This window comes from Mercenaria mercenaria, chromosome 8 (assembly GCF_021730395.1).
Source record: "Mercenaria mercenaria strain notata chromosome 8, MADL_Memer_1, whole genome shotgun sequence".
NCBI lineage: Eukaryota > Metazoa > Mollusca > Bivalvia > Venerida > Veneridae > Mercenaria > Mercenaria mercenaria.
The window spans coordinates 34,345,077-34,417,165 of record NC_069368.1 but is presented as its reverse complement, the minus strand read 5'-3'; the positions used below and the strand labels follow the sequence as shown (position 1 = coordinate 34,417,165).

The 72,089-nt window shown below is 34.6% G+C and overlaps 2 protein-coding genes across 2 annotated transcripts; both read right to left on the bottom strand.

Moving 5' to 3' along the window:
* Positions 1 to 35,017: 35,017 nt before the first annotated feature.
* On the bottom strand, positions 35,018 to 58,105 carry LOC123566605 (alcohol dehydrogenase [acceptor]-like). Its single transcript, XM_053549713.1, has 11 exons — positions 57,976 to 58,105; positions 55,418 to 55,626; positions 54,658 to 54,847; positions 53,671 to 53,799; positions 52,203 to 52,327; positions 51,359 to 51,526; positions 50,884 to 51,034; positions 41,194 to 41,363; positions 40,778 to 40,964; positions 38,566 to 38,794; positions 35,018 to 37,077 (listed from the first exon to the last, which is right to left on the bottom strand). Exons 1-11 carry the CDS (start codon positions 58,097 to 58,099, stop codon positions 36,861 to 36,863), a joined length of 1,899 nt encoding a protein of 632 aa, XP_053405688.1. The 5' UTR covers positions 58,100 to 58,105; the 3' UTR covers positions 35,018 to 36,860.
* Positions 58,106 to 64,203: 6,098 nt separating this feature from the next.
* Positions 64,204 to 66,733, bottom strand: LOC128559012 (uncharacterized). Its single transcript, XM_053549712.1, has 2 exons — positions 66,335 to 66,733; positions 64,204 to 65,967 (listed from the first exon to the last, which is right to left on the bottom strand). The coding sequence occupies exons 1-2, from the start codon at positions 66,716 to 66,718 to the stop codon at positions 65,356 to 65,358; spliced, it is 996 nt and encodes a 331-aa protein (XP_053405687.1). The 5' UTR covers positions 66,719 to 66,733; the 3' UTR covers positions 64,204 to 65,355.
* Between the last annotated feature and the right edge of the window lie 5,356 nt (positions 66,734 to 72,089).

Below are 72,089 nucleotides of genomic sequence, written 5' to 3'. Positions count from 1 at the left end.
GCCTGATATGAGTTAAATAAAACGTGAAGCATTTCACTCTTCTTTTATACCAGACACTCAAAGTTAAGACATACTTTTCCACAGATAATCAACTGTCTACTTATATAGAATGTTTTTACCCTGCACTTAACTTTGTATATGAAAACTGCCAAAGTGATGCATTATTTAGATTGTTGCATTATTGTTGTCAATATAAATCGTCCATGAACTGGAATCGCTCAGTCATGTAGGATCTGTACTTCTTTGATACAACGCTACTTGAGATATTGTTCGTTAACGAGTCTGACTAACAAATTGGTTAATGTTTACATCTTATTTTATTGTTATTTGCTGACGACATGGTAATTTTAGCTGAAACACCTATTGATTTGCAGTCGTCTCTAGACACACTTTATGATTATTGTAATACTTGGGGCCTTGACGTGAATGTAGACAAAACTAAATGTGTTGTGTTTAGAAAACGTGGAGGCCTGCATAGAGGCGAATCTTGGTACTATGGAAACAACTCATGTATTATAGAGACTGTAAATGGTTTTAATTATTTAGGGGTTACTCTGAATTATACAGGGAATTTTACATTAAACACCCAGATTATGTATGGAAAAGGCCTTAAAGCTATGAACACGCTAACTGCGAATTTAAAGAAACATGAAACATTACCAAAACTAGCATTGCAACTATTTGATTCCTTTGTGGGTTCCACAGTTAGCTACGGCTGTGAAAAATGGGGACTTTCTAATTCCAAACAGTTGGAAACTTTACATATTAAATTTTGCGAAACATTGTTGGGAGTTAGGCAATCCACATGTAATGTTGCAGTATATGGGGAATTGGGACGGTACGCTTTATATATTAATAGGTATGTGCGCATTGTAAAATATTGGTAAAACTATGCCAGAGCAATAATATTATAATTAAAACCATTGTAAACTCCGAGCTTAATGATTCCGCCGTGGGCAAAGTAAATTGGTTTACTCATGTTAAAGATCTTTTGTCAAAATACGAGTTTTTGTATAAATGGAATGCTATTATAAATAATAGGCATCTGATGAGGAATGTAGATTCAGCATTTATTTCTATGTTTAAACAACGTCTGATAGACGAATTTACCCAAGAATGGCGAAATGGTGTTAATAGTATGGAAGTATTGACTCTGTATAAAAGTGTTAAAGAATCATTAGAACTGGAACCATATTTAAATAATATTGTGTCTCGCAATCTGCGCATTGCACTTACAACACTTCGTGTGTCTGCTCATAGTCTAAGAATACAGACTGGCCGATATGGTCGAGACAGAATAGATAGAAATTTAAGGTTTTGTCAAATATGTAACAGCAATGATATAGAAGATGAATTTCATTTTGTATTTAAATGTTTCCCGTATGAACAAGTGAGACGTAAATATATCAAACATTATTATAGATCTAGACCAAGTATGTTTAAATTTACCCAACTGTTATCCACCAAAAATAAACCAGAACTATATATGTTAGCTAAATTTATCCAGGAAGCACTTGAAATACGTAGACTTAGACTGTAATATGAATTATTTTATGTATACCGGTAATTATGTTTGTGTTATTTGTAAATATAACGTCTGTTCTAAAGCAGCATTGTACATGTATACGACTATTCCTGTATTTGAATGTGTATAGTAGACTGCGATCTTGCAGTGAGAAACAGGTTTGATTATAATGAAGTATATTGTTTTTATGCCATAAGGCTACTGTTTACAAAACACTAGAGTGAATGTGTAATATGCCAGAGTATAAGACATATTGTGAGTTTTGGGCAGATATTTATATATGTATAATATTCGTTTCTGTCCAAGAGTAGATATTAAACATATTGTATAATGAAGGTGATACTAGTAGAAATATCAGCTTTAGACTGTATGTATATGTTATTGTACAGATATCGACACACATCAAACCGTTGTTAATTATGTATGTCCATCCGAAAATATTTACCATCCATTCATTTGGACACATCTGTATTTCTAAATGTCACATTTTCGTTATCACATGAATATTAAAATGTTTTTGCTTGTCACTAGAAACTGTAATAGTTTTTGTGAGAAATAAAATATGTTCTGTTCTGTTCTGTTCATCATATATAATTTCATAATATGTATATTTTCATAGCAACGCCGTTTACAGCAAAGGTAAAGATATATCTTTGAAGCAGTACACAATACACAATATTTTTATATTGACCAACATCATAAGGGAAGCGAAATAAGCACAGCGAACAATTGACCGAAATATAAAACAGAAATAAAATATCTAACAAAATTTTAAAAATCTTTTATAGAGTTTTGCTTGAAATTGAACAGCAAAATAATTTTCAAAAAGGTCAGTTCAAATAATTCATACGATTACTTTCCGGGTTGTGTTTCCCTTAAAACACGATGATTATTTTCACGCTAACATTTTATTAGATTTGCCTTCTTCTAGACGAAATGTGCGAACATCAGGTGCATTATTCGGGATACTATCGGTTTTATCGACATATCATGATCTGTCTTATATACACCAAACATACAGTTATTACATTGTTTTGTTGTCTTAACAGAATGCAATACGAACATCTCCACGTCAATACTTTGTTGTTGACAAGGTTAAGTGTATGAGTAACAAACAGGAGTGAGGAAAATTAAAATAAAGTTAGCGGTATTATCTCACTGATCTTAGTTGCCACTTAAACGAGACATGTAACATCTAAAGTTCTCTTTGTTTGAATCCTTTACATGGCGCCTCCACAACACCATAGCTGTCCAGTACTAGTGGCGGTTCAGTAGATTTTCATGTCGTTTTAGGCAAAACTATCTGGTCTATAAAACAAGTCAATTAAAGGGTTTATTAGTGACCCTCGACTGAAATATATTGTATAGCCTCGCTCCCCATTAATCATACTGACCCCACATATTTCCGTGGTATAATTAATAGCAATTTCGCGTCGGTTCATTATTTTAGGAGACCAACGCAGAAGTAAAAAGAAGTTTCAGAATGGATTGTAATTCTGCATTAACTATAAACAGGCAAAATAAATGACATAGAAAGAAAAGAAAAATATGGAATATGTTCATCATATTGCCTCTGCAAAATTCAACAGTTATCAAGTAGAAACTATGCTATAAAATTGTCATGAAAACATTTTACAGTCTTGTAATTATATCCTTTAATTAAAACTTTTCAACTTCAAATTTGTTATTAAGGTATCCGGTCCACAAATAAGCAAGCGCAAGTTTTTTAAAACAATGCTATTAAAGTATTTCAAATATTGATGTGTGGTAAGTTCATATAATCTAGATTCATTTGAAAGTGAATTGTCTACTGAAAAAGAAATCTAATTACATGACAAAGATATTTTATAGAATTTTCATTTTTCTACTTTATAGTTTTCAATAATACCTAAACAGAAATCCAGTTATTATAGTGTGTAACACCAAATACCTTTTTGTAGGTTGCATAGATTAAGAAAGTCCTAAGTTTGTAACACACACAGGTTTATTTACAAGATGAACTAAACTAAGAATCGATCCAGGTTTAAATACATCAGCTTCTTTACGATTTTTGTCAAATGCCAAACTTAAGCCGGAAAGTTCCATGATGTTACATAAACCTAACCACACCAACCCATTCTAAATGTTCCATAATCCTTAACACTCTCTCTACACTCTCTCAATCTCCTTTCTAAGCAGTTTCCTGAGTCTTTATACCTTTGTCAAGTATTTCAAAATATTTGTTGCAATTTCAAAAAAAAAAACTTGTCAGTCGAAACGTCCATTACGTACTCATATAACCGAAAACAACATTATGCCTTAATAGATACTATTTGTGATATACATGCTCCTTTATAGCTGTAACTCTGTTAAAACAATAGCGATTACTCCATTATAGTTAAAATTCCAGTATTTTAAAAGTTATGATACCTCTCTGAATTCCAGTTATATCCCGCCGAAATGTCTTAAATATAGGTACCATTTGCAGTGTAGTTTTGAGACAAGACCGTTTTACAACAGTTACTGTACCTTTCAACTGAAAGTTTTTGCAGATGTTTTTTGAGAACTGAATGTTTTACATTCACAGTAAATTGCAACTGTATTTCTGGCCAATGCTAACGTCAGGACTATTATTAGTTTAAAGTACACATCATTTACAAACGTTTTCCAGCTTTAAAACATGTAGGGACATTCAATAACAAATGGTATTCGTCATAAAACACATAATAAGTACACCATTTTATAATAGTATTGGTCTCATCTATATGTAACCTATGCGACTCTAACGTATGAAAATCGTATTATACTTGATAAAATCTTATTTACTGAAATGCAATTTAAATCTTTTTTTTTGAAAATTAAATGACGCAATATTTTATTAAGATAAGACTGTGTTAAAATAATTTCATCTGCACAAGTGCTAACAAAAATGATCTTATAATCATGTTGCAGAAAACATAAAAGATATTCCCTTTTAGGCTTTTATCCGGACAAATATCGTCCAGGCATAGCAGACAATTTCTATAAATTTGGTGCTAATGGATCATAGTCTTTATATATCTATTTTCTTTATTAGTTCAAGGGAAAATATACAAAAATATATTGATAAAATAGCCAATGACTTAATCCCCTTGACAAACTAGAAAAAAAGCACACCTCAAGGCATACATTAATAATAGTATACTTTTATTAATTATTAGATTATATAACTACTAAAACGCACTACCTTCATGATAATTCCAGTAATAATAGTTACCATATGTATAAATTAAATACAAATATATATTATATATGGCTTTGTAACAGGCATTTATATGCTATAATACTCTAGCAATTTCTCGTTTTTGATCGTATTCATTCATACATTTTATTCTATTCGTACGTCTAAAGTATTTTCAGTACTCAAAGCAAAAAATCATTTGTTAAGGGTCTTGCAATAGTGGCTATTTGTTTGTTTCAATGTAAGATCGAAATATATACTGGGCGTCATTGAAAAGTTACCACTTAATAAAAACCTCTTTATTTTTTTTATACAATATCGACGTCACTTTTTCATGGCCTGTGCGCGGTCTATTACTCATAGACCCTGTCTGATCATGTCTCCTAACCCATTTCATGACTGTCAGGTGAGAACAGCACACACGACGTGCAATTTCACGACATGAAAGTTCGGCGTCAACCATGCCAACGGTCTGATGGCGTTGATCGTGCCTTAAACGTGGCATTCTTGCAGAGATATTCTGTTTTTTAACGTATTCCTTTTAGTTTGTCGACTAACTTTCAAATGCGATGAATGATTTGCGATAGAATTTTCATACATGTCGACATTGCTTGAAATAGTCATTTTGCACGTGCAGCCTGTGCCTCAAATGGAGTTCATCGAATTTGACAAATCTTTACACCAGTGACGTCTTAGTTGCGTCAAAAATGTAGTCGAGTTATGTTTTTAACACAGTCCAATGCGATTTTTAAAATATAAGGGCCATTAGGGTGGTAACTTTTCAGTGACGCGGAGTATATTTGACAGAGTGAATAGCATATGTAATATTTGAAAATGTATTTTTGGGTTTATGAGTGAAGTATTTTTCGATCTTACATGCAAAATTACCAATATTTCTTTATATTTTACAATTTTCAAAGGTTTTAACTACATTGTACACATTTTACCCGCGCAACGTCACGTGCATTTCACCATGACATCACCACTGATGTCGTAACGCCAGGATAACTATGTTGAAAAAGAGTGTCAGATAGTTATATTATGAATTTTCCGGATTTCTTTTACTTTGTATTACGCAGAAGCGTATATATTCATGGCCTTATATGTATTTATACACACTTTATCTTATTAAAGCATTTTTTTTTTTCATATTCAAAATTAGTTCCATTTCAGTGTAGGGATAACACATGTTTTTTTTTCGTGTTGTAACATTTACAGAATCCCGAGGGATTAGTTGGCGCCAAAGCCCGGTAGTGCGAGTCGAGAAATTCTGCAGATGTTATCGTAAACATATGAAAAGCTCAAAAATTAATATATTGTCTATCAACGTCATTAAATGTTCACGAAACGTAAGGGAATATCAGCGTGATATCATTTCCTTTTGAATTATCTGTTATCGTGCTTATATGGTGCCGTATTACATTTACGCTTTGGCACGGAACACGAATATGTAAAAAAGGTGTATGGCGAGAATCTTTCTGTTAACACACGTTTACTCTCTTGTTAAAACACCCCCTGACAACGATAAAAACAGAAGTTTTTATGCTTGAATAAAAAAATAAAATTATAATTACACTGCTTTGAAAAAGTGAAATAAATTTTTTTTCAATGAACATATTCCAGTTATTTCACTGGAAAGCAAGAAATAAAATTATATACAAAATTGCATAAACAACTTGTTCCAGCATCACAAGAAATAATCATTTAGACAGTAAATTCAAAAGCAATGACTAAATTATTTGGAACAAATATGGAGTATAAAAATCAGTGCAACATGGTCAGAATTGCAACCACTGTGCAACCCTGCGTGTATCGTAAGAGGAAAATAAACGGGCTTTAACATCGAACTTCTGGTTTGTTATGATAACCCAAGCAAGGTTCAAATCAACAACGTCTTCCAAGATTAAGTCAGATTTTCATGAGCGTTACTTGTAAAGCACATGCCGGACAAACCGTAAGCAGGACGGTGTTTCAGAAGCGTTTTTGTTTTAAAGTTTTCTTAGCACAAGATTAGTATGCATAATTACGGTTCAACCCTTTAAAATCGCAAAATCACGGTGGCTAAAATTGCACGTGTAATATTTTCAACACCTGCGATCTTGTTAGCTACACGTTGATGTGTACTGTTTTGGCTGGTTATACCTCTGCGTGTAGACTGGTTCCCGTCCCTATTTTTGTTCTGTCATATTTTTAATACAAGAGCGCCGCCAAGCGGGGCAATATACGCCTGAAGGATTACATCATAGGATGGGAGCAAAATTTTAAGAACTTGACTGTTGTAGCCCAAAGGACTGGAACAACAAAAGGAAAACTTCAAAAAACAAATCCACAAAAAAATATTCAAGGCCTACAAAAAAATCCTTATCAGGTACAGGTATGTAAAAATAGACGTAAAAATTGGAAGTACCATCCATGTTGTACCACAGAAAAGTGGTCTCGGTTTTTCCCTACGGCCAATAATAAAAAAGTTTCAAAATAAGCTATTTATAGTAACATAAAAGGGAAGTAATTCAAAAAAAAATATTGTAAGTATAAAAAAGAGATCTGCCAAATAAAAACAAGAGCACTGCAATGCAGAGCAATATACACAAAGCAAAGTCATATATGACCTTTGACCCTTAAGTGTGACCTTGACCTTGAAGCGAGTCATCCGGAACATGCACTCCGCACATCGTCTCAGTGTGGTGAACATTTCTGCCAAGTTTCTTTGAAATCCTTCCAGCAGTTCAAGAGTTACAGAGCGGACACAAAACAAACTGATATGACTTTTGACCCCTAAGTGTGACCTTGACCTTGAAGCGAGTCATCTGGAACATGCGCTCTGCACGTCGTCTTGGTGTGGTGAACATTTGTGTCAAGTTTCTTTGAAATCCTTCAAGGGGATCAAGAGTTACAGAGCGGACACGAAACAAACTGAAATGATCTTTGGCTCCTAAGTGTGACCTTGACCTTGAAGCGAGTCATCCGGAACATGCGCTCTGCACGTCGTCTTGGTGTGGTGAACATTTGTGTCAAGTTTCTTTGAAATCCTTCAAGGGGTTCAAGAGTTACAGAGCGGACACGAAACAAACTGATATGACCTTTGACTCCTAAGTTTGACCTTGACCTTGAAGCGAGACATCCAAAACATGCGCTCTGCGCGTCGTCTCAGTGTGGTGAACATTTGTGTCAAGTTTCCTTGAAATCCTTCAAGGGGTTCAAGAGTTACAGAGCGGACACGAAATTGCTAACGGACAGACACAAAATTGCTAACGGACAGAACTGATATGACCTTTGACTCCTAAGTTTGACCTTGACCTTGAAGCGAGACATCCAAAACATGCGCTCTGCACGTCGTCTCAGTGTGGTGAACATTTGTGTCAAGTTTCCTTGAAATCCTTCAAGGGGTTCAAGAGTTACAGAGCGGACATGAAATTGCTAACGGACAGACACAAAATTGCTAACGGACAGACGGACAGACGGACACCAGCGTCATAACATAATACGTCCCTTCGGGCGTATAATAATCATCTTCTTCATAAACAGTGGAAGTAACTCCAGCAGGTTGTTTCTGTATTGGCATTTTTTTTTTATTTCCCCTGGCTGCGTCAGATAAAATGTGCTATTTTAGAGGCTTAAAAATTACTAATAAAAGGTTTGCAGTATTTAAAAAAAATAACCATGCAGCCAGGGAGCCAGGCTACTCTGCGGGTACATAGTAATAAATCGAAGTTTCATTACTAGTTACTTTTAATTAGACAATGTTTTTGGGTCATAATAAGCATTCAGTAATTTACGTGCTATTGACCATGATAGTTTCTTTTTCGTTCTTCTGTTAAGATATTGTAATAAGTCTTTTATTGGGTATCAATCTGGTAGAAATTCTTCTGTCTTTAAAGACATTTTGTATAATATTTAAGGTTGTCACAACGGAGATATCTACATATTAAGCATTCCATTTACTTGTATAATTGAAATCTTATGATAAAACCTTTCTGGGTGGTGTCAATGGTGCTGGTTATCTTCAAAACTAGCTATATATATATATATATATATATATATATATATATATATATATATATATATATATATATATATATATATATATATATATATATAGCCTGTACAGACCTGAACCTCTTTATTCAGTTTGTGACCGTACGCTTTTTATACGCAACATCAATAAGTGACAACTATCAAGCAGATTATAAAACATAAAGGAATAAGAAAGCACGGCCTTTTCGAATTGTGGAAGGACTTCCAAATAACTTAGCTAGATTGATGTGCATAGCAGCACGCGCCTTCTGCCATTTTAGTTCGTGGTAAATGTTAAACGGCGAGATCAAAAGCCAGATTTGCAGTATGCCGTGAGCGCTCTGTAACTTTTCAATCCCTGAAACATTTTCCAAATAGCTTAGCACAAATGTTAACTATAATGACAAGACGTGCAGTACAACAGCTTTCGGACATGGCAGTTCAAGGGTTAAATCATCTGGGTCATCTCTTTCTGCTATATCCAGACGAACCATCTACTTAAATAAAGATTTATATTAAATATGAACTCCTTTATACGCCCGAAGTGATTGCGCATGTTGTCTATACGTATCTATTAGCAATTTCGTTTCCGCTCAATAACAAACAAGAATGCATTGATCTATGATTCTCAAACATGACATGAACATTGCTCATAGGTTATAGAAGACTCTAATTGATCTTGAGGTCAGTGGGCAAAAGGTCAAGGTCAAGCCTGCGACAACTTATCTCGACTTATGTTTAGCGCTCGAGATAACTTAGTCAAAATTAAGTATGTGTTCCAAACATACCAGTTGTTAGACGTCCATGCCATTTGTTTATTATTTAAAGAAATGCATGCCATTTTCTGTTTTAGATGGCTTTATTTAGTATGCCCGCAGTCGTTGAAGAATCAAATGACCTGATCCGATACCGGAGATTGAATTCACTACGCTGGGCAAGAAGCGTTTGGGTATTGCTTTGAAAACAAGTAATATTACTCATTAACTACTGTATTGTTGGTAAAGAGACACAAGAAGCCTTGATACAGTTTTACTTATTTTATTTTCACTACATGTAAAGCTTAACAACAGCAAAGAGTCCTAAATTGATAGCTTAATCAAACTATAATAATCCGAGCTGCATGTGGTTGTCTAATGTATAAAGCACCTGCCCCTCAATCGGGAGGTCGAAGGTTCGAGCCCTGTTAGAGGCGGGTCTTGTTACTGAAGTGAGACCGGTTGGTGAGCCGCCAGCTAGTTAAATAATGGTTACCGATTGCCTACATACCTGGTACCTGGCATTATAAATAGGAATCGGGAAGTAATGCTGTTCAATGTATGTGTGTGTCTCATAAGCCAACTTGGCTGGCCCTTTCAGTAGGGGTGACACTATAATAAACAAACACTTTATTTTACTTTACTTTACTTTTATAATAATTGTATACAGATCCCAGACTTAAAAACCAAATGCGACATAAAGCGTTGCGAATTTGATTGAAACAACAGGAATTCGTACGTGACTTTGATAGAGAAAACAAAAGTAAATCAACAGTCATTAATTTTCCTGTTATAATTCAGGAGTTGTAAGAGCCTTTTAATACGGTAAAAATAACAGCAAATTTTTAATTAGGTAATTAATCATTTTCGACCTGTCAAATTGTGTCATTGGTTTTCACGATCTGCCAAAATTATTTTTATTAATTCTATTTTCACATACGTTGTTTTTTGTAGGTATGTTTGTAGGACATTGCTGTGTATAGCATTAAAATAAATTCAATACTAAAAGTTGTGCTTGAAAGTATCTTGAGGAGCTCATGAATTCGCATAAGAATTTTATTGTTTTAATTTATTGTTGGTAATAGGGGCACCCAGCCTCGACCTTAAGATATCCTTTCTGATTGGTTGATCGAATTACCAACGGTCATTCTTTTTGGAATCAACTGAGTATTTAATATGTTTTTGTTCTTTTGTTATTCAGTGGAAATTCAAATTGTGACACCGCCTTAAAACACTTATAAATATATGTTTACCGTTATCATTACGGTACATTATAACATATGATGAACATACAAAAACATACAACACTGAATACACATAATAACTAATTCAAAATCACAGCATATTAAAATGATGCTATCATATTTGGTAGTAGAATCAAACGTGTTGTTAAACAGCGCCAAAAAAAAATTGACTGTCATTTTAACTAAATTAAATTAGATATTGAAATCGTTTTTACCTTTTTTAACTATTGTTATACTGTGTGACGTTGGACATATACATATTTAAAAAAACGATATTTTCATTGAATATAAGTCCATAGATTAGCATTTTATTAAAAATGTTTCTAAATTCGGCATATTTTCCTGGTGTTATATACATGTTTATATGTAAGCACAGAAAATCAAGTGATTAATTATCATTTTTAAACTTTTTCTTACAGGATTTTTACATAAATCCTCGGTCTAGTTTGTGTCTACATTCAACACATATTTAATGGGTTAATAAGTCAAAAATTTAAAAGTAAATCGGTGAACAATAATTTCTGATGTCAAGTAATAAAACACTTATTGGATGGCTTGTCGAACAATAGTCAAAACTATTGGCCCTCCGTCAGACCAGTAAGTGTATATATTACTTAATCAAGGACTTTCACTGTTACTTATTTACTTATTTTCCCAAAGAACAGGACAACGGTTATTATTCCTACAGATATGTTCGCAAGTTATGTTCTACAACAAACCATATTTTATGTAATGGAACGAATTAAATCTGAAAATGAGTTGTTGTTTTTTTTTTTATGAAAATGTATGCGTGTCGTTCTTTAAAACTTATTTTGTTATGTTGCTTTTTTGCAGTTTTTCTTGATAAATCATAACACTTTTTTGTTATAGCATCATTCAACTGTCAGGAATCTACCTAAAAATGCGATAAACCTCATGTGTGTTCTCCGTTATTATCTAAAACCTCGTTTTAAATTGATTCATGCCGATGAGAAGTTTGGCATCCAGCATTTTGTCTGTTTAATGTACTGAACACCAGTTTTTAGAATTTGCGAGTATTCATTTTTATATTTTATCGTTTCTGTTATTATTTCTATTTTTGGTGAGCAGTCAGTTGCATCTGTTATTGGACAGATTTAAATTGTTCCACCCGTCTACAAGTTTTATTTTACAACTTTTAACCCTCCCCGATAATATCTAACGTATTTCATCTCCAATCCAAATGATGACCTATTTAGAATAAATGCTCTCATTTCAAGCTCATGTTAGGTCTTTTTCAAGTTCCCCATACAGTGTAATGAATACGCTATAAAGCAATACACGTTTCACGCTCAAACGCACGCACGCACACACACACACACGCACACACACACACACACACACACCCCAGTAATGACTCTAGTGATACGAAGTTGCATCATGAGTCAATTCGCACTATTTCTACGAAATAATACAGCAGTCCCATTATCAGCTGAACATCCCTCGCAGAACTTCATCCAACCTCTCGACCCTAATAAAAAAAAACACGATAACAACAACAACAAAAAAGCACATCACATGTAGAAACGCAGACGGGAAGTAGGACATCGCCTCAAGAAAAAAAAAAAGATAACTAACAGCCATTCAGTTTTATCAATTTTAGTAGATAGCCGTCCAAGGAACATTTTTCTGAAATCATTTCAAAATCAGACTAGTGGTTTAGGAGGATATCGCATTTGAAGATTTGTTTTATTTTTAGGTCTGGTGGCAACGGTTTTATTTTTTTTGTTCTTTTTTTTTTTTCTTTCTTTCTTGTGTAGAATCAGAATAATTTGAACAATCTTCGTAAAGTGCCAGCCAATGAACTTTTGCGTAAAATTATTTCAAAATCGGACCGGCAGTTTCTGACAAGAAGAAATTTCAAGTTTCCATGTAAAGCTGACTACAAGCACACCACAGAGGTATATTAACCTCATACTTAAACCCAATTAAGAATATATTTTATTGGTTGAAATACTCCTTTTACATCGTTGCCTCTGGGGTAAGATTGCAAAAAGCCATTGCCTGTGAGCCTGTATCAAATGTCAATTTACGGAGAGTACAGTCAATATCAAATTTAAAGGACTTTTTGATATCAAACTGGTGTGAAAGACTTGCTTTGAATTACAGGCGTCTGTGAAAAACATAAATAAACTCTATTCGAGATAATTACTTTGTTGCAGAACTAAAAATACAAACTTCAAGTTAGGCACAAAATGTTTTAGATTTATATGTAGTTAACTGCATCAAAGTACACAGTCTAAAAAAAAAACCCGCTAAAATATCATTTTCTTAAAAAGAGTTATTTGAGCTTAAAAAGATCCTGAATAAAATATTTGGAAAGAAATGGAGACAACTCTGCTAAGACTTTATTGGGTGACTATTGACGTATACCTCATGCAAACCATGCACTTTTTAACTCAAGGCATGAAGAAACATGCATAATTACTACAACGGTCAGCAGTCTGGAAAGAAAATTATGTAAAGATCAAATTAGTTAATGCCCTAAGGAAAGTGTGACATTTTTTTTGAAATTTGTCAACAAACAAACGATTTTTTTTTGAAAAAGTCAAAACCCACAAAATTTCACAAGGTAAAACATGTTGAAAAAGCTACTGCTGGCAAGAGAACAATCTCTGCTACCTATATATATGCATACAAATATGTGACTTATATATAGAAATATGAGAAAATGACAGACTGTTAGATGCATGACTGTGTTATCCTGCATAGAATTTAACATAGATAGCTTACTTTTCCATTGCATCGATATAACATAGTCAGGATTAGGATTGACAAACTGTGTTCAATCAACAATTGCACTCTATAAACAGATTGTTTCCCTTGTGTAAAAAGGGCTTAGGCTAAGTCTCTACATACTGTTAATTTATATCTGTATAACTGATGTGTATCGGAGAGTTTAACCATTGGCTTATCATCCAAAAATGATACACTTATTTTCCAGCATACATGTGTTTTTCTTTGTCTAAAACGCAAAGTTTTCTAACAAAAAATTAAAAATTTAATAGGTACTCCCTAAATTTCAAGATAAATGTCTTGAGACACTGAAATATATCTACGACTTCTCTGAAATTCTATTTTTTTCTAAAGTCTATACTGCAGATGTTTTCGTTTTGTGAAAATTACAGAAGTATTGATATTCTTAGATAATACTTGTCAATTATTAATAAAAAAAATGAAATCATTTGCAAAAATCAAATTCTTGGCAGAGTGAATTTGAACAATATTTCAGCAATATATCTGATAATTGTGTTAAACACATAAATTTCTCCTAGGAGTAAAACTGAAAGTATTAGTTAAAATTAAAACATATTACTCGTCCTTTGCAGCTAAAGAATTAGAAACCGAATCTAACAAATTATTTTTTCTTAACTTCATTTTTTTTTCAAAGCTAATATCTTCAAATAAATCTGAAGGCGCGCTGTGTTTAATTTCTCCGTATCATCATTTTGGATGCCTTCAAAGAATAGACGCCTGCAAATCCAAAATGCTTAAACCCTGGCGTTCCATGACCGGTAGATTCATTCCACGGTGTCCCTGGGGTGAGGTATGGGCCGTTCAAGTCTACTCCGCTACATTTCTGCAAGTCATACCACCAGGCGCTTTTTTCGTTTTCAGGACATGGTCTGAAATATTGAGGATACATATCCCGGTCAGGGTGTCTTGCAACAAAGTTGTTACCATTGTTTCCAGCGAAGCCCGTAGAAGCTTCTTTAAATTGCTCTTTTCCTGAAATGCAATCAATTACTGTTTGATCTGGCAAATACTTTGAATTGCGGCTTTAATTTTCAGGCTCCAGTTAAAAGTTATTGAGGTGAGAGTAGAACAATTTGGGTTTTTTTTCTAGATATCATTTTAAAAGAAATGTCAATTCTATGACAAAAAATTTCTAGATATCTTATACAAAATTGTCAAAAAAGACGTGTTTCCCTGTACTTTGTAAAAGTATTGAGTGCACATGACAAAATCTGACATATACTCGGAGAGCACCTAGGTTCGTCCTCCACCATCAAAAGCAGGAAAAGTCGCCATATGACCTTCATCGTGTCGTTGTGATTCTATAACCTACCCAAAAAGTTATGCAAGCATTTTGCGCTCTATTATGTGCTAAAATCGTGAAATGTTTATATCATTTTATGAAATATATAGTTCACCCATACATTTTTGAAAACGTTTTTTGATCTACAACATAATATTATATATATTTTAAGAACAAATTTGATCGGAATATTTTTACTATAAAAATGGTAAAGAAAGTTGTCACAGAATTTTGATAATTTATAGACTTTATATATAGACATAACGTTGTAAAAATATACAAGCCTTTGAAGATTTTAGCGAATATTTTTATAAAGCATAATACGCCACCTTATTTAAGGTAAAGTTTCTCTCAAAGTAAATGACTGGCTAGATGTATAACCTTGTAATCAGTAATAAAAGTTCTTGTCTCAGGAAAACGTAAGTACACAAATGTATGTCAAGACATGGTTAGATGACCAAGGGAAATGCCTAAGCCTTTTCTATCTGAAGCAATGAAATGGGTCCAATCGCAATCGTTAAAGTAACTATGTCTTAGACTAGCTGACAAACTATACTGAATGTCTTTTGTGAAAACGTAAAGCTGATGAGACCTTAATATAATTATCATATATAAAATCTTCCTCAGGCTACTTAATGATTCGTTTACAAATGATTTTCAAATAGGCTATTTAGATGAGATTGTTTCCTATAGGGTGTTTAAAGTGGTCTACCTTTTATACATAATGCAAAGACAATTGCAGATACAATTAAACAAACAGTAAACATCATATAAAGCAAAAAAGGATTCGTTGACTGGCTTATCCTGCCTAGCGCGAAGCTTACAAAGACGTTTCTTGAACATGCGGCAAGTGTGCTATGAAGCTTGCAAGATATGCGATGCTCTGGAACTCCAGTTAGATTGCATGGGATACCCGACTTAAATGTCCTTTGTATACTAATGTTGAATAACCAAAGAACAATAACTCATTGAAAATCATCCGACCGGAACATGAAGAAAATATGCGAATCTCCTCTTGAGAGTGAAGCTTCCTAGAATGTTCACTAAATTTCAGCTCAGGCTTGCGTAGGAATATTCCGACAAACGGTACTATGTTAATCAAGGACAATAACTCATGAAAATCACGACAGAACATAAGATAATATCGAATATCTCTTGGAGTGAGCTCTGTAAAGGTTCATAATTTTCAGCTGGTCTGGTAAATATCCGAATCTTAGAATATCAAATAATAAGTAAATATCAAAGGACAATAACTCCAGTGACAAATTCATCCAGATGGAACATGGGTATACATGCCATCTACTCTGATAGTAAGCATTTTATGAAGTTGCTATTCCACCAGTTGCTGTAGAAATACCGAAAAGGAACACGAGACGACGAAAGGGACGGACAAAGCAGATAATCCCATTTCGAGGAGCATGAAATGTCATACAAAAACTGTTGTATTATTCTTTGAATGTAGCTGATACAATTGGATAACTATTAATCCACTGTCTGTATTAATTGTTAAAATGTTTAAATAATCGGGTAAAAGTATATTTTTATTGTACTCCGAAACCGATCTTCCTGAATATGGTTGTATTCCCTCCAGTAGATGAAAGCTTGAAACACCTCGTAACCGTTCACAAACCGCAAGAAAGTCCACGTATCTAAAGTTGCATGACAGCATTTCCTTGGTACTTTAAGCCTGAATAAAATACATTCGATTTACGTGTTCGTATTGATAATATTTTGTTTATTCTCAAATGTTAAGAACATTATCAAAAGAACTGTGATAGAATGTCACTTTTGATAATACATATATATAAACATTTATTTTATAAAAACGTTTTTCCAACAATCAATTTAATGGGATGTTTGATTTATAGTTCACTGTTTAATAAATATTTGTAGTGCAAAGCTATAATCCTTTTGGTAGGTTTCTCACGTATCGTAAAACGCAGCTCTATGTTAAGGAGTAGCCATACTTATAAGTAAAAATTGCACGTGCATGTTCTAGCGAAACTTCGAGAATTCAAGACACGTCATTAACAAGTACATGAAACGATTGCTTTGGTATTTCATTTTTTTTTTTTTATTTTTTTTTTTTTGGCGATTGCGAATACTTCCGCTCGCGAAACGTCTGGAATCGGCTATTCGTGAACTTTTTTTAATATATCCGCTTATACAGTATTCAAATTATTGATGGCCCAGTGGAAGTGAGTTTGTATGCTTTCAAATGACATGTTGCCATTTTAATTAAGCTTTCGTCAATTTTCTCAAGATTTAGAATATTTTTGATTGACTGCCATCACTGAAAGTTATCTTTGCGTAATTAATCATTTTAATGTATATTATGTCATTTACAAATACACTACCATACTAAATAAGACTTCGGATTCTTTCTATCCTTCGTTGAACTTTTTATAACTATCATTTGATCAACTGAAACATTGAACAAATCAAGATATATCTCAAAGCTGCCTTGCACAAAAAGTTTACCTCCCGTAATACAGAAGGTAAATTTCCTGTGGAAACATCCTTTTTACTTATATCAAAAGCCGGGTGCATAAGTTCATGTACAGTAAGTGACATATGCCAATTTAACTTAGAATACTTTATCTAAATTCCCTTTAAACTAGTACTACAAAAGTTCGTATGCGAAAGTCAAATCCAATTCGTTAGAGCATTTTTTGAAACGACTGTACCGCGCCCGCCGGTTTGAATCATTGCAAAGAGAAGTTTTATTTTAAAGTTGAAATCACTATAATAATTCGTTAAAGGTAAACAAATAGATTATCTTTTGATCAATATAGCTTAAATTCTATAAATAGTAACCTGAAGGCAATGCAAATAATCAATGACAGAAAGATATTCATTTGCAAAATAAAATACAAAACTTTTTTGATTTTAAGATTCCTTTTACATTTGAATATGATCTGTGTATCAAAAATTGTAAAGTAATATGTTTGAATCTCGAGTACTGTCACCAGTTTTGGCTCCGTGCCAGTGGCATGTATTCATAGTATATAACCTCCATTTGTCTACAATACCAAAACCTTAACCGAGAAAAGATATTGACTACCCAAAACATTCACCTTTGTAACGTGACAAGCAGAAGTGACTGTCAGGTCATGTGACCGCTGATATTTGAATCCTGTAGGCAATAACTGCTTCAACTTTTAGCCAAAAAGATTGCCTCCCTTGTAACAATAGTAATGACCTCACTATTCAATGTGTACATAGGCGATACCGCTAAAGAGAAACTGTTAAATTAAATGAATAAAACATTTTTAACATTTACGTACTAATTTCGTAGAATAAATAAATATCATTGCAGCGTGTGTGAACTTTAGTTGTTAACCATCGAACAAAGTACAGTCGCTTTGCCTCAGTACATACCCGGGTTGACAGATAATGTCACACGCTGCCCTATGATATCTATATGTGTAAACGTATGAAACACGAACTTGTCAAGGTGTAACACACTGTATAGGTCAATATGACATCCTGTTAATACGCAACATGAAAATCTTAAATGAAAGCCCTAAGAGAAAACAACATAGTCCATTGCGTCCACATGAACAAGACCAAGCGATCCGCCAGTTGGTCAGGATCCATGCTGTCGCTAAACGTTCTCTAATTGCAATAGGCTTTTTAACGAACAGATTGATCCTGACCAGAACTGCGCGCCGGATCGCAGGCTGGTCTGGATCAGTGGTCGCAAAATATGTTGGATTCTCAGCGCGCTCAAATATAACACTTGAAGCGTATTATCTAGCATGTCTTGATGCACTAAATCTTAGTATCTCTTAGATAAAGCAAAGGTACGTACGTCAACCCACTGCTGGTCCATATCGCAAAGACTTCCAGTGTTTTCTAGATTCCACAGCTTAAAATTTATACTCCAGTCTAGCTAGGTAGTTCCGAATATATCCTACATTTCAAGGCTGACAATGTAAGAAGACAAACAAAATGAACTGAATACTATGAGCATTCTGAGCTGTACGAGGGAATTATATTCTTACATTGGTTTTAGAGCCTAAATTCACATCAAATCAGCAACTCAAAATACTTCCTACAGAAACCACTTTTTGGAGTCATTGCTGCATTATGACCTAAATCTGTCAACAAGGGCACTCTATGAAAGCGTATCTTCTTTGTAAAGAAAAGAAAACAGACTAAGTAAAGATAATAGGTCAGTGCCAACCTGAATAACTTTTTTATCTAAAAAAAATACAATTTACTTTGAACGGATGCATAGTTGAATAAGTTGATGCCTTTAAACCGAGTTTATTTTGACAGAACTTTAAATAGCTGTAAACTTGTTTCAACAATTGCTGCAATGGTTTCCTCCTGAAGTACAACGGTGCATAAAACGAAGAAACACGTGATCTAAAATGTAAGCTGGTCCAATTCAAGAAAACACTTAAACAAATACTTAGCTAAGTCGTTAAACTTCAAAATTATGGTCTCCTTCAATGTTGACCTTTACATCAATACAGAACCCGTATATCTATTTATAGAACAACACACCATTCTGAATTTTACGGAAAACGAAGCATAAACAAGAATTACTTAACATACTAGTTCGTTATATCGTGCTAATAAAAAATCATATTTGTGTGGCTAATAAGTATTTTTTTATTTCTACAAACCAATCTTGTAAGCATTTGCTCAGTCCTTAAATAATTGAAATTAATATAGCAAACCTTACGAAGTTTTCAACTGGCAAATAATGGAACCGTACCTCTCTTTTTCGTACAATTTGATGTCCTCATACGCTTGTACGCATCAACCACTGGTATTTCTGGTTGATAGTAAAAGCTTTACACAGCGCATGTTTATGTGACCATTGTGCAACATGTAAACTGGTCTTGTACTTAGCTTCGAAAGCGTCGAACTGTATAAGCATATTCCGTTTATTTGTATGAGAATATTCATGAAACTACACTATACAACAAAACGGAACTGAATTTTAAAAGTATATTAAAGGCACACGTAAGTCCATTCTTAAATAGTAACCCATGCTTTTTTCTTCCAAGTATAGTGCTAAAATACATTTGATAGATAATAGTCTGAAATTGTAATAGTCTGAATTGGCTCACATATTCAGACTTTCCATACGAGTACAAATGTAAACGAAATGTAATTTGATGACATTACTCATGTGATTATGCCCATTTAACACGATTGGATTATTCATATCTATTAGCACAAGGCTGATACAGAATCAATTTTAAGGGCAAATGTTTGCCGTCCTGCACCTTTTGTATATTATTGCAATGCTGTTTAGCTATGTTTAGCGAGTTTTAACAATTAAACATAGTAGATCCTATACACATGTTAAGTAACATTATTGTGAAAATATTCATGGATCACAATAATCATTCAGAATTGAATGTTCAATATGAATTATATTGATAGGAAAACGTTGAAAGGTTAATTGGAGTTATAAAGTGATTTAGCTAAGAACATGAAAACTTTGCAATTTGTGCTGATAACAAAGCTGTGTATACATTGTAAAGTAGACATTATTAATGTTTTTACATTTTAGAGCCTTCCTAAACATACGTATTTAAAATACCGATCTCTCAACCAAATTAAAGAGAATAACGACCATCCTAAAATACCATGTAAACGAGAAAAGGAATCTCTAACATACCGTGTAACGAGAACATCTGTCCTTAACAACCGTGTAACCGAGTTAAAGCAATCTCCTTAAATACCGTTAACGAGAAAGCATGATCTCCCTTAACATACGTGTAAACGGAAAGCTACTCCTTAACTACCGTGTAACGAGATAACAGATCTCCTTAACATACCAAAAAAGTAGACTCCTAACATCGTTGTAAACGACAAAATCAACTCTTTAACAACGTTAACCGAGAAAGCAACCCCCAAAACATCCTTACGAGAAAAGCAGACCTACCTACATCGTGTAACCGAGAAAGATGACATCCCTAAATCAGTTAAACGAGGCAAAGCCGACTCCTTTAACATACGTGTACCGGATAAGCAGACCTCTTAACATACCGTTACACAGAAAGCAGATCACCTAACATCCGTGTAACCGGATAAGCAATCCTCTTAACATCTTAACGGAAAAGCAACCTCCTAAACATTCGTTAACGAAAAAGACAACCTCTTAACATACCGTTAACGAGAAAAGCAGACTCTTAACATACCGTTAAAATGAAAGCAGATCTCACTTAACATACCGTTAAACGGAAAAGCAGATCCTTAAATACCGTGTAACCGAAAAGAGACCTCCTTAACATACCGTGTAATTAAAAAGCAATCTCCTTAAATAGTGTAACCGAGAAAAGCAGACTCCTTAACATCCGTTAAACGAGAAAAGCAGATTCCTTAGCATAAAATGAAACGTGTAACGAGAAAAGGGGATTCTTAACACTGGCAAAAGATAAGATACAGAACCTCCTAACATACGTGTAACTAAAACGATCTCTTGACATATGTGTAAACGAGATAGAGAGGACCTGCCTACGTATATCATGTAAACGTGAAAAACATACCCCTAACATAGTGTAAACAGAAAAGCAGATCCTTACTCTGTGTAATACAGAAAACAAGAAAAGCAGATCTTAAATGTTGTTTATTTCTTTTGATATGTTCTAAAACTTGGTGTGAACTAGTTTAAAGTTCAAATAACCGCCAAAATGGCAGTCTGTACCGTATTTCATATTCCTGTCGTTACTTTATCCAGGCTGATGACAAACTGAACATTTTTCTGAGAGAAATTCTTATCTTACATTTGCTTGTCTATTTCATAAATAAACTACCTTAGCTATACTGAAACAAACAACAATATCCTTTATTTTTATACACAAAGGCAAAAAGTATAAAAAGTAAGGAGTATCTGATCTTTTAAAATTTTGAAAATCACGTGTAAAACTATCATAAAGATCACGCACATATTTAAAAAATTTAGTATGTTATTTTCTAGCTTTTGTGGCTACATGATCCATTAACATTTAAATGAGCTTGAAATATAGATTTAGTGAAATTCTTTGTAGACATTTACACAGAATTTTGGAAGTATTACTAACACAGAGGTTCAGGACTAAATCTGATTTTTTTTCCGACGGTCTTGACATTATACATATAGTCAAACACATTTTACATCATGAACAACAGCTTTATTTCTTTAAGAACAAAATGGGCGATGTTTTACTGACTATTGACAATTTTGTGATATCCCAAATTCATTTTGTGATATCATTATTTCATTTATGGATATCACAAATGTATTTTTAATTATATGATTTTGAATAGTATTGATTAAATTATTAATTAATTGGCATTATTACATGCATTTAAGATATCATAAAATAATTTGTAGATATCTAAAATCGGGTTATTTGAATCTTAAAATCAGTTTTATGTTATGATACCCTTGATCTGAAATACTATTTTATGATATCCATTAATCAATATTTGATATCACAAAATGACTTTAAAATGTTATTAAAGAGAATTTAGGTATATTAAACCTGTAATCGATTTGATATCACTAATTTTTTAGAATAATTAAATGATAAATAGATTCTTGAAGCTGTTTTACTATTTGAATGTTTTTGTGAATCTTATTTATGATTTTTAGTTCATTCATTCATGGACATCAAAAATTCGATTTGTCGATATTACAATTTAGTATATGTGCAAAACATTTGGATTAATTAAAGCAATAAAGCTATCAAGAATATGTTAATGTTCAAAATTTGATATTTAAATCATTTATTTTATGACATTACATATTCCATTTAAATATATCTGTCGGGTGCAATTTTACTAGTTATTCACTATTAAGTGATATCCTATATTCATTCATGGATTACTCAATCATTTTAATTCATTTTTGGAAACCCTTTATTCATTTATGGATATTACAGATTCTTTTTGTAAAATCACTAATACAGTTTTTGATATCACAAATTCATTTTATGATATCATTAATTATATTGGACGTCATTACATGCATTTGCGTTTATAGATAGCAAGATGATTATTACTGGATATCCTAAAATCAGTTTCGTTTTATGATATCATGAATTTAATTTAATGATATTTTAATCCTATTTTATTTTAATCATAAATGAGTATTCAGACATCATTAATGAGTTAAGATGGTCATTGTAAATTAGGATGCACAAAATAAATGATTTTGTGATATCACAAATGATCAAGAACATTGAATCAATCATGATATCTTTAATTCGATTAGGTACATATCTGTAACATTACTTAACGTTTGAGGAAAAAAATCAAACAACCCCATCATAAGAAAGAGTTGTTTCCATATGAAAATTGAACGCTTTAAACTGTAATTACCTATGAAACAAGGTCATATACGATATACATTCAATTTCGAAAAAGGCTGCCTAATGGGCCGACTCGACGTCAAGCGCCTGAAAACTCCATTGTTGAAAAATTTATATATGTCGTTTGATGCATTTCAAATACGTACGATTTGAAAATTTACTTTACTAGGCAACATGTTTTCAACGTTGTTATTTGTAATTCTTTACAATGGCATCATTCAAAGGGGGAAAATTTTTCGATATTTTGTATCCTCGCCGGACAGTACGGCAAAACATATATGTCAGAAAAAATTGAAAGATGTTGTTCGTTTATCAATATTCTGGTTGATATATACTCCTTAACTTAAGACTATTTGGATCTTAATTCATCAAACATTGATTTGAAGTAAATTAAGTAACGTGCAAATCAGTTTATAAATAGATATTCTTAGATCAATTAGGTTCATAATAAACATATTTAGATATATCAAAATCTATTAAATCATTAATGTATTTTGTGATATCCTTAAATGACTATCGAACTGAATATAAATAAAATGTTTAGAATTCAAAAAAATTTTTTTTACTAAATGCTTTGAGAATCTTAAATAATTCAAAATGCCAATATACATTTAAAGAATATTCTTTAATGTAAGAAATTATGGAAAACGGTGCGTTGTAACTTTTTGATCACGATCGCGTTATACGCAGACAATAATTAAGGCGCACGTGAATTATTCGAACGTACGAATTACCGCGATTATTAAAGTTTAAATAAACGTTTTGCTAAAAAGTATTTCGATTCTAATATAATTATTGCATAAATAAATTCAAATATGACGAACTTTTCGACTTCGCACACGGAAGTCGAATCGCTCCTTATTTATGCACGCAGGACCGCAAATGAATACGACTTCGAAAGTTCATTGCGCAAACATGGCGATTACGCAAGCGAATAACCAACTTAATATTGTGTACATTAATCAAACGTTTGATCATGACATTCATTAACAGCTATAAGTAAACATGAACAAATGAAAAGCGTATTTCTAGATGATACATGCGTAAATATCACGTCGACGTGATCACATTATTCTTGATGATTAAAGATATCATATTAGAATTAAAAAGTGATTTCATTAAAAACTAAATACTATTATAAAATGAATTAATGATATCACAAATTACATTAAGGATATCACAAAATGGTGAATAGATAGTAAAACTGCACCCCAAAGAATATGTCTTTGATTTTATCTTATGATGTCCATTATGAACATTTGATATCGCAAAGTGAAATTAAGATCATATAGAATTAAGGTATCGTTTAATAAATTGATATTTATGTCTCATTAGGCTAATCTATGATATTATTAGAGTAATTTTAGATATCTTAAAATCGACTTTGTCATTGATTTAACAATTAATCAAGGCCTTCCAGCGGTTTATCGTCTGATTTACCACGGTTCAGAGTTTAGATGCGTAGGAATTGAACCGTGGTAAATTAGACGATAAATCACAAGAAGGCCTTGATTGTTTTCATTCTGACATGCTCATTGACATATTTTAACCAATATTATGCTGGACTTCATTTACCCAAGGAGTAATGTATCGGGCGTCATGCGGCAATTTGACGTCATAATTGACGTCATAATGCTCTCTTACCGGTCCGCGCGTCAACAGTTGTTTATCGCAGAATATACAGAGCTTGATTTCCTTCTTTGTTTAACTGGAAATCAAATCGAGTCATGTTAGAATAAATGAATTTATATAAAAAATAAAGACTACTTTTGGATATCTTAAAATCGATTTTCTGATATCACTAAATAAGTAACAATCATGTGAATCAGTGATTGATATCTATGTATAGAATTTTGAATATATACTTTACCCTGAGAAATAGCAGCTGCTACATGCTGTAATCCAGAGTGTTGTTTTCAAGGGAAGTTAAGGTTCCTTCCCTGTTTTGTTACAGAAGAATGGGGTGTGATCACAACTGGCATTGAGAAAATCTGATATCTCGTACGATGTCATACCTGTTGAGAATTCTGGGAAAAACCTTTACATTATGGTAAAAATACCTATGTTTTTGAATACTCCATGCCTCGTTTTCAGTCTGTTCAAAGCTTCATCCCCATCCAATAACTCTGTAATAATTATGGATGCTTCAGCTGATTTGGCACAAATAGACATACTCTCAAGTGTTGACAGTAGATCCGACATTGCTTCTCACCGTAAATTACCCAACGTGGAGAGAAACAGAAATAAATTTTGATAATTCAAGTAACTTGGCAGAATCACAAACTTCCCTGTAGAAAATTAACGAAATATATCGGGCTTCATTCTGAAAAAGTGACAGCATCTCAGAGGTTGACGGGTAACCTTCTGAAATGGTTGGGTGTGGTCCTATGTAAAGAACCATGATATCTATTAAATAAGTGTGTACAATTTCCCTCTCATACAGATTTAAAAATATCATAAGGGACCAATTTCAGTTCAAATTTCCGAAATATGCACCAGTATTGTATTTGCGAACAATCAACTGCTTCGTTTTTCTGTTAGTGAGATGCTATGTATTCACTGTATGCTCTGATGTAGATTACACAAACCACATACAGTAATTTCATGGACATGCCTTGTCCCGGACATACGACTAGATTTCTTGCAGAAACTGCCTTTCCTATCGTAGCAGTATTTGAGAGGGCCAAAGCAGCTGTCAATCCACTATCTCTAGCAAGTCACAAATAGGCTTCCATGCGGCCATCTTTATATGCAATCCGCTCAGTGTGATCAAAACCTTATGCTCGCCATGCCATATGTTAGTGATCTATTCCACTGTGTCAGTTTGCATAGCATATACGACTATCGCAGCCGTTTTATTACTTTAACTTTTTTATTGAACAAATATATCAATATAAAAAAACCCAGACTAAAGTTACCATCCATTAGCATGACATAAATGTGTATTTGAGCTGACAAGCACTGCTATACTATCTGAGCAATCGTTTGCTTTCTTTGCAATCAAGGGTATAACATCTCTAAAAATCATTTTAATACATTAATATTTTTTTTTGATAACAAGCTTTTCTAATAGATAGTGGGTAAAATATTTTTGCTAATTGAAGGTTTGTGAATCATTTTGAGGTTTATTCTGTTTTTACTTTGACATTTAATCTCATTAAACAAAAAGAGACAATTTCACATAATTTTGCATGTAAACAAAACGGAAACAGCTTTTATACGTATCTTTAAGTATAAAAAATAGAGTACATTGATAGATAATGTTCATTTAGTCAGAAATTATATACATTTAACGATTGTATGCTTGAAAAAAACAATCAAGTGTCAGTTGTGAATCCATAAATTGATTCATGGAACTGTCCATCTTGGAATATGGTGGCCGCAATGGATTTTGTCTCAATATGATTCTATACATTATGTAAGGTTATATTTTAAATTACTGTTCCAATTACATCCCTTTTAATAATAAAACACTCATTTTGGCCATTTCAAATATATAGTTTTTGGCGGCATCTGGGAGTTTGGCGGCCATTTGAAATTCATTTAATCGTAGCTTATTCAGGCACAAATTATTCACATTATTCCAATTTTAAAGCTTGTTTTGCATGAAATCCACACTTACTTTGCTATTATAAAACTGTGAATCATTGCGGCCATCTTGGATTTTGGCGACCATCTTGGCTTTCCGCGAACCGATTCCCAGGTTTAAATATTTATCTACTACTGTGCCAAGTTTTCACAGAAGGTGCACAATTCGCCTCTTTTTATGTACGGATTTCTTGCACTAGTAAATAAATTCCAATTGTATTTTAAGTCCTTGATATGATACAGATCTTACGAATTTAGATTTTTATTTCAATATGAACATCATTTTAAAAGGAAAGGTCCATCAAAGTTCCATAGGATATTCTTAAAGATTTTATTTAAAATTTTAGATATCGTGTGATATGTTTATTTATGACCGAAGGGCATCAAAGACATGTTATGGTCTTGAACACCAAGGTGACCTACGTTTAATCATGTCGTTGCATAGTAGTTACGAGATTCCCGATATTCTTAAAAATCAATTCAGTGACAAGGACGCTCCTTAACATTATAATAGATATCATTCAAGTCGAAGAAAAACATATACAACAGCTTTTTTGAAGAATAAAACACACTTTTTCGACAGATGAAATGAAAGTAAACATGAAAATTTTAAATCTAAGGAACAAGTTTTATACTTGTTTTGTGAGTGGATTCAGAATATGAAAAAGACATTCGTATTTAGAGAATTCCAATACCCTATTATGTGATTTCCGTAAATGGCAAAATGGAGGATGAAATAGGGAAATACTATAAGTAAAAATGTAAACGTAACCGTGTTGATTTTTAAAACAACTGGAGTGCGTTTATCATTAATAGATAAACGTTCGTTTTTGGAGTTCAATTTACTGGTACTGATGATAAACCCGAACAGAAAATGAGGTTTTTTACCTGTAACTTTTTTATTTCTGCAAATTGAAATCAATGGTCGGTATCAAAATAAAGCTTAACCTTTACTGAAAACTTTATATAATTCAAATTTATATTTAGTAAGCAAACTCACACGAAGTGAGGGCCTGAAAGGGGTTTGTAAAATGAGGACTTTAAGAACGTTGACTGATGATAAATTCGAACCCTTTGTCATTTACAAAATTTTCTTGGTATTATTATATTGAAACTTTCCCCAAAAAGCTGCAACAGTCATTCCTGATCAAGTAATGAAAAGTTAACAAATGTCAGGCCTTCATGTTTCTACAGTGAGCATGCTCAAAAAAATACCCCCTTCCCCAGTAATTTTGGATAAATATTTTTTATACAAATTTATTTAAGTCATTTATTTATACAGAATATTTACCAGTTTTGTTTTTGCTTACACCAGTTGGTGTTGTAAGTGGAAACTATTAGATGGTGTGTTCAATTTTATAAAAAACTGATTGCAATCGAATATTTCAAAGGTGTTCGACTTTATCATCTGTCCGGGTTTATCATCAGTACCAGTAATTCTTTGGGATCAGTGGGCCCAGGTAAAAGTTATATGAACACCTTTTTACATCTTGAGCTTCCTTTTTACATCTTGAGCAAGAAAAGGTACAAGGTCGTGTACATGTTCAAGAACGATCTAGATTTTTTTTTTCAAAACTATTTCAGACAACTTAACATCATTGCTCTAAACTTCTTAAACATGTATATATTCACCTTATGCTGAATGCCTTTATTTAGATGTTTTGTATTTAATTTGTTGGGTTAACGTCGCACCGACACAATTATTGGTCATATGGCAACTTTCCAACTTTGATTGTGGAGGAAGATCCCAGGTGCCCCTCCGTGCATTATTTCATCACGAGCGGGCACCTGGGTAGAACCACCGACCTTCCGTAAGCTAGCTGGATGGCTTCCTCGCATGAAGAATTCAACGCCCCGAGTGAGGCCCGAACCCACATCGATGAGGGGCAAGTGATTTGAAGTCAACGACCTTAACCACTCGGTTGTATTTAAAGTGATACTTAATAATAGATCTACATAAGGATTGTGAAGAAACTGAATGGGAGCTGTGAAAATTTACAAAGTAAATAACGTTAACCCTGTAATTAATATTTGATTTATTCTTACATGCTTCAAAAATAAGGGAAGAACTAAAAAAAAGCAGGCGAGGAAAGCTACGGAGACGCTGGTCTTACAACTGTGTGACGTAGCAGTGGCGGCAACGTCGGAAGAAGGGGGCGTCGGTGGTTAATGGAATTGTGCGAAAATGCTGATACAAGGGTCCTGCAACAAGTTCTGTCATTGGGTTCGGATTTCTTAAGTGCTACGTTTTATCAAAATTATTTTTATTACAAACCTTCAAAGTATTCCCCCTTTACCGAAACACATTTTTGTAACCTTTTAACCCAATCGCGAAAAGCAGATAAATAGTCTTCTTTTGGTATCTGTTTGAGACACTGATAAATGGCGCTGCCAAGAGAACTTCTGGACTTATATTTCTTTCAAGAAGGCATTTTCTTAAGCCTTGGAAATACAAAAAGTCACAGGGACTCAGGTCAGGTGAATAAGGCGGATGATTTACAACTTCCACCTTTTAAGAAGCCAAAAAAGACCTAACAACCTCGCATTTGTGAGAGGAGGCGTTCTCGTGTGTAAAATGGACTCCTGACCTTCCTTTGCTTGGACGTTTCTTATTGCAAAACCTTTTCACTTTCTTCAGTACAGATTACTTGTAGAATCGTCCAGTGACTGTATGACCAGATGGACAAGGCACTTGAACGACTGGCCCACTAGAATTGAAGAAAATTGCTTACAACATCTTTTCCGAACTTATGGTTCTCTTGGCAATACCGGGGCGTTTTTGATCTTTTCGCTTCCATTGCTTATTATCAGCCCTTCTCTGTGGCTCAAACATGTGCACCCGGGTTTCGTCACCTGTTAGCAAGTTAGAAATAACCTGACTATCACAGCCTTTGTATGTTTTCAAAATTTCCCGGGCACATTTAAGGTGTTGTTTCTTTTGCTCCTCAGTGAGCAAATGAGGTACCCGCATAGCGCAAACCTTTCTCAGGTCCAAACGCTTTTTTCAGAATTCTTTGCACACTGCCTTCTGATATGCCAGTACAACTGGCTACTGTGAAATCATTAATATTCGTGGGGGACTAATTTTCGTGGATTTCGCGGTTGAGTCAATCCACGAAATTTAATCCCAACGAACAAGTAAAATTCCCATTCATTTTATGTTCAAAAGTGGAAATCCACGAATTCACATCCCCACGAAATTGCCTATTTGACAAAAACCACGAAATTTCATGCCCACGAAATTAAATGATTTCACAGTATATCTTTCATCGACAATCGCGCATCCTGTTCGACTACAGCTTTTACAGCAGCGATGTTTGCCTTTGTAACAGAGGTTTTAGGCCTACCAGAACGGGTATCATCTTCAACAGATAATTTCCCAGTTTTAAAAGCTTTAACCCACCTAAAAACTGTGCGCACTGAAATGGCCTGAGGTCCATATATACCATACAATTCATCAAATATCTGCTTTGAATCTATATCAAGCCTATTGCTGCATTTAATATAGCTCAGTCTTTTCGTCCATTTTACAATGTGACAAGTAAATTGATCAGTGTATATGACTGCATGTATTTCAAATTGAAATAAATTGGTTATTTGAAAAGCAATTTGCACGAACTAAACGATATTGTAATGAAGTGATATGTAATCGTTAGCTATTGGACACACCATTCAAGTGCAATGAAGCGTTTTAAAAAAATACCTGGGATCAAACTACGGAATGCCATTAGTGAGAGAACTTTTTGCAGGACCCTCGTACAAAAACAGAGGTGCCTGAAAGAGCGTCTACGTTGCCTGAAAGAGCGGGAGTGGAATATCTTGGCATGCCGTTAGCAGGTGCAACCATGCTTGCGGTAGAGTCTGAAGTGGTACTTAGCCCTCAACCTCAGTCATTGGACACGGAAGTTATGTACGGTAATTATGCCTACCAAAATCCATTTTGCAATAATGGTCGGTTGGACAGCGACCCAGTCGCTGTTTTGAGCATCCATACAAAATTGAAGTGGCACGTTGCCGAAAGCATTAAGAACAAGATCGTTTCCGGTCAGTATGTAGATCTTGGAACGCTTCTAGAATAGCAGCCATGGGAGCAAGAAACGTGGACCATAGAGATGTGACATTTTGCCAAGCTATTTGCCAAGCCCGTACAAGAAATAAGATTACTAATATTGAACGCTGGTCAGATGCATTTCTTGTTTATGCATATACTTTCTTGGCTGTTCATTCCCATAGGACGCAAGACTTTTTAATATATATGAATGTTATCAGATTGGCTGCTTAACGCTATTCTGGTTTAGGTTCAGAAATTTAGGCTGCGACTGGCAACTGACCCAACTAGCATTTCATTTGCTCGAATGGATTACGAAATGTTTTGATTTCAATTATAGACAGTGTGTTAAAATGCAATGTACTTATAAACATGCTTCGCTAAATTGTAATGGCTCTCATCCATCTAACATGTGTTCTGCTAATTGGGTCAAGGCCAAGTATTAACTGGATCGCGGCCATTCAGGGCCTCTGCTACCTAGGGTCAGCGTATGGCCGAGCCTCGCTCCTACACATATGTACGATCAAGAAACTTTAACAAAATGAATTGACATGAATTTGGGTCACTCTTCAACAAATGTTGATTTGTTGATTATGTATCCAAATAGGCAGGATGCTGAAATATAAAAAGATGGTTTTATGAATATTTCCGTCTTGGTTTTATAGGGAACAGGGTTGCGGCTGAAATATGCACGGTGTCATTCATTAATTTTGAAACAAAAGATATGTAATGAAGTGACAAGCGGTAGATTTGCTGGTTCATTAGAGTTTCTAAGAATCTTATCCGTTGGCTTAACCTTTACCCTGCTAAATTTCTAAAATGGACTGGTCCATCATTCAATCTGGGCAATACCATTTATTATTCGAAGTGAAGTTTACTCAAAATTTAATGGCTGAATAGCGAACAGTGCAGACCATGATCAGACTGCACGGATGTGCAGGCTGATCTTGGTCTGCACTGGTCGCAAAGGCAAAATCACTTGCCGCTAGCAGGCTAAAGGTTAATCCCCAAGGCGATGGGGGTAGGCGGCTTATATGTATAATTCGCTTATCCTATCCGAAATGATGGTACTGGTAGTGAAATTAGCTCAGTTAATTATACATTGATAGTGTGGCAGATATGATTTTCAGCTGGAAAAAAAGAAAAACACACAGAAATACTCGGGAATCGTCAAGTATGACATTAAATCAGCATTTCGTCTTCTGCCTATTTCCATGGATGATTTCTGTTGACTTGGTTTAAAAGGTAATGATTGAAATATTTATATCGATAAGTTTTTGCCGATGGGATGCAAAATATCATGTTCGTTGCTTGAAAAGTTTTCAACATATTTACAATGGTTAGTTAAGTGCTTTGCAAGTTAAGTGCTTTGCATGTTGAGTGCTTTGCAAGTTAAATACTTTGCATGCAAATTAAGTACTTTGCAAGTTGGGCACTTTGCAAAACGAAATACTATGGAACACTATTTGGATGATTTTATTATACGGGCATCTCGCAATACAAATCATAACGCCTCTGTTTCCTCATTTTCGTCTTGGGATTACTATTGCTAAAGAAAAATCAGTAGGTTTTTGCATAAAGTTGATATTTGTAGGAGTTGAGCTTGATTCAAACTGTATGATAGTACGAATTTCCTGGCATAAAGTTGAGGAATTAACGGTAAATTAGCGGTAAATTAATTTATATAATTACAATGTATGTTTTGCAGAAAAAGAAAGTTACTTTTAAAAACGGCATAATAGGTTGTGTATTTCAGCAGCACTTAAGCTTGAAGATTTAAGCATTTCTTCATGAGTTTAATGGTACAATACAGTTATTTACTGAAAGCGCAGGGTTCTTCTAGGTTATCAGTTATTGTAGGTTTTATAGTATAGTTTTTTTGCATGGTCTGAAAGCTGGTGGCGTGAAAAAAATAATGACTGATATTTTTAGAAGTGGTTCCTGTTGTTCTTGCTTTGTGTTTGTGGGGAAACATTTGCAATATAAAAGGTAATATTGAGAAGTGAAAATGAAGCTTTAGTCGGTATTATTAATAAACAGACATCAATTTCCAAGCGCCTTATGCAGCTGGTGCGTCAATGTATTATTGACTATATGGAATACGGAATAGTTTTTAAGGCAGTACATATTTCAACACATTCAAATCTACTTCCGTTAGCAGTTGGACCGTTTCCGGAATTTAGCGCTAAATGCAAACCAGGATGCGAACTAGAAACCTTAACAGATACCAGATCACTTCCGGTTAATCATTAACAATATGAAGCTGCACGATTGTTAAACGCTTCAATTTCTAAAAATACAATTGATGCTTACAGCACGTGCCTTACCTCTTTTGAGCGCTTTAGGAAGTTATACGGTATGCAAGTCTCTTGGCCGCCAACTACATTGCAAATGTTTATATTCATTTTTTTAGTTATCGTTACATGGTTAGGCACATTCTACAGCACGTTGTACGTTAATGCCGTTGGATTTCAAGATGAAAATGTTCTTGAAATTTCTATGCATTATATTATTGAAAAAAAAAACAACGTTAAAAGGTCTTAAGAGATATTTCAGCCGAAAGGAGCGGGAACCTAGGTTACCAATAACCCCGCCTTTATTGCAAAAAAAATGTCAGTTATACCTACAGTGTACTCAAATTTATATGAAAGCCATTTGTTGTCGTGTTTGCGCTGCTTTCTTGAGAGCAGGCGAAATTGCGGTAAAGAATACAGTATTTGTTTCAAATGTCCATTTTATGTTTGATGTAACTGTTAATGAAAACAATTATCCTTTGATATTCTAAAACGGATCGATGTGGAAAAGGATCAGTTTGGAAAATCAGAAGGAGTTTTTAAATCGACAAACGAAAAAAGGTGGTCCTTTTTGTCTGCCATTTGAATGGAAACCCGCTAACACGATATCTGTTCACTTCTGTATTAAAAAAGAATGCTTGCCAATTGGTAATTTGCAAGTTGATTATGGGAAATTTATATCCCATTCGTTTAGGATAGGGGTGTCAACTGCTAAAGCGGCAGGCTATCATATTGACACATTTAAGCGGGTTGGTCGGTGGCACTCAGGGGCTTATCGTATCTACCTTAAACCAGAGTCAGTTTATACGCTCTCCAGTTTTAACATACATGTAATTATTTGTGGCAGTGTGTAAATTATGCATTCTGACAATCATTATGCAATGGAGTTAGCTAGGAAACGAATTAATAGCTGCTAAAACGTATTTAGAAACAACCAATGGTTTTTATATTAAATATTCTGATCTGAGGGAGGTAACCACAGCTTTATATGCAGATAATGACATGCATTTATCTTTTCTTGGCAATTGTTTTTTTTTAAAGATCATATTTTGTTGAATAGACTAGTTCCCGTACTCGTCCAGCAATCTGTTGGTGGACATTCGCTTTTCCAAAGGGTGTTTGTTTATCCCTGTTTGCGGTGGCTAACATCGCTTCCACAGATATATCTGTGATCATCGTTGTTACCATTTGGCAGACAGCGAAATCCGAACAGAAATCACTATACTTAGTTTTGTTATTCTAATTATTTAAATCGCTTTGACTGCGAAAGTGAAACAGTATTTTATCTGAAATTCATGTTTAGTCATGGACATTTGCACGGCTTTCCCAGGATCAGTCATTAATATTTATGGCGAATTAGGAAGTTCAGCGGATTTATTATCAGCTTAACTGTTTACGGGCAAGTTATTGAATTCAGCCATTTTGGGCATTTACTGAATTTAGCCTTTAGGGGGCACTTATTGAATTTAGCCTTTTGGGTCATTTATTGAATTTAGCCTTTAGGGGGCACTTATTGAATTCAGCCATTTTGGGCATTTACTGAATTTAGCCTTTAGGGGGCACTTATTGAATTTAGCCTTTTGGGTCATTTATTGAATTTAGCCTTTAGGGGGCACTTATTGAATTCAGCCATTTTGGGCATTTACTGAATTTAGCCTTTAGGGGGCACTTATTGAATTTAGCCTTTTGGGGTCATTTATTGAATTTAGCCGTTTGGGGGCATTTACTGAATTTAGCCTTTTGGGGGCATTTATTGAATTTAGCCTTTTGGGGGCATTTATTGAATTTAGCCTTTTGGAGGCATTTATTGAATTTAGCCTTTTGGGGCCTTAAACGTATTGCTGTAAGGTCGCCGTAAACAACAGTTCGGTGACTGGTATTTAACGTTAACCAAATGATGAGTGTGGGAACCACGCCAAGAAATATCCAGACCAAAGGCTACATGTAATACAAGCTTGACATTTATTGTAAATTTATTTGAATAAAATATACTAAAACATACAAAATGCTTGCTTTAATTTATAGTCGACTGGATGTGGAACAACAAAATATCCCAAGTGAAAGCATACTTCATAAAATGAATATGGTTCACAATCTATATTCGCAAAAGAAATAATTGAATATACCGTTATAGAGGGCTTGCTTTCAGTCGGATATTGTTGTTTGACGATTTGTTGACCTCGAATCTCCAAATCGTAGATGCTTTATATAAGCAACAAACATGCCTTTTTCTTCATTTTTAAAGACTTTTCACTGTAAATTTCATATTCCATATATAAAACGAACACAATTTTATCAAAAAATACAAAAATTTCTACTCTTCCATTAGAGGCAATGATGTCAAGTGACAATACAAATCTTGAAACATTGTGTAAGTAAACAAATACTGCACACAGATGATATTTCTTAAAATTGTAAAATTACTTGTTACATGCCATGATAAATAAGTAAATTCGTCGAGAATTGGAAAACGCTGAGCACAAATTCCATTATGCTTACCAACTACTCCGTATTGGCTTTGTTACTAGGGTAAATCTAAGGGTGGTCGTACCGACCCAAGGCCGGATGCCGAGGGCTAATGCGATTGCCAAAAAAGAATAATAAGGTAAACATGAAATTACTTTATTAATGGTAATATTATTATTCAGCTCCTTATTTCCCCCTACATTTGACCATAAAAATGCTTAAATCGCATATTGGCCCTGTTCTCCCGTGTTGGCCCTGATTTTCCTTCATACTGGCCCTGATTTGTTTCTTATTGGCTCAATTAAATTTGCTCAAGTAGCTTCATAAAATATGCCCAGTTTGCTTGATATTCTGTCCAGTATTGCATAGTTGAATAATAATACTTACTACAGATGCAGATATACTTGTTTGCAGTGTAAAAAATAGGCCAGTGTTCAATTTATCACCTTTAGATACATTTAAAAAATGAGGTAGCCTAGTTATTGCAGATATATAAATAATAAAATGCAGCACAAAAATCTAGCATATAATACTATGAACTTATGAAGGTATATTGTATTATGAATACATTGAAAATTTATAAAATAAGCGCAAATCTAGCATATAATATTATGAACTTATGAAGGCATATTATATTATGAATACATTGGAAATTTCATGAGAAAAAATGTTTACTACTTTACAATGATGATAGTTTGGCGATATAGGTGCACAACTTTCATTAATTTGCTAACCAGACCAAAGTATGCCAGGTTAGGAAAACACATGAAAATAACTACAGGATATCATATTTTACATTCTTTGTAAAATGAAATTCATTTTACCGCAGACAAGGTGAGATAATTAGAATTTCATGATCAAATTATCAGACAATTTGTCAAATGTTTCCGCGACTTCATATATAATCAAGTAGAGATTACAATAGCAAGATTATATTCGATAATCAGCCTCTTTCTGTTTTCTTTAATAGGCTAAGTAATAAAGTAAAAATAAATGATGGATCTATGTCTTGAATAAAAACCTGAGTATCCCGTTAAGAGTCATGAAAAACATATTCAACATAAAAGTAAAAATAATGCCAAATCATCAAAAAACAAACCAACAAACATTCATTCTTTCACCAATTCTCTATCAACTGTTCTTCTAAGATGAAACAACAGCAACGGTTATTGAGAATGATGAAAATCACATTAAAGGTATTCTTGACCCGTATTTCCATATAAGGTAGTAGATCAAATGTAGTAGCACTCTTTCCCGTCGTCTTTACGGAGCCACGTGACGTCAACTTTCCTTGTTTTAACGGAAATGTTCATGGATTTTTCATATTAGAACTGATTTTGTTTAATCTGTTATTCATATGTTTGATCAAATATCAGCTTCTCAGATATATAATTCTCATATTGTAAATGTTGTAATTTCGTCTTAAGATTTTTCACAGTATCAACACCTCTAATAATGTCGGCTGCTTTTTCGGCTATCATGATTGTTGGAGCGTTCGTGTTACCGGAAGTTAAACTAGGCATCACAGAAGCGTCTACTACTCGTAAACCTTGTATTCCCTTCACCCTTTAAAAATAATAATTTGAGATGAAATACAAAGTTACTAAAACATTATACCAGATCGCCGGTCACGAAGTCTTCAATGTTTACCGATGTTAAAATAAAATTGAATGAAGTTTATTCGCCCTATTTAACTGTGTCTTTTGTTTATTAAATGAAAGTTGTCCAGCAACATACAATACGAAAAGTACAATACGGAATTTCTGCCTGTTCATATATTCTTGTGGAATACAAGGCGTATTTTTGACAGAATCTATATAGGTATATAATAAAACTTCATATGTCACAGCTACTAAATGTTACGTTGTTTCTTTTGTTGATTTTAAGAGTCACATTGGTATAATTTAAGTCACATGGCGACTTTTCCAGCATTAATTTTGGGGAATCACTTCAGGCATGGGCGGGCATCTGGGAAGAGACACCGATACTCCATAAGCCATCTGGATGATTTCCATACAAGAAGAATTTTACACTCTAAGTAAGATTTTGAGCTCGCATTGGTGAGAGGCAAGTGACTCGTTGTTAATGGCCGTAACCAACCGACCAGGGAGGTCCTAATTGTGTTTGTACTTAATTATATGTATAATAAAATACACGTACAATTGGCATCATCTAAGATCTAATCAAATCAAACTGGTTATTCTTAAAATCAAAAACCTCGGGCTTTGTGGCAACAATTTTTATGCTACCTTTGGACACTTGAAAACAATTATCATCATTTACAAAATTTACTATTAACTTCACAATTTTCATCGTCAACTTATTCTACTTGTATTCTAAACAATAGTACATGATCAAATACTGAGTTAAGCCTATCACTGCTCTCTTTTAACGAAAGCAAGAGCTGTCGGAGAACAGCAATGATCGACTATTTAACCGCCTTGTCAATTGAATGAATGTAAACGTCGAAAAAAAAAGATCACAATTTTGTAAAAATTCAAAACAGAGTATAGAACCTGTACAGTCATGCATGTCAGCTCATCACTGCCGACAAGCGTATTTACCGCGTGTGGTTACTGAGCTACGAGCTGACAAACAAAACTGAACCAAAATGGACTCAGCCGAAAAAGAGGCATAACTTTGTAAATGTGCAAATAGAGCTATTGAATCTATACACTGAACGTCAGATCATCATAGTGAACAAGTGTGTAAATTTTCAATCCATTCTCTTTAATGGATATTGAGATACCAGCTTACATACAGAAACTTATTATGACCAAAAAGCAAAATAGAGCTATGTAACATGTGCAGTATAGGTCAGCTCATCACTGTTAATGAATGTGTGAAGTTTCAATCCATTCCCACAAGTAGTTACTGAGATACCAGCTTACATACAAAAATTTAACAAAATTAGGACGCCGACGTCGAGCACGGGTGACAGCTGCACCTATTCTTTAAATAGTCAAGCTAAAATGAGTTCTTAATTTGTCGGTTAACATTTCTTAAAAGATGTGTAAGTATGCCAGGAGAACACATCAAACCTAAGTAACTTACCTGAGTTGTGGATCAACCACTGTCTCGGGATCGTCAAGTTTTCCCATTTTACAAGTTGATGTAGGATGATACAAAGTTGTAGCAAAGAGCCTTATTGCACATTCAAGATAATCGTCTGAATGAAACTCAAACTGATTGCACTGTGGAATAATACGGCTCCGATCTTCTACGTCCACACCTATTTCTTTCATTGCTTTTGTGTCAAGTAAGCGCAGCATCTCTCGCATTCCTATAAGATAGAAACTTGGTATACTAGTACCGTCAACAGTAGATATGTGAGAACAATATTATCACAAGAATCAACAAATAAATCGCCGGTCTATCGTAAGTGCTATGGACCAGCCTATAGTTTGAAACTAAATTTTGCTGAGCAAAAGTCAATTACTTGTTATGACTATTTATGCCAGAAGTCATGCAATAAAACACTTATTTTACGTCTTGCTAGTCAAAGTTAAGTATTAACCCTCGATCCTTCGGGCCTCTGGCAATAGTTTCGACTTTAGACCAACAAGACATTATTCATATTAAGTCTTTATATGCATCGGGTAGACAAGCGCTTGTGCAAAGCCTCTGAATTATTCTTCGAATAACTGAATGAAATAAAACGAATTTAATTTAACGAATGTTGCGATAAATGTTTGTGCAAATTTCGAACGAACAACATGGGAAAGTACAATTCTCTTACAATCTGTCGGCCAAGAATCAATCAATCCCACAACACAAATGTATGTAACGATGTAACCATATAAGATTCTTTCACTGGTTGTAGGTGTAGACGGGAATTTCCTGTCTCGTGGGTAACTGTTTAGGCGGTAACGAGGCTTCAGCCGAGTTACCGCCTAAACAGTTACCCGAGAGCCGGATATTCCCATCTGCACCTATAACCAGTGACAGAATCTTTTTCTTGCATACCGATATCAAAATAATAAAAATAAAACCAATCGGACGGCTTTCTTTTTAGAACTATTTCTTATAGAGCGTATTTAAACAAAGCGCGGGAAAACAACGTCCGTAAACAGGAAAGACGCCATGCCGTTTCAAAGACAAATAACAATGCTTAGTTCCAGTTTTGTTTTATCAGTTGCAACGTAACATTATGAATTTTTGATAAAATAACGTGTTTTGAATCGAGAAATATAGTATCAGGAACAAAGAGGAACTGTCAAGGTATTGGATTTTTATTCCTTTTTTGAAATAATATATAAATAACTGTATACATCTTCTATGTATATGTAGATCGTAATACGTCATTTAAAGCACAAGAATCATCTTACACCCCGGAGTGTAAGATGGGTTTTTCCAGCACCGGTAAAAATACCGGAAATTCCCGTCTGGTATGCAAGAATGAGCCATGTAACCTAGTAAAAGGAGAGGTCAGACCTGACATCTGTGTATCCCTGCTAAGGTTACGGGTGATGGTGACAATATCTATGTACATCGAAAATCGCAATGTTGTGATAAAGACTTGTGTTAAAATAGAAATGTGGGTAGCAATGATAAATCTATGAATAAAATGTGCAATGTGCTACAATTGTTTTTGCCCTTCCAACCTTGACATTAAAATTTAATATAAGCAATGCAAACCGCAATATTGTGAATAAATTGTACAAACAGAAATTAGATATGGCATGGGCAAGAAAAAAAGACCCATTAGATTAGGCCCTTTGAACGCTCTTAACCTTAAAGATCAAACAAAGGTGACAATATTCTTGTATATATCTGTAATGACGGAATTTAAAACTTTAAGTAATCAGTCATTTGCTCTTAAAATTGGACTGTAATAGAAGATGTTATAAAATTTTAATGTATTTGCTCAATCTGACAAGAACTACTAGTTGTATTTATGAAAGGCTTTTCATGGAATTACACGCTCGTGTATCATTAAAGGTTCAGATTGCACCGCCCTATGAAAACGTATGCGGATGTCTGTAAATTACTTTTGCAGCATGTGTAAATGTTGAGTTCTGCTCAACCCGGGGCTAGATTGCGTGGACGGTAGCATACATTTCCACTACCGTCCATAAACAGATTCAATCAAACAGAGCTTGCAACATTTTCGACCTGTGGAGTATCCGCTGTTTCTATTTTGTTATACCTGTGCGTGACAGAGAAAGGATCTCGAACACACGAACTATCTGGAAATTAATTTGTATGTATGTTAAAATTAGACGTTATCATATTCTTTCAACAAAAAAAAACAAGATATTGTTACCTTTAATGAGCATTTTTATATCATTTGGATGTTGTAGATAATTAGGTTGAATTTCTGGGTATCCATGGGGGTCGGTTTTGTTAAGTCTGATTGTTCCCCGGCTTTTAGGATGTAGATCACTAACAATTACAGAAAATCCCAACTTTCCATTATTTTCTGCTTTTAAACGGCCAAAGTTGTCCCAGACCTGGAAGAAAGATACGTTTTTCTTTATATTGATTATACCCATTATATCAAACTTTTAATAGAACTGCTCTATCAAGTTTGCTTTTTATAAATGAAATTTTAAAAGAACTCTGTTTTCAATAAAAGCAGAATTCCATTACTAGTTAAAACATTGTAAACGGAATGAAGGAAACTGGTTCATTTAAAAGACCTTTAAACTGGAAAAGTTATTTGCTTAATAAGGAGCGTACCTCGTCTTTATAGGTAAATAAGTTTTTCAAATCATCAACGTCACTATTTTCTACCAGTGCCGGAGTGAAATGTAGCTGTGTGTCAGGTCGACCTGGTTTATTTCTTTTCATTTCTTCATCAAGTTGAAAAAATGCGATGTCGGTGATTGGTCCCGTGTTCCTCAGCCAGCCTGATCAACGTAAAGCATGGCTATGTTACAGACTAATCAACATAAGACATGACCATGTTATGTGGACTAACCAACACAATACATAACCATGTTCCAGACTTACTAACACAGTACCTGATCATGTTACAGACTAATCGACAAAATATATGACTATGTCACAGACCTATGGATACTATACATGACCACCGATATAAACAGCCTAATCAACATAATACATGACCATGTGATGGACTAATCAACACAATACATGACAATGACAATGTTACAAACTTAATAACACAATACATGATCATGTTACAGACTAATCAACATAATACGTGACTATATCACAGACCTACTAATGATAATACATGACAACCGCTAAACATCATGTGTATTATCTACATGTATATTGTATTTCTTGTGTACTTTTATGTAATTAAAGGTATATACTTGTTAAAAAATCAGCATTGCCATTCAGAACGCTAGAGCACCACCGAAGATGCGAAAATGACTGCAAGAGCTTGGCATAAGGCAGTATACAAAAAAGTGTGTAAGGGTTATGAGCTTTCTTACTTATTAACTGATGATAAAGAATTGTATAAAGTGTTAAAAAATATGATAGGAAAAGTGATCCTAAACATTTAACCTATAAATACTAACAAAGTGACAAAGGGCCACAATTCAGGCAACTGCAATAGACTGTAGTTATCCTTGACCTGTATACGCATCTAATGATAATAAACAAGTTTCAAACCTAAAGGTCTGATAATATTCAAGATAAATACACATAAACAAAACATTTAACCAAGAAGTACAAATTTTCTTGATTCAGACTAAATACGAGATATGGTTCTTGTCTTACTTACTCATATACCATTCGTGCGTTTGTCCTAATTTGATTTTATTTTGAGAGGCAAGATTCATTGTCACATTATGTTTAATCAAGTCAGAATAAGAAACATGAAAATTAAATATGTTTCTCTACGCATTTAATCTTGCTTAGGCAAGAGATTTTTCCAGGAAATGATGGTGATAATGCCTAATATAACAGTTATTTGGGACTACAATCACAAAACAAAATGTAAATTTCATCAATTTTACTTTCAAATTCAATATACACAAACTATAAAAAACAATGCGAGCTTTTTGATGTATCTATGAATGTCTTGTTCATCAAATTAATGTTTTAACGAATGGCTTATAATGGGCACGGCTCCAATTAATCTTTTAAATCGGGATACCGGGCAATACTTCAAAATCCCGTTTGGGCATCCCTTAAGCATAACAAATATATATAAAATCACTAATATAGTTCAGCAAATAGTAAGCAAATGTCATTTAACACATCCCATAAACAAACACAAATGTATTATAAAATCCACCAATAGTGTACAGCAAATAGTCAACAAATGTCATTCGTCACAAATTTTGGCAAACTCCAAACGAGTTCATACAAATCACACTGATGCTTTATGCGATAAGGCCCTGGGAAACAGGGGCATTATCACCGGCATCGGTTTAAAACGATTCGCCGGCCGCTTTCCTAGAAATAATTGTACCACGCTAAAACCAGCATAAGATGTTTCCGTCAGCACTGGGATATGTTACCAAGAGGAGCCGTACCATAAGGACTGTCGTCTGGACCATAAACGCCGTAGCATAAGGACTGTCGTCTGGACCATAAACACCGTAGCATAAGGACTGTCGTCTGGACCATAAATACTGGTGCACCTGAAATACATTAAAACTTGGGCAGCAACAACATAACATTAGCATTAATAAGCTGATTGTGAATAACAACTGAAATAGATCAATGTTACATCATAAGGTCTGATAGTAATTCATTTTTATAATGAAGCCCGAGGAGGGCGGGCGGGTTTTTTTTTAATTTTCCCTTGTACTTTTGCGGCTCTCAATCTGCGCGAGACCGCGAGAAAGAAAGTGACGTATAGGATTACAAGTGACGTCACAGGTACAGGGTGGCGGATAAGTTGTAGCCCAAATAACGGAGACTATCCTACAGAGATAGTCCTTATTATTTGGGACTACAATCACAAAACAAAATGTAAATTTCATCAATTTTACTTTCAAATTCAATATACACAAACTATAAAAAACAATGCGAGCTTTTTGATGTATCTATGAATGTCTTGTTCATCAAATTAATGTTTTAACGAATGGCTTATAATGGGCACGGCTCCAATTAATCTTTTAAATCGGGATACGGGGCAATACTTCAAAATCCCGTTTGGGCATCCCTTAAACATAACAAATATATATAAAATCACTAATATAGTTCAGCAAATAGTAAGCAAATGTCATTTAACACATCCCATAAACAAACACAAATGTATTATAAAATCCACCAATAGTGTACAGCAAATAGTCAACAAATGTCATTCGTCACAAATTTTGGCAAACTCCAAACGAGTTCATACAAATCACACTGATGCTTTATGCGATAAGGCCCTGGGAAACAGGGGCATTATCACCGGCATCGGTTTAAAACGATTCGCCGGCCGCCACAGGCCTCCTACTGAAGGCTGGGGAAAAGTCCCCAAGCTTAAGTAGGAGGCCACCGCCAATTTCAGATTGGCTAAGGCGAATCTCCCTACTGAGAAAAAAAAATGCCGTGCCCAGCCTTAAATTGTGTGTCTAGCAGTGGTGTTCCCTGCTTATACAGTTTCTAATGCTGATCAATTTGCTCAAAATAAATCATTGCCCGTGGACGACAAATGAACCATATCTGCATTAAACTCGCTTTGGAACTTCGTATTGAGATCGATATAAGAGTGTAAAACGTAATATTCCCCCGATTAAAGAACATGAATTTATGCGCTTGCAGTTAACACGCGTATTCCATTGCAGACAGAGTCCCAAACTGTGCACAGAGTTACCTTTCATAGAATCACCATCAGCCACTATTTAAAATCGGCAAAATTTAGTTATTTCAGTCTTTTAGATATGATTACAAGCATAATGAGGATTCAATGGCGAAATGAAAATATTTCGGAATAGCAAATTTATTACTGTGCTTGTCTTGTGAAATATAGATCTACGATATGTAATGTCTGAAGAAAGTCACCCACCGATTTACATTATCGATTCGTTTTTCGTCATTGGTGACGTCACAGCTTTATTACATCACTATCATAGTCAGGTACTGGTAATGGATAGCAGATAATCGGAAGAGCGTCTTCGGCTAATTCTTAGTGTATTAACGCAGCACTGTTTGTATATTTACCACGATTTAAAGTTAAATGGCGAAAATTGAAAACAAAACAGATCTTTAGAGATATCAATTCATATTATATTTTCTTGTGCTGGTTCCTTCATGAACACCCGGAATAAAGTTAGACGAACAAATCGATTACGCCTTCTGAACACCTGTGCTACGTTTATGCATGTAAATGTATTTAATAATTGTTTTTTTTTTACAGTTTTTAAAGCAGAATATGTCAACATAACGTTTCTGTTCACGAGATAAAAGTAATACCAAAAACAAACAAAATATTTTTTTTTTTTTTTTTTTTTTTTTGTACTGATAAGCTTATGATTTATATTCTCATGATTTAATTATTATTGATGACGCCTGTTTTCAGACGTTTTAGATGTAAATATCAGACTGAAATGAAATGAAAGTGATAATTGCGTCACGAGTACCAGGTTTCTCTGCCTTTCAACCCAAAATTCGGACCTTCAGGCTGTTTGCACGCAGGAAAGAATCCATTACGTATTATGAATGAACAAACCGCCCATTTTACTGTTGGTGCTGTCATATAAATGCTAGTACATTATGAGTAGATGTACTATTAACCAAATTATTGTCACTAAACCAAAGTTACTAACCATTAACGAGTTATTCGAATCTTAACGAATCAGAAACAAATATTTCATACACACAGACAGTATTAACTTATGAACTTTGACAGAAGAACGGGACTTTGAACGTAACTTTTAAAAGCTACAGATTTCCACCTTAACGGCCACTTCATTTTAATAACTTCTTCGGTCAAACCTAGTCCCGCAGCAGTTGTTACGGGATTTTTTTTTTTTTTTTTTTTATAACCGCAGAGAACTAGTTCCTAATACTGGTTTGTTATTAAAATAAATGAGCACTGGCCTTACAACCTCAGACTTTATTTTAAGTCCTCAACTAATGCCCTATTACATCTATCATCCACAAAATTACATTTCTGTTGGCCGAAATATACCCCCAAAGACAGTTTGCCAACAACACAGTTACAATGGCACCATTTGCAGAACAGTCATGTCTTTCATTATCGGGGTTGTGACCAAAGTACAAGGCCACTGAAAGGAACACCACTTCCAGTTGAAGTAACAAGCCGCCCCGAATTCAGCACCATCAGCAATTTCCGTATGAAAAATATTATATCAGTTTAACTGTATAACCATATTCGAGGTGAGATATATTCCATATTCACACGGGAAACAAACGCGCGTAAACGACCATTACGTCACTCAGACGTGTTGTGACGTTAGAAAGACGCACACGACATAAAGTTCCATCTTACTAATATATTTCCTGTTTTATAAATGTTATGAAAGTGTAAATGTTAAGTGTAAATAATTTGAATCGAGAAATATACTGTAAAGAACAAAGTGCGACTACAATTTTCATCCTGTTTTAAGCAAATAACTTAAAATTCATACACAATGTACAAGTAGACCGGCACATAAACAGTGAGTGATACGGATTATATCTCACTGACAGAATCCAGTATTCCATCGGTTAGCATAAAATATTATAGATAACTATATTTGCTCTGAATATGTTCTAACCATTTTAACATTTCATGAAAATTGGACCAAAATATGCAAGTATGCCTTCCTTTCAATGAACAACCGACCATGGTAGAATATTTGTAATAACCCCATCTTTGCGTCAAACAACCGTCTGATAAAAGTCCTACTAGACCTCATGACACTAATTATGAAAGTGAACCTAACCAAAATTGTAATTCGTGAAGGGTAACCGTGCTTTAACACAAAAATGACTGAAGTAACCCAAAGAGCTAAAAAAAAACTTTTGTTTGCAGAACCCTTTTGATCTTAATTGGTATCAATCCAAGACTCAAAAATACAAGAATTGTCGCTGTGACAGGACCAAGTGATTTTTCTCCGCTATTGGAATAACAAGTCCTTGCAAACCTGTTCATATCAACTGTTAACAGTCGAGCAGAATTTCATTATCGTAAGACTTATCTCTGATTGCAAAAATGAAATCACTCAGGTAGAATTTGCGATCTGTAATGATAAGTTAGCTACCAGATAAAGAATAAATTTAGAAACCTTTCCCAACATAGCACAATAAATACTTAGGCCCATTGCCAGACACTAAACAAAATATTGTTACCCACTTGAGAGCCTAGCAAGTAAAGATTCCCGAAAAAGGCGGGAAACAGCTTTAAATGCATATTTGATGTCTCGTTTCGGAAAAAAGAACTGAATTGCCAAGCCTAGAGACCTTGTCGGCTACTTTTCCCTTGTGTTTTGCTTCGTAAGTGTTCCTGGAACACTAATTATATACATGTAGTTCAATTTAAAGCCAAAACTGAAACCATCCAGTAAAATGTTTTATCCGTCTTATTAGGGTAAATAACCAACTGCTTAATTCTGTTTTATTGATTAGACCGTTTAAATCTTTGGGACTAGATATATTTCCTTTACAAGACAAACATACATGTGTATACGGACAGCTAAGTTTGAAGTATACAGTAACACTGTCTGAAATTGAAGTAAAAACATTACTTTTAAGTTTTAATTGTTTTAAACACAAGCATTGTGCGCAGCTGTTGTGGTATGTTCATGTACATGAGCCACTTGCAAAGTTCGTTACGTAGTCAGTCTTAACAAAAAATAAATGAAATTCTATAACGACGTTAATCGACATATTCTTACCAACCCAACCTGCTTCAAGATTCTTATACGCTTTGCACCGGACCATATTAGCTCTGTGTTTATATACATCTATATGTAATAACTAATAACCTCCTTTATATTTCATTGATGACATGCTAAACTAGATCTATAAAGGCATTGTTCCATGTTTCTGTAGACCTTATTTTTGTGACTTTAATTTTGGTCTAAACATGAGCTCGCCAGACAACCTGACTCTCGAACTGGCAGCAGATCTAATAAATTAGCTAAGTCTATTTAGATCCAATTTCTACCACAATCTTAATAGATTTACAGCCTCTGAGATTTTAAACCTAAATAAGTATGTACAATAAGAACTCCAGGGGCGGCAAATTCAATTGTCCGTATTGCCCAGGTTGTCCCAAAGCTTGTACGGAAAAGTGAAATTTGACCAGAATTAACTAGATTCTATATAACTATTGTACTGCAGTACGGACAAGTACAAAATAGCAATTGACAAAAACGGACAAGCAAGACAAAATCAGATTTCGCCGCCCCTGCAGAACATAAAAAAAATCGAGATCACCTTTATCAGAACCAATATTTTGACCAACATCACTCTTCCCATTGCCTTTGCCACACTTGGACCCCATCGGCTTTTCCATCATGTGCTGATTTGCCCTACGTAAGTACGTTTCTTCCAGTGTTGTCCGTGCCATCATTTCCACCATTCTCAAAGGCCGCTGCTCTGCAGGGATACACAAGTCAAGCTCTTTCGCCCTTTTTTCTAAACGTTGCCTCCGCTGCATAAATTTGTCTAAGGCCGCTTCTCTCCAGGGATACACAAGTCAAGCTCTTTCGCCTTTTTTTATAAACGTTGCCTCCGTTGCATAAATGTCTAACTGGATGTCTAACTGGTACGATGTAGACCTTTATCAGTTCAAATTGTAGATGTAGATCTAATAAAATAAACATGTAATCTGTCCAAAAAAAACCATTTCCAATTCCATTTTTTTTATTTTCCCTTGTACTTTTGCGGCTCTCAATCTGCGCGAGACCGCGAGAAAGAAAGTGACGTATAGGATTACAAGTGACGTCACAGGTACAGGGTGGCGGATAAGTTGTAGCCCAAATAACGGAGACTATCCTACAGAGATAGTCCTTAGTAAAGTAAGTAGTCTGGACAAATTTTATTCAAAATCATCTTCAAGAGGCCAAATTAATCCAAGCAAGAAGGCACTTCCTAAATACCTAAATGGCACATTTATATACACAACTAGACTTCATACAAATAACTCCTGAAGTTTCATTGAAATCCAGAAAGGAATTTTTTTTAGAAGAAGTGCATACAAGAATCTCTACATATGGACCTTATGTATACTAATCAAACGGCTATAAAAACATTTAGAATTCATTGAACCGTAAAACCAAGAATATAATTGTGCGCAACAAGGCTTGGTATTGATCATTCCTATGAAGTCGCAATCAAAACCCACCAACGGTATAAAAGAATGTGTCCGGATGAAGTGTATTCAAAAATACTTCTAAGGTGTGTGTTTAAAAATACTTCTTAGGTGCCGTAACTCCGTAAAAATAATCAGAACATGACATGCCATCGACATGCACAGATAGGTATCATACTTAGTACTCCTGTGAAGTTGGAATTGAGCCAGATATTTTCGAAGAAGAGTTGACAAGCTTTATGCGGACGCATGAACAGACAGACGGCTACACTGACATATGGTCAGACTGACGGCAAGAACAATATGTGTCCAATGAGAAAGGCAAAAATAACGAATGATATTAGTTGTTACACGTTTATCCATGTGTATTAGCACTGCAGTCGCAAAAAGTTATAGTTATCCGGTGTAACATTGAATACTGACTGATCAAAATTTAATGTTGAAATGTTGGCGGGGTCAATTCTCAACGTTGAAAAGGACCTTTTGATCAAAATTCAATGTTAAAATGTTGACGAGGTCAATTCTCAATAGACCCATGGGGACTATTTTTAACGGGGTCAGTACTTAAGGTATTGGACCCCTAATAGTAATGTTTTAAAAATGGCATTTGCTTGGTATATTCTTAAAGTTGACCATGTTTCACACTGTGTTGCAAATTTTAAACAACTTTCACCGTGCCGTTTTTTGTAAATTTTGTATAATATATGGTATTTCCTCACGCTCAAGAAGAGACAAAATTCAATGTGATGGCCACTATCTAAAACGCTTGCAGAGAATTCATTACAACATTAATTTTGATAAAAGAAACATCAAACTATTGTTAAACAATTAGAAAACACAAAATAAAACTTTCAAAACTCATTTTTGTCTAGGGTGCTTCAGGTAAACAGATTTAATGAGACAGAATTCTAACTCAAACATTGAAAAATTAAGGTCGAATCCGGTGGGTCTGTTCTGAATTTTGCTCACTTCATTCAAAAATAACCTTGGGGCAATAGTAAAACCTACCTGCATTTCTTCCACAACATGTAATCTAACGAATGAAGGCAAAATAGAGAACTTTTACCGCACGTAACTCAGTATTTTTAAAGATTTCTAACTCTACCCCTCCTGATTCAGAGGTAAATTCACATTAAACGGCAAAAAATCGCTTATAAAATGAAAATTTTCCACTTTTGTACAATTCATCCATAATTAGTCTTGAAAGAAGTAAAAACTTACTAGAAGAAAAGGAAAACATGGAAAAAAAAATTTGGTCCCAGTGGGGTTTGAACCTACGCCCCCCTGAAAATTGCAGTCAAAGTAGGTTTATGGTAGGAATTGAATACTCTTCAAAAAGGAGATACTCTATTACGGGTCCAATACCTTAATGTTACACTGGCAGTCAAAGAACAATAAGTCACAGCTTGTAACAAGAATGATGTCAACACAGTATGAAACATGTTGCCTGAACATGAATGACAGAATAAAACCTGATTTAACATAGGCCAAACGGGACCAACTGGATCCAATATGACATGAAATTCCCAATAATATACTCATTGAAACTTGAATGGAACTGTAGAAGATAACTACTAGTTCAGATGTAGCTGAAATACTGCTACATCAGCTAAAATAACAATCAGACATGAAAGTCCCATAGACCTTTGCATATCCATTTTATTTTGATGACATACACCGCATTTCATTTGAAATGAATGGAAGATGTAGGAGTTAAGTACTGATGGTATATAATGTAGTTGTTGAAGAGGCATAACTAAAATGATAATAACCCTACAATATGCGCATGTCCGCCTTATATCGATGTATACAAAGTTCCGTTTGAATTGGACGGAAATCTTAGGAATCCTACAATTGAGTACACAATGTATATATGTGACTGTCTATATAGCTATGTCAAAAAAAAGGAATAACTGAAATATTAATAGGTGAATATGAACGTCCTTACAACATGCACATGTCCACTTCATGCTGATGGCGTATACCAATGATGAAAAATGCTGGAGGAGTTAAGTACACAAGAAAGTGTAACGGACGAATAGACGGACGGAATTACAGACAGCTGGACAGGAGGACATTTCAAGCAATGTTTGTCTCAAGAGTCTTTTGCACCAGGGACATAAAAAAACACAACTAGAAAAGCACCTGCTGCATGTATGGTTGCAAGTTTAACTTATTGGACCACTAAGACTTACCTTTACCATTCCATAGATAGTTTAGAAGGTTGGATGGACTAATTATTGCAGATTTTGATATGAGGTCTGTAGTGTTTGTAGTACATGAAAAACCAGCGAATAAATGATCTTGCAAATTCAATCCAACTGGCAAGTCAGCCACTAAATCGATCTGTTGAAATAAAAATATAATGTTTTCTTTTCAACATACTTTAAACTCTGTTTTACAAAGATAATCTTTTTATTTGCAAAAGTTCAATTTTAGTTTCATGTTTGACATTTGACTTTCATAGGGTTTATGCGACAGTTTAATGTCAGGAGACTACAGTAACACAATGAATATCATTTCACACTTGCATTTATTATTATAATCATCAAAAACCAATCATAATTCTCAACATCTGAGTACTGCCAGTTCTCGCTTATAAAGATAAATGTTACTTTGTAATTTAGAAACTTTCATCTATTAGCAATTTTTTTTTTTTAAATGACTTACTCCAATATCATCTAAATGAGCTTTTGGGCCTATTCCAGACAGCATCAAAATCTGTGGAGACATCACCGTACCGGCTGACAGTATCACCTCTTTCCTCGCCTTCACTGTCATTGTCTGGTTGTCTTTTTTCACAGAAACACCCATTGCCTTTTTGTTTTCAGTCAGAACCTGAAATCATAAAATATCTGGCAATAAATTTAAAAAGGTATTTTTTTATGTTTTATATTTGATAAAAATACCGATAGCGGGATGTTGGAAACTGAAAGACAGGAGCGAAGAACCTCCCATTGTTTAATGATAATCCTGCCCTATAATCCTATACCAGGTGTAGAACACTGACAAAATGAAGAGTGAAGATTCTTCAACTGTTTCATGATATTACTGTCCTATAATCTTACACCAGGTGGCCGTGGCTAACGACGAGTTATGAAGATCCATAAACTGTAACTGTTTCATGATAAGACTGTACTATATCTATTACGAGGAGGCCGTAGGTAACGCCGACCTGTCAAGGCTCTCCAACTGTTTCATGGAAATACAGTGCTATAATTTTAGACCAGAAAGCCGTAGCTAACGACGAGTTGTGAAGACTCTCTGACTCATGAAAACACTGTCCTATAACCAGTTACACGAATTCTGTAGCTGCAACGACTTATAAGATTCTCCAATTGTTTCATGATAACACTGTCATATAATTTTATTCCGGGATGCCGTATCTGACATCGAGTTGTGAAGATACTTAAACTGTTTCATGATAATAATGTCCTTCAACCTTATATCAGGATGCCGTATATCTGACTTAAATCCTTACTTACTATCATAATCCGACATTAAATATATTTACCTTATGAACATGAGAATTAATAGAAATGTGTAGGTTTTTTCTGTCCATCACAGGTCGTAGGTAACTTCTTGACGTGCTGGCACGAAGTCCATTAGCTGTTACAGTTCCTTGCACGTGACAAATACCTACAATTTGCATGTCACATCAAAAACGTGAAATTGAAATATATAATTTACAACATTTAAAAAATCATTCAATAAACAGATAATTTATAGATTTGAATTGTTTATTAGTATATAGAGGATAATTGTTGGTTTCGGTGTAATATCACGTTATAATTTCACCGAGTGGGCACCAGAAGTGATATTTTCACGAGTGGCGCAGCCACGAGTGAAAATAACAACCTTTGGTGTTCACGAGTGAAATTACCGTGATATTACATCGATACCAACAATTTTTCTGTTTATTTTATGTCTAAAACTCTACCTTTGTTGTGTTTATTTCAATAAAATGTCGAAATTTGCGGGAAATTTTATCAGGAAGCATCGCAAAGATGACGTCATTTTAACGACGTCATCGTCATATTGTTTCCGGCTTTCAGTACGCTCGGTAAACTTTTTAACATTAATCCGGGTATCAGATTTGATAATTTTCACTGAGTGGCCAGTGAGTTTATCAGGATATAATTCACCGTTATATTTCGATAAACCACCGAAAAACATAAAATAAAATGGAATATTTTTCCGTAACGCAATTTTTGGCAGTAAAATTTATCTAAAATTGTGTGGAAAAGAAAAGATTTGACATTGCTATTCCCAGGGCCGTGATAATTAAGAAATAATATATTCCAAACAGTGATTTGTTGCTGAATAAAATCATTGTTTTGAGTTCAGATGCGAATGAATTTTCACGAGGACGCTGCCCGTGTGATATAAAAATACGCAAATGTATGATAAGCAGTGATTTTACTCAACAGCAATTCACTGTTTGAGATATTTTTTTTCCGATTCTTATACAATCTCAAGGATTATTATCTACACCCTTGACGACATCCATCAAATAAGTGTCTGTGATTGTGGTGTTCTTTCCAGCGCGCAGCTGTGACGGTTGACGTCAGACATCTTGAAAATTGACTTAAAAAGTGATCAGTGCAGTGACTGGTTTTTAGTAATCACGTGCATACGTTTTATTTAGGTTCATTTATAGGATTCATATAGGACAATTATTGACTTGTTTCCCTTGGACTAAAAAAGAAAGTTTCGGAACTATGGAACGCCATACGTGTCATAAGGACAACGCACAACTAAAAACAACAAAATATCATTGGCAGATTATTTAATTTCGCTCTATGACACTATGACATAATAAATGTGACGTACTCACGATAATTTTGTTGTATAATAACACACAATTTCAGTCCTCTTTGTTTAATAGTGAAATAAATCGGGTCGTGTTAGAATTTCACTGGTAATCATGTAGGTATTGCACAATGAAACATAAGATATTGTAACATTAGTAACTGTTATACCTATCATTTCTGCACCATTACAATCCACAGTTTTGTATCCAATCTCCTCTCCAGCTTTCGATATTGTGCCAGACAATGACGTAATCTTATTCGCAGTCACTGGCAATGGTCCTCCCGAATTATGATATGCTGTATTATACAATATAAGATTTATAAAGCCTTTTTTGTCTAAAATTTAGTATTTAGTGCTAACCTTCCAAATTCTGAAAATATTTAGTAATTGCATTAAACAGAAAGTAAATAATCAACTTACTTATAATTGCTGAAGTATTTATAATTTTCTTAGTCAATGGAACAGTTACACCTGTGACCGGAAATGACGTCATTACTCACTAATCGATTTACTGTAACACACAGGAGGAACAGAAAACTTTATAAAGTTAATTGAAGCTTTTCTCAAAACCCAAGCACATGGCCGTAGCGATTGTTGAGGTGACCGAGACACATGCCTTGGTCAGTTTTTCTGCCTTAAATGCATTGTTTTCTCTTTCTAAAAAAAAACACAAACTTTAACAGTATTTTATGCTATGAAACAACATACCGGAATGCATGGTTTAATGTCCTATTCTATTTTTTTCTTGGGAAAGCTCCATTCAATGCTTTCTCCCGCTGGCGCAAATCGCCCGTTATTCTAATTACTCTAAAAGCCACAAAACAATACTACCCTTTCGCATTTGCTTCGGTCAACTTAGCCTTTCGCTACGACATTGGGACTAAGCATGCAAGTTTGACTGGTCATAAGAATGATGCTCATTTTGAAATCCTATTTTTCTATCCTCTTTTCCACACATAAAACGTACGACGACTCTAAAGTCTTGTAGATCAATTAGTCCCATTCAATATAATGTTCTTCTCTAAATAGGATATCTTAACATACGACGTAGCTATACTTGTCAAATAGGATAATTTAGAAATAAAGTGGTAACAGACAAAACGAGTATTTCAAGACACGGAATCGTTCATATTTGTCAGAAGATATACACTTACGTGAATCTTTTAAATCGTCTATTAGAATGTTTTCTGACTTCAGAAAGTATGGAAGTACGTCATTATACGACCATCCGTAACATCCCTCTTCGGCCCATTCATCAAAGTCGTACTTACTTCCGCGTACATATACCATAGCATTCAAGTTGCTTGATCCCCCTAAACACTTCCCTCTTGGCCAGTAGATTTTCTATATATATAACCGTAAAAACTCGAAATAAGTTCGGAATTTGAGCAAAAGTAAATTGATCAATCTAATTTGTATGATGGCTTAATTTTGTTGTGACATCCTGGTGCGTGTACCAACGCACAATAACAAGAGTTAGGAAGTTGCCAACGCGACATAGCGAAATGTCCTAAACACAATTGTGGAAAAGCAAGAAGAAATCACGTTAATTTTTTATTGTTGAAAAAGAAACGATCCGTAACCCGAATATATATCATGTCGTTTCAGTGTGTGCAAAAAGCTAACCGTTTAAAAAAGGTACATCGTTTTTAAGTCCGGCAGACTGAAAATCCACGTAATTAAATATCTGAGGAGATCCGGGGCATTGTTGAAAAGTTGTTGCCCTGTGCTAGGTTCAAGTCCTGTTTCGACAGCCCCTTGTTATACGACACCAGGTTTAAAAAAAAGATAACTGAAGTATATTTATATGCCTTTCGATGAACATGTTTAAGGTTGGTGGCTTTAAACGCATGTAATAAACATGTACAAACTGTGTTTACTTTTCTTTTCTGAGCATGTTCTTAGAATACATACCTCTTCTTTATAACCTAACATGGTATTTTCCTGTTTTACAGTATAGAAATCCCAGTCGTGTTTTGTGTGTTGAGTTATTGAACTAAAGAATGGAGTTGATAAAATCATATCGCCCATATCGTCACCACCAGCCTCTAGGAGAAGCACGGAGTGTCCTGGGTCTTCAGACAGCCTTGAAGCGAGCACCGACCCAGCTGAACCCGCACCAACTGCAAGAGTGAAGGTATAAAGGCCAGATGAAGTTGTTGACTCAGCAAAACATTTTAATCTTAACCTGTACATCAGATACGGATTTAGAGACATGTATATCATATAGAAAAGAACGCTGAATCCAAGAATTAATAATTCAAAGATCCCTCGCTTCTGATTAAATTGATAAATATTTGTTTATTTGTTTGTTTGTTTTTTTGGGTTCCATGACGGTTTTCGACAGTATTTCTTTTATGTAACGACGGGTCGTCAACCTAACCAATGTGCCTGGATTCTGAACCAGTACAAATCTGTTCTTGTGAGTAACTGCCAACTTTTCCACATGAATCAGAGGTAGAGGACGAATGCTTTCAGACACCATGTCTTTTACCAAATTGTCACAGAGAACATGCGCCTCGCACTGGGATCGAACTCACGACCTCGCGATCTGTAGATCTGCGCTCTCCCTATTGAACTAAGCGGGCGGGACTTGCTACATATTCAGCAAGCAATGCACATGCAGAATATATCTTGGAAAATGTCATACAGAAATTGCGCTTACTACCAATACGTCACTTCGTTAAAGCCAAACAGGATACAAACTTTATAACATATATATATAAACGTGATTGCGTATCTGCCTAAATAAACATATAACTAATCTGTAAAGCGGTATCCACCTTTTTATTTGACTTTGATCTTTGACATAGTTAAAGGTCATTTATACATGTATTTCATCCTAAAGTTAAAACAGTTCAAAAACAAGAAGCTGCGTTCAATAAACGCTTGATGCCCCCGGTGGCATCCTTGTCGATACAAAGCGACCTAAGTCCAAAACGAGGTCAAGTTCAAGGTCAAACTGAGGTCAGGTGATGTGTGAAGATGAGGAATGGTCACAGGTTACATCTGCATTAGTATCAAGTCATTCTAGTAAGGGGTATTGATGCTGGACGAAACGGTCCCATTTCGTTAACCAAGAGATGGCCCATATAAAGCAACCTAAGTCCAAAATGAGGTCAAGGTCAAGGTCAAACTGAGGTCAGGTGATGTGTGAAGATGAGGAATGGTCACAGGTTACATCTGCATTAGTATCAAGTCATTCTAGTAAGGGGTATTGATGCTAGACGAAACGGTCCCATTTCGTTAACCAAGAGATGGCCCATATAAAGCAACCTTAGTCCAAAATAAGGTCAAGGTCAAGGTCAAACTGAGGTCAGGTGATGTGTGAAGATGAGGAATGGTCACAGGTTACATCTGCATTAGTATCAAGTCATTCTCGTAAGGGGTATTGATGCTAGACGAAACGGCCCCATTTGGTTAACCTCGTACGGACTGACGGACGAACGAACGAACGAACGGACGGACGGACAGGACAATCACTATATGCCTCCCGCATCAGTAGATGCCGGGGGCATAACTATTAAATAAAGGAAATTTGTTTGTTTCAATGCAAGGTTGAAATATCTTTCACGAGTGAACACTAGATGCAAAATTTTCACGAGTGACATAGCCACGAGTAAAAATGTAAAATATGATGTTCATGATTGAAAGATATCTTGATCTTATACGTAAAACAAACAGTTTTTCTTGTTATTTAATGTTTTAACTAAATTTACCCGTTTTAGTGTTTCTTACCAATGAAAAATGTATTTTATATTTTTCACTGTGAAAATTTTCACCAGATATATTTCACTTTTATATTTCGAAACTCACTGAAAAACATCTATCAAACCTTCATGTTGTAAGTTCATGCATATTTAATTTAATTAAACATATATTTTATATAATATCACTGAAGAACTTTTCAACCAAATTAATTGCATTCGCAAAAGCATACACTATGCATACTTTATCACACAACTCTTTATATAATTTTAATGCCGGTCTTTAGTTTGTGGTATATAACCGGTCTTTATTCAACTCGTATTTAAGTGTAATATTTTTTTAAAAAGGACTAATTTCTGATATCACCATGTATATAGGACTTGTTCAATGGCTCCCTGTCCTTCAGGCATCTGACCGGTATGTCATTCAATGTGTATAATATCAACTATTCTAATACACGTGTTTCTGTCGCCAAAATGACGTCAATGTTTTGTTTTTTTTTTGTTGCGGCCAAGAACATAACTATATTTTATCTTCTGCTTTAAATAAAGGCCATATAAGAATCGAAATAACGTATAGCAAATCGTGTTTTACTTTAATTAACACACTCAAAATCGGTTGAATGTCGCCAGAATAATTCACTCGGGCTACGCCCTCGTGAAATTATTCCGCGAACGTATATACTCTTTTTCGTGTATTAATACCGTTAAAACCATATTTTTCTATATTTTTCTTATAATAAATATAAGTTTTTATAAACTCACCGATGATATAGTCATATTCCTCGAGTATATTTTCGACCACCGTAGTTCCTTTTCGCCATGAGATAACAAATGTCATCGCTACAGCAAGTAAGCCAACCAAAAACATATTCATATTACGTCCCATCCTTGCGACCTGAAAAATGCTGCCACGTTTATTCAATCATGAAAAAGATGCTGAGTAGGAGCAGCTGATGTGTGTGACCTTTACTTTAACCACAGGTGCCCGTCCAGTCTTGGTGCCCATATGGGTGCCGCCCCCTCAAAAAAAAAAAAAAATTAAAAACACTGTTTTAAGCCTAAAACGAAAAAAAAAATTTTTTGAATTTTTTTTTTTCCCTATATATACTCTAATATGGAAAAGGTGCATGTGTTGCCGTAACGCTATGGAGGTTTACTAGGACACGCTGTGGAACAACCAAAATGTCCAGTTCAGTACCAATGCAAGCTACCCTGCTGCAATTTACATATCATGCATTTATAACATAGTAAACAATCCTATTCTACCTAGTAAACAGCCTTAAATAACTTACATTTAAATTCTAAGACGCAAACAACGGAAAAGGTTTCCTACTTTCGTTTTGAAACAAAATGGCCGATCGTCACTGTTATTTTGCAAGTGTCTAGACAATTTGGCTTGTTTGAATTTAAATGTAAGTTATTTAAGGCTGTTTACTAGGTAGAATAGGATTGTTTACTATTTTATAAATGCATGATGTGTAAATTGCAGCAGGGTAGCTTGCATTGGTACTGAACTGGACATTTTTGTTGTTCCACAGCGTGTCCTAGTAATCCTCCATAGCGTTACGGCAACACATGCACCTTTTCCATATAAGAGTATATAGGGGAAAAAAATTTTCAAAAAAAAATTTTTTTTTTCGTTTTAGGCTTAAAACAGTGTTTTTAATTTTATTTTTTTTTTATTTTTATTTATTTTTTTTTTTTTTGAGGGGGCGGCACCCATATGGGCACCAAGACTGGACGGGCACCTGTGACTTTAACCTCCTAATTCAAACGTGTAGTACCGACTACAGGCTGTAACCCTATGAGCTTTTTGCACGTCACAACAGGCGTTCAATAAAATGCATCAAATACCGGTTTAGTGTGACACCGACCTTTGTCAAAGGTCATGATGCAGAGACCAGTCTCTTGAAGACCAAACACAACCTAATGACCTACTTTTTCCTCTGATGTGAAGTTCGTGAAAATAAATCTGATAATACTCAGTTTGGTATAATACAACTATACTTCTAGATGACAGATGGACAATACCTGAAGACTCTCCTTTAACAACTTTATCTGCAAAATTAGTCAGTCTCCTTTCAGTAAAGGTTTAATCCTTAGCCTGCTGACGGCAGATGATTCTGCCTTTGCGACCAGTGCAGACCAAGATCAGCCTGCACATCCGTGCAGTCTGATCATGGTCTGCACTGTTCGCTATTCAGTCAGTAAATTTCTCAGTGAAAACCCCTTTGAATAATAAGTGGTACTGTCCAAACTGAAAGATGGACCAGTCCATTATAGAAATATAGCAGGGTAAGGGTTAAAAAATATATAAAATGTTGTCTTAACTCAGCTAAATACATCAAATACTGTGCATACTGCTATATTCATTCAATAAATGTTTGCACATTATACACGTTGTCTTGACGTAATACTATTATGTCAGCTAGATACTTGTATGCAATCACCATGAAAATACAAAAGAATACTATTATCATTCATGTGGCGCGTCTCCGTAGTAGCAATAACCGCAGGAGAGATACCTCTTCCAAACACCAGTCCTGATTCACGATTTCCAAAAAGCAAGTGACCACAAAAACTTTAAATGCTCGCATTCGCTTTTTAAACCTAGCTTATTATGTTGTATAAACTGTATGGTTTTAAGGCGAGTTGGGAATTATACGCTGTTTTCCAAAGTGAAAGTAGATCTACCATGTATCTGAATGGGGCTAAAATTTCATTTTCAGTTTTTAATTACTGAATGGCTGCCTAATCTTTCTAAAGAAATTAGGGAAATCTTCCTTTGTAATAGATAAATAGGTCATGTTAAAATAAACAAATACATGTAGGAGAAAAAATGCAGATAGCTGCGGTAACTTTCGTGTTTTTTGTTTTATATGTAAAATACCTGGCCAGTAGTGTCACCATATAGCTACGCCAATAACACTTTAAGACGAGGTTTATGCAGCGAGCGCATTCATTCTCAATCTGATCACTGATACGCAACAGACCTGACGATACGGAAATAACCGATGCACGAGGCATATATTAAACCGTGGAACAAATTGAACGCTGCAATTTCGTATGATCTTTTCGGTATTGATACATATGTAAAGTGAATGATATTTATGTGACATACTTTTGCAAAAAGAAGATACACTTGAGTAGACATACGTACACTATTATACTATAAGCTGTGTTATAATTTATTAAGATAAAAATAACAAAATATTTCTTTACCTGCTATCCAGGTGACTTGTTTTACTTGAAGTTGTAAAGCAAAATCCACGGGAAATCGATTAGAAATAGTAAAAAAATATAATGCTATATTATACATGTTTACATACTATGTTACAGTCGAGTAGACAAAACTGAAGCGTAGCTATACATGTAGCCATGTGGCGTACACCTCCCCTCAATTTAATCTCGTATACACTAACCGAAAAGACATTTAGATACATATGTTTTGAAAAAAAAAACACCTAAAAATTCCATTACAATTTTAAAAGGTATCATGTCGTTCACTTTAAACTAATTTAAAAAGAAATCCCCAACATACAGATGCATGTGTGCATTTTCACCGATATATGGTCAAATATCATATAAAATTTAAAGGGACATACCCTATAAGAAGAGGAGTAGATTCAGGGAATCTATATTATTAGCTAAATTAACCTAAAATAACAAATAAATGAAATTTCACAGAATAACTTGCATCAAAAATGTCATTTTAGACACGAAAACAGCAATATAGTGACATTTTATAATAAATCGCTATCCACCCTTTTATTGTACAACAACAACAAGAAATATACATTCGATTTATTTTTTAAATTTATTAGTAAGACCGATAATCGTTGAAAGTTTTTTTTTTGTAAGAACAATAAAGCGTTCCAATATCTATCCAACGGTACCCCTGTTCCCCATTTGACTGTGTTGCGATGGCGCAAAACCAAAGTGACAGTGAAACGAGAATTATGGGCCAACGATAAGGTCAAGCGATCTGGGATCTGCGTCATTCGAAGCAAAATTATAAATTCTCTGTAAGTAAATCAATTTCGGATGGTTTTCGAGTGCTCCATGTTACAGGGTATGCCTTTTTAAAGCTACTCGCCCACAGTTTGTTAATTTCCACTAAGTTTGCCATAGAATGTATATTATGACACTGAAAAATGATAAAGTTGGCGAAAATAAAAGTTTGATATTGGCAAAAATGCAAAATGAATGCAAATATTCGGCATTATTTCAAAAGCGTTGCAACGGTTTATCTCCTTCTGCACAATATTTTCAAATATTTATGGCAATATCTTGCAGAAATCTTTTGTCGATATGTTTATACCACTATTCATTTTCAGAGTACTCACTTTTTATGGATTTTTGAGAGAAATTATTTTTCGCCTAAAATGTGTGGGTTAGTCCCTTTAAATTCTTTTTTTCATGATATGACAGAATAAAGAAGTTAGTATTTAGCTATCATTTTCCTGCCTTTTAACGAAAATATACAAGTCTGTGACGTTTTTGAAATTGTGATTCATAAAATGATACTGGGTTACTCAAATTTGTTGAAGTTTTGATATTTTATTATAAATGTATTTTCCTAAATATAAGTTACACGTATTTAAGTGTATAATAAATAACAAGAAGGGCGTTAGAAGGTTCGATTAGTATATTTACATGTTAAGAGACGGTTTAAAGAAAATCTTTTCAATGCTGTATTTTACTTGAGGTATATTTCAGTTAATAGTGTTAGATGTTTCCTTGCGTACACACAAAGTGCATTTTGGGGGCTTTCCCGCTACGAAAGCTATAAGTGTACATCTGACAAGCATAGAGTCTTTATTTATTTCTAACCACATGAAAAAGCTGTTCATGCGTCACACGAACTAGTTCACTGGAATGGTCGACAGGTTTATCCGTAAAACGGAATGACCTTATTTCTTTTCAATGACTCAAGTGTTTGTTAATACAAAGAAAACAGTCAAGTCCATTCAGCCCTTATTTCGTTGATGAATCCCCTACGTATCTTTTAATACGTCAAGAATGACGTCAACATAAAATAATCAAACCCTTAAACAGTTTACCATAACCTCACTTTCTCATTTTATTTACATCAACTAACGGTTTATGCATTTTATCCGTTTAATACTTAAGACCACACAAGGGCAGATAGATAGCACTGACACAAGGGCCGGTAGATAGCACTGATGATCACGAGTGTGCCGAACTGTGTACATAATGATAAACTGAATGAAACACTGACACAAACTAGCTCTAAATTGTTTAATTCTAATTTTGAATGTCATATAGTTACCCATGATAAATCAGCTGATAATACTTTAAAATGACATCTGTATCTAAATCATTTTTTATTTATTTTTTTTTAGCCTTTTGCAGTTTACTGATCCAGCGACAATATTATTTACTAGATAAATTTATAAAATCAAATTTAATTATGTCCCTTTATACAAAACGTTGCTTTAGAAACATATTAACAGCGGGACTGCCTCAACAACTCGGTAAAGTTTACATCGACATGCGATATTAAACATATATACATGTAAATAGAACGTTATCATATAAACATACATTGTAGTTCGGTCACAGTAAGCGAAATTGAACAGTTTTTAAAATGAAGCCCAGTTTTCAACAGTGACTTTATAATAGATACTTTTTTCTTAATTTGAAAGGTAAATTTTCCAATGATGTACATTTACAGAGAAATAACTTGTTTTCGTAACTCTGTAAAAAGCATTTAATTTAGCGTCCCAAATATCATGAATATGAATCTTTATATATTGTCTTTTACTTTTTTACTAGCTTGAATATTTAAAACGATTTATAACACATTTTGAGATCCCCGTCAAGTTATCTAGAAGAATCGTACTTTTTTAATTTTGAAAACTGACAGTCGTTTATTGTTCTAAGGGAATTCCGCACGTTTCAATTTCACAGACTTTAAAATTTCAAAGACAGCTTTTCTTTTCTTTTTTTTTTCATCCGAATTTCGGAGCCTCCGTAGCTGACTGCTTAAGGTCGTTGACTTTGAATCACTTGCCCCGCACCAATGTGGGTTCGAGCTCGAGTCCCATTCGGGGCGATGAATTCTTCATGTGAGAAGGCTATCCAGATGGCTTACGGAAGGTCAGTGGTTCTACCCAGGTGCCCGCCCGTGATGAAATAATGTACGGACCGCCACCAGAGGTCCTCGTCTCCACCATCAAAGCTTGAAAGTCGCCATATAGCCTATAAATGTTTCGGTGCGACGTTAAACCCGAATTTCATACGTGTCTAAATTGTAACCGTGACAAATACCTAGAGTTTTAACAACATTTTCAGTCCATGTAATGCCTTTAAATTTGGAAGATTTTTTTCCTTTGACCTTCCAATAAATGTCCTTATTCATTTCAGTCCTGCATGAAATTTCTGGAATCGAACCTTCAATTTCGGAAAACAAAATGCTTATCGTCAACAAATTGGTTCAATTGAATTTCGAGACCTAGACTGCCCTGTCATAGTATTACTATCATTTTGTCAAATTTCTGCTGGCAGAATATAAAGAAATGGTGCCATTGGACAGACAGGCTTTTGTTATAGAAATGTTCAGAAATGAACCCTGATCTGCATTGCTATCAGACATTTTTAAACCCATTTTCAAAATATAAACCAAAAATAATTTTTAGTGAACATTATGTAAGTAGTGCTCAAAATTTACAGGGGAAATGATTAATGTTTATCAAAATCAGAACTGAAAAGTATTAGCTGTCTCAGAAGTTTGACGCCTCAATGGACTCTCAAACGTAATTGTAAACACGAATGTAGACCGAAAATGAAAAAAAAAACAATATCCAGACTTTGACCAATTAACTAGAGTCTTAATGTACTAAAACTCTTAATACTACGTTCTATTTAAATGTGTTTGCGAGTCAAATTTCTTTTTCAAGCTAACTATATATAATTATATCAGTTTCTAGGACATGTAAAAGGATATTTTCAAGAGAAAAACAAGTATCATTTTTGACATCTGATAATCAAAATTCTATTACAATAAAGTAATACATGTATTTCACAATATATTGGGGAAAAAACACAACAATTTGTTTACCATTAAATAAGCTAAAAAGCTAAAAACTGTCAGAAGAAAAGAAATATACTACCACATCTTGGATCTAACCAACAATGTCTGGTAAATTTAAGTCATGACAATAAAGTCAATATTGTTAATAACATATTTTTCACAAGAAACACAATTATAACACTGTAAACATCAACGGTATAATTGAAAAGAATTATAACTTTGAAACACTTTCAATATACATATTTAACACAACTGTTGGACTATCACTTTCCGTAGCAAGGAGGTTTTCTATTTTCAGGAAACAGGGAACCGTTACGCGCAGGCACTTTGAACCATTTGTAAAACCATGAAAAAGGTTCTTTCCCAGAAAGCTATGGACAAAGTTAAGTAAAGATCTAATATGTGGTTCTTTTGAAATATTTTAACGTTTGTTTCTGTTTTTAGCTCTTGTGGCCGTTAAAAGCAGTCAAGCAAAACGTCCATCCAAGGATGTGACAGACCAAGTTTGGTGACGATCTATCCTGTGGTTCAAGAAAAGAAATTGTTTCAATCTTTTAGGTTGTTCTTTTTTCAATTAGCTTCGGCGGCGCAAAGATACAGTCATGTTGAAGCATGTGAATAAATTTGAGAACGGTCTGTGCCAGATTACTTCAGGCAAGTTCGGTATATTCTGACCAGTAGTAAGTGAAATGTTGACTCAAACGGACGGACGGACGACAGACGACGATGGGTGATAACACAAACTCATCTGAGCAACATTTAAGCTAAAAAACTTTACATCTCGATTATTAAATGTGCCTGGCAAAGTTGATATCAAATAATGGCATTTCTCTTATCCCATAATATTTATAATACAATATAAATGGGCATTCTATCTAAATAATGATAATAAAGAGAAGAAAGCATAGAGCTGAAGGCGGATCAGTTTTCGCTGTCGGAAGTAACAGTTTTACCACACAACTGCGATATTTAATACATATCATTATTCATTTACTGGTTATGACTAAAATGTTTAGTATTCCTTGACATAAGTTAGCAAAATATATGTCACTTGTAAATTAAACTGTCTTTAATTAAACTGTTGTTTAAAAGCCTTGGGATATCAATGATTTTATAGTACTTATTATTGGATCATATTGCGCTGCATTGCCTGACGACAGTTTCCCAGACTCAAATATTTCCCAACGTCCATGAGACCCACGTGATACGGAACACATCACAACAGCTTGAGACAATTTTGCATGTTGAAAAGTTGTCTTACACAAGTCTTTGGTTGGACTCGAAGCTTCGTAAAACCTGAGGCTTGGATTTGGATATCGCGATATATTTGGCGAGTTAAATGCACTAAGAGTAAAAAACAAATGTGTGATATCACTAGGTAACTGTTTCAAACTGACATTTATCGTGTGGTGTCCAATTCGGTTTTCGTTATCCAAGACATCACCCGAGTGTCTTACCGCTTTAATAGGATGTTTATTGGACCAGTCAGCGAGGGTTTTAAAATTCAAATCATTAAACAAGAGACACGACGCATCTAGATAATCGCAGCCCGTTGATGGATAACTCCAAAACAAATCAAATACTACAAGGTCAAAGTTTTCAGGAATGGAGTACAGTAAGATCACCAGCCATAGTGTTGAATTCGGTTTAACACCAGCGTCTCTAATTTGTGTCCGCTTTCCATTACTTCTGTGGTCCTGAAACAATAAGTAAATGACTTATTGCCATGCAATGTAAAATAGAGTCCCTTACTGGAAAGGGACCAATTATTACAGTCGTCTGATATCTGTCAGTGATGTATGTACGCAATATTATGATTTACATAAAATATGTTATGATGCAAAAATCTAGTGTTTGGAAATTGTTAATTGCTATTAAACTATAATTAAATCACCCAGGCACGCGGCAATTTTTATCTGAACTATTATGTGAGGCATTTTACGCCTGCTGACAAACATAGCTGATACAGATGAAATGAATATCGGCATGCAATCAGATCATAGTAATTTATGTAAGATCTACGTCAATCAAAATCTGTAGGTGTTAAATGTAAGGTGTACATACCTTTAGTTCTTTATCTTTGTAAAGTAATTTTTGTTTATGGATAGGGTGATTCATAGTCAGGCGTATTTTACTTTTCAGTTGCAGCACTTCCATATTGGGATCATATTGAACAGCCATACTCTCGCCTGTAAGCACGGTGATGGTCAAAATACCCCCTGCATATAGTGCATTTTGGTCGGCCGGGCTTTCGTTAATAGAATCATCAACACCGTAATCTTTGAACATGTCGTCCAAAATTGCTTGGAACCATCGCATTTTTCTATCGGCCAACTTGACTGGCTGGTTGCAACCCGGCTGTGGGCATTTTGATGTTTCCTTCGCAGCTTTCAATGTGCACTGAATGTACATAAACACAAATACAAATTTCAGGTAGTCATCACACATAGTAAGTTTCAAGTTAATAGTCTGAATTGTTTTACCATACAGTACAGCATTAGTGGCAGTTGTATGTTATTTATCAGATTCACTATACTACCTCGACTTTATAAGTTATGAGTCTCGAAATTTTGAGTGATGCAAGCTGAGTAACTTAATCAAAGCACTTACAGGGCTGACAGCAAGGGGCTCATTGCAGATCATGGATGTCAGTTGGACAGCCCCTTGTTTTGTCAGTATAATGTATAATATTAGTGTAGAATAAACAAGATAGACGTATACATAATGTTGGTGGACAGCAGAGTGGATGGGGAAGAAACGAACAACTCCATGCGTATCATGTTGGCTATGCTATATTTCACTGCAAGCAACTGAAATTTGCAGTAGTTGAGAGGTCTCCCTGGATTAGTTTTCTAGTTTCAGATAAGCTTAACATATAACCAAGGGAGATAATTCTAAAACGAAGGTGGAGTTACGGTTCCTTGACACTGTGATGCCCGTTAAGACCCTCTGCCTTTGTATGTAGTTTTAATAAATTTCCTTGCAAACTTTTTGTGTATATGACCAAACACAAATAAATCGATTTACGATGTGTATCAAAATACCTACGTACATTTGCTACTGCTCAAAATGTCCGCATCTAATGAAAAATAATGTGTTTATAATTGGCGCTAGCAGGGAAAGATGCCCTTTTTATATGTTTTCTTATCATTTTTTGGTCAATAGCTTTTTTTTCAGGAAGACTTTTTTAAAATCCATTTTCGAAAAAAATCCTTTCATCTGAGGAAATCTCCATATTTTTTTAACGTCATGTAGACTAAGATTGCATTTAAAAATGTATATAAATTCATATTGTAAGGTTAATAGGTGGCTGGCTCTCCGACACATATCATACCATTTACCATTTACGGGGATAATAAACGGGGTTACCATCTGGGCCTCAAAACAAAAACACTTCTGTGTATACTTCAGACAAGTGGTGAACTTTTATAAAAATTATAATGGGAGATATTTTGAAAAGTAAACTGGGTGGCGTTATGGTTCTTGGACACTTTAATTTATAATAATGTTCCCTTTCACTGTGTAAACATTAAACAAATCCCTTGAATTTGAAATGTACTGGACAAGCATAATAAAATATAATAAAGGGTGATAATTAAAAATGTGGCTCGACAGATTTATAGTTCTTGGTCAGTGCACTTCCTCTCAATGTTTCTATCATTGTATGAAATATCAACTTAATCCCTTCATTAGTTTCCAGTTAAGTTCCAGAGAAGCTTGTACCAGATAACAAAGGGACATAATTCTAAAACGAATACTTGACACTGTACTGTCCCTTAAGGTGCCCTGTCTTTGTATGCAGTTTGAATAAATGCCCTTGCATACTTGTGTGAGCTAGGCCTATCCCGGCTTTGTGTGACTACATCATTAATCAGAGATAACGTACTCATGCGTCTAGTACAGATGATAACGATATAGTACAAGTCGACCACAGTTCGTTGTATAATACAGCATACAGGAAATACACACATAAAGTACGTGCAGTTTCATGTTAAAAATATTTACTGCTATAAATAAACAGTAAGGATGAAATGACTCGATGAAAACTGACCGCACTGATATAAATTTTAAACATATTAACTTCGGTGATAAATTCATATTTTCATATATGTTCAAATGTTTATAAATACCACTATATATGTATACACTCAGTAATACAAACCGATTAAGTATCATGAAGGAAAATTGTTTTCGACAGGATTGTTTCAAATCCGAAACTTGCACCAAAAAACAAATGGCCCGTATTTGGCCTATTTGTTTTATATATTGTATCAATATTGGCTAATTGTATTATCATTTCAAAATGGTAACTCTATTTCTTTTTGTTCTAGCTCTAAGGGCAAGATCATACACATTATCCATTCGATTAATCGATAAGCTGCTTCCGCATTGCCACATATAGTTCACGCGTGATAGGTATGATTCCATTCGTTGAAGGTCGCTTTAGAGTAGGAAGACATTTTCTTTTAATTCTGTAATTATATTATTTTAACAGCGAATTTCTCTTCGGTTGTTTTTATTGTATAAGTAATATCATTTCAAATCAATTTTCCAGCTGATATCGCAAATGTTTACGGCTGCTTTTTTGTTAGCCAAGGACTAATTTCTTCATGCACATTTGGCTGTTCAAATCTAAAGGCTTTTATAAAGTGTCTACGGATTAAGCCGGCTAACTAAAACAAGTGGCTCTAGCGATTTTCCTTATATAAAAAAGACAAGAGACTGAGCAGAAACTAGTTTCAAGGTTCAGGCCCCTGCAACCTTGACCTTAAATGTACTGGTCCCAAAAACAAACAAAAAATTATCTACTTTATTAACCAAATTGTGCTACCAAATTTGAAGGTCCTAGGTCTAGTTGTTGTCGGCAGAAACCGCTTTCAAGGTTCAGGCCCCTGTGATTTCTACCTTTGACTTTTTAGTCCAAAATCAATAGATATCTTTTACTTTATAAGCCGAATCATGCTATCAAGTTTGAAAATTCTGGGTCAAGTAGTTCTCAAGTTAGTGGGCGGACACCGTTTTCAAGGGGTTATGCCCACAGGTCCCAATCAGCTACAGACCCAACAATAAACTCCGCGCTCCCGTACACTTAAATCCTGGATCCACCCATGGATGTGACTGAAGATAGTGCAGCTTGCCGGGACAGTCGACTGAAAGATATGTGATCGATTATAAGTGAGCTTTTGCTGTTTCTTTTAGTATAGCTATTGATTTGAGATGATTGGAGTAAATGTAAATATATGTTCTTAAATTAACTTTTTTTTTTATTAAACATACATAGATCTATTTGAATTATACATTTATATAAGGGATCCTTTAATGATATGTTTAAGTAAGAATACTTGCGCATTTAAAACTGGGTGATACCTGTGTGCAACGGAATTTAGAGCACATCTAACTGTGGCGGTACCAGAATTTAGTAAACTCGGCAAAACTTCAGATCGGTTACAAGCCGCGTGTATAGATCATAAATAAAATATGGACAGGAATTTGGATGCGAAATGATCCGCGCGCGTTCAGTTTCCTTAAAATATTGTTAAATCTCTTACATTTGACTTGTATCCACTGAATAAGAAATTCAGTTAATACGTCCGAGTTTTTGTCTCTGTATAATAGAAATATTGTCCCACCCATCCAAAAGGGGCCATTATTCTTGCAAAAAATGAAGAGTTACGGTACTTGTTGTGCAATGTCAGCTTTTAATGGCAAATAACTGCTCTGAGTTCAGGAGAAAAGTTGACCTAAACACAAAACTTAACCAAGAAATCTGATATTTTCTAAGTCCAAAAGGGGCCATAATTCTTGCAAAAAGCAGGATGGAGGTGTTTCTTGCTGTACAGAGTCAGCTTATGATGGTGAACAAGTGTTACAAGTTTCAAAGCAATAGCTTTGAAAGTTTGGGAGAAAAGTTGACCTAAACATAAAACTTAACCAATAAATCTGATATTTTTTAAGTACAAAAGGGGCCATAAATCTTGCAAAAAGCAAGGTGGAGTTATGTTTCTTGCTGAACAGAGTTAGCTTATGATGATGAACAAGTTTTACACGTTTTACACGTTTCAAAGCAATAGTTTTGATAGTTTAGGAGAAAAGCTGACCTAAACACAAAACTTAACCAAGAAATCTGATATTTTCTAAGTCCAAAAGGGGCCATAATTCTTGCAAAAAGCAGGATGGAGGCGTTTCTTGCTGTACAGAGTCAGCTTATGATGGTGAACAAGTGTTACAAGTTTCAAAGCAATAGCTTTGAAAGTTTAGGAGAAAAGTTGACCTAAACATAAAACTTAACTAATAAATCTGATATTTTTTAAGTACAAAAGGGGCCATAAATCTTGCAAAAAGCAAGATGGAGTTATGTTTCTTGCTGAACAGTGTCAGCTTATGATGGTGAACAAGTTTTACACATTTCAAAGCAATAGCTTTGATAGTTTAGGAGAAAAGCTGACCTAAACACAAAACTTAACCAAGAAATCTGATATTTTCTAAGTCCAAAAGGGGCCATAATTCTTGCAAAAAGCAGGATGGAGGCGTTTCTTGCTGTACAGAGTCAGCTTATGATGGTGAACAAGTGTTTAAAGTTTCAAAGCAATAGCTTTGACAGTTTAGGAGAAAAGTTGATCTAAACATAAAACTTAACCAATAAATCTGATATTTTCTAAGTCCAAAAGGGGCCACAATTCTTGCAAAAAGCAAGATGGAGTTATGTTTCTTGCTGAACAGAGTCAACTTACGATGGTGAACAAGTGTTACAAGTTTCAAAGCAATAGCTTTGAAAGTTTAGGAGAAAAGGTGATCTAAACATAAAACTTAACCAAGAAATCTGATATTTTTTAAGTACAAAAGGGGTAATAAATCTTGCAAAAAGCAAGATGGAGTTATGCTTCTTGCTGAACAGAGTCAGCTTATGATGGTGAACAAGAGTTACAAGTTTCAAAGCAATAGCTTTCAAATTGATAGTTTAGGAGAAAAGTTGACCTAAACATAAAACTTAACTAATTAATCTTATATTTTCTAAGTCCAAAAGGGGCCATAATTCTTGCAAAAAGCAGGATGGAGTTATGTTTCTTGTTGTACAGGGTCAGCATTTGATGGTGTATAAATGTTGCAAGTTACAAAGCAATAGCTTTGATAGTTTAGGAGAAAAGCTGACCTTAACATAAAACTTAACCAGGCAACGCCGACACCGACGCCGATCAAGTGATGACAATAACTCATCTTTTTTTAAAAAAAAATCATATGAGCTAACAAAAAACGTCCCTAGGTAAATTGAAAATGTTTGTAAATGCTGCAGTGTCTACTTTTGTAATCAAATATACTAATACCTTTTGAATATAAATTTTCTAACATGTACTGTTATTTGATAGTGAATAAGCTAATTTTATGCAGAAAATGCACAGACGTTATAGAAAACAAAATTTTCCTGGCTTTCCCCTCAAAATAATTTTAAGCACACATTCCAGATGCCCTAGCTATGCCCTTAACGTCACCGATATGAGCAACTTCCGCACAGGTTGTCAAACTACGTACTAAACTGATTTGTGTCCACAAAAGAAACACTGGGGACATACAAATCTGTAATAAAACAAGAGCTGTCGGAGGACAGCAACGCTCGACTATTCAACAGCCTTGTCAATTGAATGAATACAAAAGTTGAAAAAGGGGCATAATTTTGTAAAATGCAAAGAAGAGGTATTGAACCTCTGTACTGCATGTCATATCATGACAGTGAACAAGTGTGTGAAGTTTCAATCCTTTCCAATTTGTGGATACTGAGATACCAGCTTACATACAAAAACTTAACAAAAAACTGATAAGTCAA

What these genes read in the sequence shown, in the direction of transcription:
- LOC123566605 (XM_053549713.1), bottom strand. Translation starts at nt 58,099, where the DNA reads ATGGGACGTAATATGAATATGTTTTTGGTTGGCTTACTTGCTGTAGCG. An exon ending in AGACGATTTAAAAGATTCAC is followed by an intron (nt 53,800 to 54,657) that starts GTAAGTGTATAT and finishes TGTATAATACAG; the next exon opens with CATATCATAATTCGGGAGGA. An exon ending in GTGGTTGATCCACAACTCAG is followed by an intron (nt 37,078 to 38,565) that starts GTAAGTTACTTA and finishes TTATTTTTAAAG; the next exon opens with GGTGAAGGGAATACAAGGTT.
- LOC128559012 (XM_053549712.1), bottom strand. Translation starts at nt 66,718, where the DNA reads ATGTGTGATGACTACCTGAAATTTGTATTTGTGTTTATGTACATTCAG. An exon ending in ACAAAGATAAAGAACTAAAG is followed by an intron (nt 65,968 to 66,334) that starts GTATGTACACCT and finishes TTATTGTTTCAG; the next exon opens with GACCACAGAAGTAATGGAAA.